General features: G+C 41.2%; 2 protein-coding genes and 1 non-coding gene across 3 annotated transcripts; 1 reads left to right on the top strand and 2 right to left on the bottom strand.

The window, feature by feature from the left end:
* Window positions 1-11,745: 11,745 nt before the first annotated feature.
* On the bottom strand, window positions 11,746-13,049 carry LOC133823247 (calmodulin-binding protein 25). The gene has a single exon (XM_062255907.1). It carries the CDS (start codon window positions 12,759-12,761, stop codon window positions 12,021-12,023), a length of 741 nt encoding a protein of 246 aa, XP_062111891.1. The 5' UTR covers window positions 12,762-13,049; the 3' UTR covers window positions 11,746-12,020.
* Window positions 13,050-23,105: 10,056 nt separating this feature from the next.
* Window positions 23,106-23,212, bottom strand: LOC133827972 (small nucleolar RNA R71). Its single transcript, XR_009890618.1, has one exon. It is a non-coding gene; the product is annotated as a small nucleolar RNA R71 (small nucleolar RNA).
* A 526-nt stretch (window positions 23,213-23,738) lies between these two features.
* LOC133825171 (uncharacterized) lies at window positions 23,739-24,749 on the top strand. The gene is made up of 2 exons (XM_062258153.1): window positions 23,739-24,462; window positions 24,577-24,749. Exons 1-2 carry the CDS (start codon window positions 23,739-23,741, stop codon window positions 24,747-24,749), a joined length of 897 nt encoding a protein of 298 aa, XP_062114137.1.
* Window positions 24,750-72,089: the final 47,340 nt, after the last annotated feature.

Raw genomic sequence — 72,089 nt, 5'->3', positions numbered from 1 at the left:
TCCAGAGACAGTCGGCTCGATTCATTCTGGTCGGCAGAATTTTATATAGATGAAGGTACTTGATGACTCTGTTAAGATGTGTTTCTAGGGAAAAGGGCAAGGAATTGATGAAAGAAGTCCATGAAGGTTTTTGTGGAGATCACACTAGGGGGCAGAGTTTGTCAAAAAAGATCCTAAGGCAAGGATATTTCTGGCCTACCATGAATGAGGACTCTATGGATTTCGTTTGAAAATGTGACAAGTGTCAAATATTCTCCAAGATACCTCAAGCAGCCCCAAATGAGCTCAAACAGATGCAAAGCCCATGGCCATTCGCAGAATGGGGGATTGATTTGATCAGGTCTTTGCCCATAGGAAAAGGGAATGTCAGGTATGTAGTAGTTGTTGTTGACTACTTTACAAAGTGGGCCGAGCCTGAGCCACTTGCAACAATAACGACCAAGAAGGTATTAGACTTTGTTAAGAACATCATATATCGATATGGGTTGCCAAGGAAAATTGTCTCTGATAATGGCACACAATTTGACAGTGATCTTTTCACTGATTTTTGCGAAAGGCACGGGATTGTCAAGAGTTTTTCATCGGTAGCTCATCCGCAAGCAAATGAACAGGTTGAAGCTGTCAACAAGACCCTAAAGGACACCCTCAAGAAAAGGCTTGAAGAAGCAAAGGGGGCATGGCCAGAACAACTACTAGAAGTCATTTGGTCATATAGAACATCCCATCGAACAGCAACAGGTCATAGTCCGTTTTCTTTGGCCTATGGGTATGAGGCCATGTTGCCTGTTGAGGTAGACCCACCATCACATAGAAGGTTGGCATACGATCAGAGTACTAACAATTAGTTATTGATGGATTCTTTGGACTTGGTCGATGAAAGGCGCGAGCAAGCTCAACTTCAAGTGGCACCTTATCAGCAAAAGGTGGCTTGATATTTTAACTCTAAAGTACGAGAAAGAAAGTTTAACGTGGGAGATTTAGTAATTAGAAGAGTTTTTCTCAACACTCGTGATCAAGCTGCCAGATTGCTCAGACCTAACTGGGAGGGTCCGTATCAGATTGAAGAAGTTCTTCAACCAGGCACATATAAACTTGCTCGCTTAAATGGAGATCGCATTCCTCGCTATTGGAATAGAGAACACCTGCACAAGTATTATCAATAAATAGTTCTTTTTAAAGAACTGGTTTGTATTAATTTCACTTTTTACAAGTTTATGAATAAGGGCTGGTCAATTATATGACTGGTCGCTTACAAGTGTAAGATCAATTTTTGGTCACTCATACAAACACGATTTTGTCCATTTATTACGAGAAATAAAAGGAACTATGCGCAGCCAGTTATTCTTGCTAATTATTTTATTTATTACAAGTATTTGCTCATTATGTGTGTTGTTTTGCTATATTATCGTTTTAATTACTAGTGCACGAGCAGTAAAGTTCGAACAGGACTTGGTCATGGTAGGTAACCGAGGACCTTGAGCTCCTTGATCACTTGGGGGGCATATAAGATACAAAGCGAGCAAAGCATATCAACAGGCATATGTAAACACATGAGAAAAATAAGGGAAATTCTAAGTAGTATACCCTAGCAATTATTACTAGTCGCTATATTATCTATAGAACTATAGCTACACTCACTCTTTGCCTATATTATCTATAGAACTACAGCTACACTCACTCTTTGCCTCGAAGAAGTCCGAATTAAAATTTCTGGTTGTAAAATTAAAATTTCCATCCCTATCGAATAGATGATAAGGGATGGGCAAGCTATCTAAAAGTGAGAAATCTGTACCATTCTTGTCAGAGGATTCGAATATAGCGCTGGTGTATTCTGAAAATTTTTGTTTCCCCCCTCCCATGTGGGGCAGGGGCAACAATAGCTCGTGTGTTGCTGGGTGGTTCTTGGATGGTCACTCCCATTGGTCGTCGCCTTTGGGATTATGACACATCATGCTGCTGCTCGGGGAGTTCTGGTCTGGTACACTCTCCAGTGGCACTCCCCGCGATGGACTCCCTCACTTCCTAGTGAGGTGCCAGAAGGCCTACCAGCCTAAGGCTGCTTTCAGTTACCAGCTCCTTGACACTTTTTTTGATGTTCGCCATGCTGGCCAGTGCTGCAACCTTGATCTCCATCTTTAGAGTGGGTTCTGGTCGATATTGTGGGCCTAGATACAACACTAATGCTCTAAGGATAGTGAAGGAAAAAATGATAAGAAAACACACGACCAGAAATTGAGAAATTTACCTCTTCGCGTGAAGGACAGGTTGTCAGCGACCAGGTCTGTCGTGAGGAAATACTCCTGGAAGTATTTTCCCACATTGGATTTATGGGTAACACACTCAAGAATACTCAGCCAGTTTCCTAGTGGCAAAAATGGAAGAACCCCGTATTATTCTGGTTGGGGTTAGATTTGAGATCAAATAAGTAATTGATCTCGTGGGGTGTTGGCACAGGCCATTTTTTGTGGTTGTAGAGGATATAGAGTATTGATAGCACTCTATATCCATTGGGTGTTATTTGGAAAGGGGTGATCTCGAAGTAGTTAGCCACCCCTCGAAAGTAGTTGTGCATGGGCAGGATTTCCCCTGCCTCGATAGGAAACCTTGACCAGGTGCTAAAGGCGCCCCCAGGCAAGTTTTCCCTCTGGTCAGGTGTAGGCTTAATTAATGTAATCTCTAATGTAATCTCAGGAAGGCCATACTTCTTGAGATACTTCATTACCGTCCTAGCTCATGTAACACTAGGAGGTGCAAGATACCACTCGACTTCGTCTTCAGCTCGAGGGCCATCGCAAGGCCTGGCTTTGGGTTGAATGTCAGGCAATGTGAAGTTTATAGGCTGAGGATTAGTTGAAGGATCCTCGACGCGAGTGGTAGGGGCGAGTTGGTTGATTTCTTCTTTCTACAGGAAGTGTATTTCACGCGACCCATGTAAGGTTGACTGGTCAGAGGGTTTTGCTGTGAAGATGGGAATTCAGAGAATAAAAGTGACGACTATTCTTGGTCCTCGAATAGCAGCGCAAGAAGGTCATCTTATATTGGCCTCTCACCTCCCCAAGGATCATGCATGAAGATCTGAGAAGAATAAAGGGGAAGTGAGAATCTATGACCAATAGGTAGAAGACGAAAAATGGGGATAACGTTGCTCGTGTATAAAAGTTAAGCTTTTATACGATCAACGGTATCCTAATATAAACAATCTAAACATGTGAGCAGTTTGGAAAAACAGATTAAGAAGTGGAAGTGAAAAGTTTTTTCAGAAAAACTTTTCGACTCCGAAAACAAGCGGGAAAAACCTAGTTTTTTTTCCGAAAGCATAAAAATCGAATTTTCACTTTGATTTTGGGCCCTAAAACAGTATTCCTACTTCCCACCAATTTCTAAGCCTCACTTAATATTTTTACTACTTAAAATTCTTATCCTATCATGTTTTTGCATATGAGCCCGATTATCCAAAAAAATTCTCAAGAACATTCAAAACTCACACCATAAAACTTGTGAAATTCATTTTTAATCGTATAATAGAGACAAGGAGTTCAAAAGCTTACTTGGGTTGCAGATTGTGAAGGAGTCACGGGTGTTGTTGCTCAGGGTCGATCAAACGCGTCTCAGATCAGCGAGGTTTTCTGAGTTTCCCTTGAGAGTTCTTCTGAGTTCTTGAGAGATAAGGATTTGGTAAAAGGTAAAAAGTGGGAAAAGTGGGAAAAGTGACTTATTTATACTGATCGTGACCCAGTTAAAGAAGTAATGATGGGGGTAAGTTTTTTATGCGTGGGAAATCGTGTTTGCCATCGAAATATTTTTGGGAAACTGCAACAGTCGTGATTATTTACTTTTTCAAAAAGGTGCTGACAGATGTGACAGGTCAAACAGAAAGTTGGTCAATTAAGTTTATTATATGCTAGTCGCAGTAAAATAAACTTGGGGGGCAAATGTTTACCCAAAAAAGATTTACCTGGTGACGTGGCAGAATTAACATGCACGTGGGATACACGTGACTGTTTAAGTGAGTACGTTCTGTTCAACCATCGACTAGAAGAGAATTCACTCAGCAGACGACATAGTTTATGGGTGACCAGTCTGGTCGCAACATTTCAGATATTTTCTACAAATATGTAATTTCACATTTATGTAATAATTGTGATTTTCATTATTATTTATATACGCTTGTATTAAATGTAATTAAGGCCCATCGGCCCATGAAGAACTCATTGAGCCTATAAATAAGACTCAAAGGGCTCAAGAGAGGGTACTTTTTCTTTTGGATTTTTAGAGAAAATATATAGTGTTTTTATCCGCCAGATTTGTATTCGTCTCCAAGCTTGTGAAACTCGTGAACCCTAGTTCATTGATCACAGTTTTTGGAGTTCTACATTAATAAGAACACTAAGTGGATGTAGGTTATTACCATTACTTGGGGTCGAACCACTCTACAACTTTGGTGTCATTTATCTTTTTGGCTTGAATTCATCTTGTTTTTATCGTTTTACTTGACTCTGTGTCATTGACCAAATCAAGGGTCAACAGAACCGTTCTTTATCTATCACTCGAGATTCAAGGTAATAAAACTACACCCATGTGGTTGTGTTTGGGACTGAGATTCCCTGTAATTGAACGTATGTATTCTGTAATTGTATGGTTGTTATATGCAATAAGAAAGTACGGCCTAAGGGTGTCGGGGCTGATGATAAGCGTACTGAACGCATCTTGGCCTAAGCGAGTCAGGATTAGCTATATAATCAGAGGGCTCGGCCTAAGGGCGCCAACACCTAATTGTTTATATTACTAATCGAGATATATGTTGAAAGTATATGTTTATCGCTGTCTAGCTTTATGTTTGTATTCTGCTGATTAGTTGAATTGATTGGATTAAAGATGATTACATGCTCTTGTTGCTATTTATGCTTGTCGTTTATGGCTTTCTTGTTGGGTCTTGGCTCACGGGTGCTACGTGGTGCAGGTAAAGACAAAGGGAAACCAGACCAACCATGAGTTGGAGAGCTCTGGGGGCGGAGTGTACATCGTCAACTGCTTGACCGCCACGTCCGAGGGAATTTACAGGAATTAGAGCGCTAAACTGTGTTTTGCCGTTAGACTGGCTTTCTTTATATTAGACTTTGAGGGTTGTTTTCCCCCATGTAAATACTATTTTTGGGATCTCAAATATCAAACACTTGTTTTAATAAAAATTAACCGTTTACAATCAAAATCTTTTAATCCTAACTTGTCAGTTGTCTTTAGATAACACATTTATGTTCAAATGACTTGATTAGCGGGTCTCGAACTATTTTAAACACATAGTGTAACGGTCTTGGTTATCTAGGGCGTTAAATATAGTACCCGTCCCGTGCATTCTTCTTCGGGCATGGTCGAAAACTGAAGACATACAATATCTCAGCTGGGGATGGAGCGAGCTAGTTCTGCCTCTTGTACATAATGTACAGCCCGACCAGGACCCGATATCCATTCGGGATAGCTGGAATGGAGCTATGCCGACGATCCTCAAAAAGTCGACATAGTATTGGTGCAATGGCAAAGCTACACCAACTTGGAGATGAGATGCACTCTAGGCCCCGAGGTCGTGGACGCTCTCATGCGCTCTCTCATCCTTCTGAGACAGGTGCACCCACATGGCAGTGGTGTCTACCCCATGGTGGGTTGTAATCCTCTCCAAAGCTCCTCGGTGTCTGAGCTAGCTAGGGGTCACCTCCGCCTCGAAGCCCAAAGCGGTATATGTTTTGTCCGATGGCAGGGGACCCAAGTTCGCCTCTTCCTCCAAGAGGCCGTGTCGGAGGGGCCTCTTCGACGTCGGGGGGTTATCTTCCCTTACCACGAGAGCCTGACTACTCTCCACCTATTTTTTCTTCTTGAGAAGTCTTCCTGCCTCTTGGGCCATCTCCAATATCCCAGAGTCAAACTCGTAAAATGCATGTTGGTGTAGTTTTTGAAGCTCCTTGGACATCTGCAAAAAAGAAACCAAGCAGTTAGCGTCATTACCCGAAGAAGATAGGCCAAGAACAAGAACCCCTAAGACTACTACTCGAAAAGATAAGAAGGAGAATTTCTAAGGGACTGGAGTGTCTTCGGGACCAAAGGATGGTCGCCGGAGAGTACCACTAGAAATTATGAATATCGTTGGAATCTGGAAATTTTCCATATTCCAGAAAAATGTCCAAAAATGCGAAAGGTCGCATGCGAAGCGTAAGGGATCGTTTCGACCATTTCTAACGTCAAAATGTGTTTGAGAAAGCCTAAAAAAGGTCTAAAAGATGTCAAAATGACCTCTAAAGTGCAAAAAATTCAAAATCCTAGGAATGCAGCTAAAACCCTCAACATAATTAAAAAATATGCTCAAATCCAAACAAGGAGACAGAGAAGTAAAACTTACTCGAAATGAAATGCTTGTATGTGCTGAAGTGAATCCTGACTTTGACAAACTGTTTACTGTCTGTCCAGAAGTATGATAATTCTCGCCAGCCGTCTAAGGCGTTAGGAACTATGAAAATGGGGAAATTTGGGAAACAAGGAAGTGAAGGGGAAGAAAGGGTTTGAAGGTTCTGAGGTTTTGAATTTCGAATGCTAAAAGATATTTATGAGAGGCAGTTCTCGAAGTTTTATACTCGAACAACTTGGGGTGGAAGCAACTTCACCCCGGCCGTTGATTACCTAGGACCTAGGCACTCGAGAGTAATCCAACGGTTAGAACCCAAGAGGCATGGTTCGTGATCATTAGCGTGGGAAAAGGACGCCTCGTGTATGGGGTGAAAAGACACCTAGGGTACGGATTAGACGTTTTGGATAGTGGAGTGGACTCCTCATTAATGGCACAGATTGATGGGGCCAGCAATAGGGAGTCGACACGTGGCACTAAATTTTCTAAGAGTGATGTCATGAAGAGCCCAAGAATGTCCTCCCGAAGACCTTTCAAATTACTCCTCTCTGTCTAAGTCTCCACTGTCCGAAGACAAGTGAAGACTTGGGGGGCAAATGTTGTTCGTATTTTCAGAGAGGACACGTGACATTCATTAGAGAAGTAATTAAGCTCCTCAAGCGCTAGTGACGTTTTATACTATGATCTAGCCAGGCGTGGATGTCTACAAGTGAGGCCATGTCTCGAGATCTGCCCTCGAGGCATGGGTGTCTCCAGGCAAGGCCACGTCCTGTGACCCGTCTCCAAGGTGTGGATGTCTCCAAGTAAGGTCATGGCCCGAGGACCATTTGAACGCTCCTCACTCTCTTCATTCGCCATTCCCTCAGGTCTAGGATTCTTGTCCTCAGACTTGGAGTAGCTGCTAGGTGTCAGTTGCTGCAGTTGTGGCCCTCCAGAAGATCGTCTAACAACTTTTTGTAAGCCTCGAGTAGTGGTGTTGAGATCGTACACTCAAGAATTAGCATTTCCCACAACGCCGCCTGACATAGGCGAACGTGTGGCGCATCCTGACATAGTCAGATACATGTTCCCCATAAAGGATGTAGGAAGGCTTTTGCAAATGGGCCCCATGCAATCCGCCTGGGCCCATGGTTTTTATTAGTGCATCCATATGTAATTAATTAGCAGTTTACTCCCCAGATAATGGGGAATGTTTTATTAATTGTTCATTAAGGGCATTAATGACCAAAGCCTCTATAAATAGGGCTAGGGTAGCTTCTTGTAAAGGGTTCAGAACTTAAGCTAGTTAAGTATTGTAAACTCAGAGCAATATATTTGCTGCCTGAGCATTAAAGCTGGCTCAAACAAGCTTCAAGCTCACTAATACCAAAGACTCGTGGACTAGGGCTCTTTTATAGCTTAAGCCATGTAAAATCTTTGTGTTATTTTCTTCTAATTTCTATCAAGTTCTTAGATTAGGTTGATAGCGAAAAAGGCAATCAACAATGTCATTCTTTTATAATACATGACATAGTTTATTTATTTAAAATTTATATGATAATAAAAAATATATAATAAAAATAAATTAATATATTTTCTAAATAAAACTAAGTAAATGTGCATTGCACATTGCTTTTACCTAGTATTTATTCAAGTTAGATTCAGTAATAAAAAAAAAGTAATATGCTTTCTTTTAAAATATATATATAAAAATTTTAATAAAAATTTGATTATATATTATTATAATAATGATATTTTATAACATTTGAATTTATATTAATATAATTATTAAATATGTAGTTTTGTATTAAATATTATTATAATAATGATATTTTATAATATTTGAATTTATATTGATATAATTATTAATTATTTATTCTACCAAAATTATATCATGTTTTATTTATTATTATAATAATATTTTATAACATTTAAATTTATATTAATATAATTATTAAATATCTAGTATTGTATTATATATTATTATAATAATGATATTTTATAATATTTGAATTTATATTAATATACTTACTAAATATTTATTCTATCATATTTTTTAATTAGTTTTAAAGGTATATTTTATTAAATATTTATAATATTCCATTAAAGTTAAGAAAAGAATCGTTAAAATAAGTATATATAGAAAAAAATGAAGATATATATATATATAAAAGAATTTTCTTAAGTAGAGGCATTACTTATGCCCTTATCGAAAGAGAATTTTCTATTTTCGGCACTTGGAGAAATTACAAACCAATGTTTTTTATATGATGATGTATATTATAGTTATAACAGACATCTCACTAATTTTCAAGAAATATTAAATAACTTATGATGTCAAAATTAGAGTTCAAACAGTTAGTTGCAAAAGTAATGTCCCTATATAAATTTATATATATTTATATATATGTGGAAAACTTCTCAATGACTACTATCCATAGATGTGTACTAACAATTATGATGATGTGGCAACATAGTGACTTGGTATAGCAAGTCATTAACAGGTAAATATTTTTTTTCTAAATTAATTTCGAATTTAGTTTTTTTTCCTTTTTGCCATAATTAATGTTGTTTCAAACTAATGAGATACAGTAGCTATATTTAGAAATTGACATGCATTTGAAGAATGAAAAGTTTACAATATTATATTTTCATAATAAATATACTTTCTTTATCAGATAATCCTTCTAAAAATTTGAAAAAATTAAAATTTATTTTAAAAAATATTAATTAACAACTATAAATATGGATCATTGATCTTAATCCAATAGTTAATATTAATGTAACCATCCATGGATAGCAAGTATTAAAAGTACACTCATTTATATATATATATATAAATTTAGTACATAAATAAAAGGTAACATAATATTTGAGGAAAAGTGGCAGCTTCTGAATAAAAAGAAAAAGAAAAAAATAGCATAGTTTCAATTCATTTATTTTTTTTAAGTGAAAGAAAATGTGGTAAGAAAGGCAGACAGATCTATCATTTAGAATATATATGCATTTCTATATATCTATATATATATATATATATAGGTTATCATTGTAATAGTAATCATTTTTAATAACTATTTACACGTATTTTTAGTATTTTCAGTATATAGATAAATTACAATTCTATTTGTTCTACATAACAAAACATATTTTACTTATACGAGACTTCTCATAAATTTTAAAAAAATTCCGAATAATTTAAGATACTGAAAATAATATTTAAAGAACTTATTGCACGCGTACTTGTTTCGATATTTGTACGAGCGTGCAATAAGTTATTTAAATCCTAATAACACTAAATTATTCGAAATTCCAAAAAAATTTGTGGGAGATCCTCGATAACGATATTTTATATCATCGTATAAAAAAATTAGAGTTATAACTTATGCAGGTAACGAAAATACTAAAATTACTTATGGTTAGTGATCTACCCAATAATTTTTCATATATATTTTTAATTGTATGGTTACATATATGGGCAAATTTCAATGGCAGGAGTTGGCAACTAATAACTTTACAGCATAAGTTTGATTGGTGGCGATTAGTTTCGTTATGAAAGGCATCTGAACAACAAATAGATTGATACGTATTTCACATTCTGTCATTTGTACAACTAAGTATAATATTCCATTTAAAAAATATAAAAAATAAAATAAAGCATTCTAACGTTAATTTCGGTCCTAGTGCTACTCCTCATCTTAGTTGGGGACACTTCACATTTCATTTTTTTTTTGTCGGGACATGTCAAATTTTTAAGAGAGATAAGAAAATTGGTTTTAGTATACGCAATTTATGGGACCCGTATAAAATCTTATCATAGAAAATTTTGAAATTATCATAGGAACTTAAATATTATTTCATGATGTGTGTCGTTTTTTTTCTTTCTAAATTAAGCCATTTATTATTTGACCAATAAAAAACCCATTTATTAGTATAAATTTTTAAAGCACATTTTATACGTCCAAATCATTTATCTTAAAGTAAATTAGATGTCATTATAATTATACTGCAAATTAAGCGATATTATGGCAACTCTGGTTTAAAAAGTAATTTTGTGCGCATTTGTATCATTTTAACCCGTACTTTTTATATGATAAAAACGAAAATATATCTTTGAGTGAACATAGAAGAATTTCGTAATGGTAGATGCCCACTGGAAACCGGACTGGAAGTTATGGAGCTTGTCTTTGAAAATATTAGAACTATGTGATAAGTTTAGCTATTGTAGTTATAAATTCATTAACCGTGTGGTATGGACAACTGTTTTACTGATGTTAATGTAATTTAAAGAGAGGCCCCCTCCTGTGGTACCCATACTCATCTTTTACTTGTACTCTATATGAACTGCTAGTTCTATATAAATATATGTAAGATAATTTTATCCTGCATACCTAAAAAATAATATGAACCGATGCATATTTTGTGTGTTTATCGGCTCATGAACAATTTTAAATATGTTTGAATTTAATTTTTGACATTATAAACTTTTTAAAAATTTGTAAGATATTCTAAATAATTAAAATATACACAGTGATAAAAAAAATCGCTAAAAACTATTCACGAGTAGAAAATACACAAAATATACACCTGAAACACATCACTATGTATGTAAAATGGCGCAATATTTAGATGTATAATTTCCGGACACATTTTATTACTCGTATATTTATCATGTGACAATAATGCAAATTACTCCTACAATGCTAAGATTTGGGTGGAATAGATACCTTTAACCCTTTTTAGCACTTTCAGCGAATTAGATGGAATCTTTGGCATTTATTTTTGTCCAATGTTCAGTCCAAATTATTACTATGACACAACATATTAAGAAATATATTTTATATGAATTTCTAAAATTGTTTACAAGAAACACCAACACCATACCTTACCAAACCAAGCTAGCGAACAGTGATAGTTAGTTATCATAAATTATGTCCAAAACGAAGAGGGGACGTGTCATTTTGGGTAGATTTGGGAGTACTCTTTCTATGATAATTGATAAAGGAATTAGATGAAGCTTTCCTCCAAACCAAACACTTTGAAATTGGGTTCCAACATAAAAATGTCGACACCAAGAATGTAATATTGAACCCCACTCATGCCACCGGGGACAACCAAACAAAAACCATTAAATGCTTTGCCCTTTCCTACAGCCACACATACTTTGAGAACATGTGTGAATTCTCACAAGCCATGGGCCTTATTTCTTCTCAAAAAAATTTGGGGCGTTTTCTTTTAATATAAATAATCATCCATTAACTCTTTTTAATAAATAAATAATCTCCATTTCAATTCCAAACCCAACAAGAATGTAAGGGAATCGAACCAAACCAACATATACTTAGGCAAATGCAAAAACATTTGTGTCAAGTTGTGAGTAGTGGTAAGAGTTAAAAATAGTAATACAAGATTTACCGTGTAAGAACCAAAATACATCCCCATAGATTCTATTAAAAGAAATAATGTAAAAGAACTTCTCCCCTATAATATTAACAAAGATCTTATCCCCCAATCCTCAACATTGTCTCATCTAATTAGTAATACTAACTTACTAATCCAAAAACATTGAAATCCTTTCTCACAGAGAAAAGAAAAAAAAAACATATTCATAAAATTAGACAAACGAAAAAAGTGAAGTAAAAAAAACTATCTATCACATCACTTTCCATGATTCCAAAGTAGGAAAACTCGGGAATGTGTCGAAATCCAATCCACCGCCGGCACCCAATACTCCGTCACCTCCCATCCCCGGAGAGAAAGTAGAGAGAGGCGGCGCCGAGCTCACCAGCGAGGACATGGACCCCACCACGGGCTGCTGATCAAGGAGAAAAGCTGAGGTGTCAAGCGTCGGAAGGCACCCGCTAGTGATCGGGAACCGGCTGCAGGGTCTCTGTGGCTCCGGTTTCAGGATCGGCGCCGAAGCCGCTGTTGGAAACTGAGCCGAGCCGAATCTGACGCCTGTGACTTGCTGGACCATCTGTCGGAAGTTAGCAGGGTCTGCGGTTATGAAGGTCGTCTGAGACCTTTTCGTGGCTCGGGACTTTCTTTTAGATACCTTGCCGGTTGTGGTGGTAGTCATCGTCGAAGTTGGAGGAACCACCGGGTTGACCCTTTGGCGTTTTGGGGCGAACAACTCAGGATCCGACCCGGAAATACCAGAAACGGTCGGGGTCTGAACTAGGTCGGGCTTGAAAGGGCCGTCCGAAAACGACGTCGGTGAGATCAACGGAGTTTCGGGCTGGTTAGTGGAATTCGAGAGCGATTTTTGAAGGGCTTTGGTTATAGAATCGGCGTCTCGGGTGAAAAGCTCCGAGAACCAACAGTCTCCGCCGACGAAAGTGGGTCTGAACGCCCATGGTTCGATAGTACTAGCCAAATTCTCTGAAGACGCCATTAAAACAACACAGTCACTCCTCTCTTTTCTTCTACTCTTGTCCGATGTAGGTAACGAAAGAAAAGAGCTAAAGAAGTTGAAAATTAAGTTTCGAGTCAAAGCATTTGTAGATGTTTGGGCAACCGATTTGGTGGGTGTGAGGAGTGAGATAAGCTTTGAACAGAGGAAGTGAAGAATTGGGTTGGTGATAATGGAGAACTCAGAGAGCAGAAAACACTATGGAGAAGGAAGGTGGAAATAAATGGAGAAGAAATTTGAAGGCCATAAAGGGTCCTTATATAGGACGGTGGAAATCATAGATAGAGAGAGAGTGTGTGGGACCAAGAGGGGTTTTTGGGACAGAGAGGAAGAAACCGCGTTGTTCAGGAGGAGGAGGAGGAGGAGGACAAGGACGACGAGGAGATAGGGACACGCGTCATTTGATTGTACGGATGATAAGAGGTGAGATTGAAGCTTAGCCAAGCTAGTCCGTATGTAGTATAGTACTAAGACCCAACTAAGTTAACCATGGTTTGGTTTCTTTTTGTTTTTATGATTTTTTTTATTTACTAAATTTTTTTGATTTTTTTTCAAGTGTAGTAGATTAACTATTAAAAAAAAAGGAAGGGGAATACAATAATTTTTTAAATTTGTGAATTAAAAATATGTTTGGTTTGAAACTTGAAACTCGCAACCCCTTTCGAGTTTTTTATAGAATTGTGGGAGTATCTATCCAAGTAAGGGGATTGCCCAAGTAAATGATAAAAGATAATGGTTATAACAATGGCTAAAAGTCAAATCTTGTACTGTTTTGATTAGAATTTGGGAAGAGCCTTAAGAAAAGAAGATGTTATCTATCTCACATAAAATTATAAAAATACATCCTTTCAAAAAAAATTATAAAATCTATATTTATATGAAAAATAAATAAAAGAATTACGAAATTAATGAGTTTAAAGTGATAAGTGCAGTATAGAGTAGCAAAGAGCAGTGTGGAACTGTGATGGTGTATACGGTTGACAGTCAAGGCGCGTCATGCTCTTGGCGTCTTCTCCTACTTCTTTACGCGTTAACACGCCTCCCAACCTCTTCTAAACCCCCTTTTCATATAGGTAGAGTTTATATATTATCCTTTCTTTTCTATTTTTTTTTTTACGAAAAGAAGAGGCAAACAGTAATCTTCCTTTCAAATAGCCAAAGCTTTACAAGATAATGCTCCAGCAAGAATATGGGCAAAAGTATTGATGGATCTAGGAAAAAAGAAAAAATTGTACAGGAGTTACAGGTAGAAACTTCTTTCGAGAGATCATTGAGGCTCAAACTGCCTACTATATATTGAAAAAGAACTCAGCCAATTAATAGCTTCAAGATAACTCGAATAAATGCAAAAATCATTATAATTCAATTACTTTGCAGTCAGCAAACCCTGAAAGATTGCTTGAAGATCAACCACCAGGAGATCAATCACACGAATGTCATCTGGAAGAAAACGTTTGATAAACTTTTATTTTTCTTATTTGATTAAAAAAAAAGTGTCTCTCAATTTTTGAGCCATGGTCACCGAAAAAACATGTCACAAGGAACACAAATTTATCATGAAACATAATTTTAATAAAGGAAAGGGAGATTCAAAATATATAAATGAGAAAATTATTATCCAAAACTATAAATATAACTTTTATATAGATTTTTTAGTAGTAGTTCTTATTTTTTACATTTTGTAACACTTAAATTTCAAAAATTAATTTTGTATCAGTTAGGTATTCAATCTTTTCAAATCATATCATTTATGTCCCTAAATAGTATTTTTATTTCTTTTTTATTTCAAAATACATAAATAAAATATAAAAATTGATAAACAATCTTGAAAAAAAATTGAACAACTTAATTTATAACAATATCAAACATGACATTGAAAAAAATATATATTTTCATGATATTTTAAAAATATTTAATAATTTTATAAATTAAATTAGTTTTCCATTAAAAAAATTATTACCTACAAATTTTTATTATTAATAACTAAATTATCATGAGATTATCAATATTTATAATGTACATATTTATTTTTTATTTTGCAAATTTTTTCTATAATGCAACTTATAACTAAACATATATATATATGGGTGCACTCTTAATGGTTACTACCCATGGATGGTTACTTTAATATTAATCATTAGATTAAGATCAATAGTCCATATTTACAGTTATTAATTAATATTTCTAAAAATAAATTTTGATTTTTTCAAATTTTTGGAAGAATTACCTAATGAAAAACATATATTTATTATGAAAATATAATATTATAATTTTTCATTTTTCAAATATATGTCAATTTCTAAATATAATTATTATCTCTCATTAGTTGGAAACAACATTAATTATGGCAAAAAAAATAACTAAATACCAAGTCACTATATTGCCACATCATCATAATTGTTAATACCCATCTATGGGTAGTAACTATCGAGAAGTCTTCCATATATATATATATATACACACATAAATTAATTTATATACACTATTATTAAATTTTTTAAAAATGTATGTGTACGCCCTAAACATCCACGGGTTATTAGCGAGCTGGAAAATGACATAATTCTATCTGCCACGTGGAAGCCACCTACCCGGAGCTGCTGTTACGAGTCTCCACCTCTTTAGCTCGAGGTAGTCAAAGGTTTAGTAAGAATACTCGAAGGGCCAGCCGGAGCCTCTTCATCAAGGGTCCAGACGACCCGGAGGAAGGATTTCCCCCCTGGAACATGGATCGCAGAACGTTGTCCCCGGGCTGTGACATCTCCTCGCCTGAAACAAAGCCAACAAAGCATCAGTATGCATGTAAAAATATTTGATTGCAAAGAAAAAATAAAAAATCTCTAAAGAATGTATTGAAAAAGGTCCTACCCTCCGATTTAGAGGAGGAATCTATTGTCACGACCTTCGGCCGCGGAGCTTCTACGGGGGATCCTAAGATTATAACTTCACAAATGAGAGGGGGCTCTAGGTCCGGATCCGCCTCAAGACTGTACTCCTCTACGTACTGCCTAAGCCCCGGAGCTACTATACCCTCCAGAAGGGAGGGCCAAGACCTAAGGTTGGTCCCATATTCCTCAAAGAAGGCTGACCTAAAGGCCAGGGTATTTTCTACTACTACAGTGCCCCTAGGGCGGCCGATGTCATGATGCAACACTAGCTGGTCAACGCACTAGAGTAGAGTTATGTTACGATCTGGGTCATTTCGGTGATGGTGAACGAGTTGGCTGGGGTTAAACCTAGTAAGTCGTAGGTCTGCGGCATCTCTGTCTAAATCCTTAAACAAGTATGGGTTACCTTGACCGGAAGGACCGACTGCTACCCCGGACTGGACCCGCTCCGCGTTGACCCCCTGGGCGTCCTCAAGAGCCCGCTTCCGATGCACGAGCGGCACCTCGTCTTCCTCGTCCTCCTCGTCGTCATCCGCGGCCCCCTCCTTGGGGATGGGCGCCATCTCACGAGCTACTGGGGCGACCCGCGGCCTCCTCAATGCCAGGGTTAACTTGCACGCTAGCATCATCTCATCAAACACGAGCTGGTGGTAGTCTTTTTCGCTTGGAGGGAGCCTCGCCAAGGTTTCGTATTGACCCCCGAGGGTCACCAATTTAGTTGTCCTCGCAAAAAAAGCTGCACGATAGTATTTAAGTCAATACGCATGGAAAGAAACAAGTCAGCGACGATTTCGCGAGCTGAGGATAGAAAGAACTTACGAGGATGATTGAAGTAATGGTGTTCGCAGTTGCGGAACCCCGTCGACATAAATTATTGGTCCTTGAAGTCATTGGGGTGGCTGGGCATCTCGATGACTACGGCAAAGTTGGGAAAATAGGTCAAGTAGTAGAACCCGTCACCTCGCCCCGTTGATCCGGGCTGGCCTTGAGGCAAAAGAAGTAGAGGATGTCTACCGGTGTAAGGACCTCCCATTCCAACTTTAGGAATAGGTACCTCAGCCTCGCTAACAGGCGGTAAGAGTAAGGGGGGAGTTGAAAGGGGGCCAGCTTCACAAAGTTCAGGAAGTCCGCGAAGTACTGGTCCAGGCGAAGAAAGGCCCCGGACTTGAGGTGTTCATCGCTCTAGGCCGCGAACTCCTCGTCGAGCGGTGCGCAGCTCCGCTCGCCCTCAAGGGGAGGACGGGCAACAAGAGCGCGTGTCCCTATCTCGATGTTGTGGGAAAGCAGGATCTTGTTGACCTTCCCCTAAGTTGTAACTTTCAAGGCGATCCTCTCGGCCTCGAAGAAGGCATCAGGTTCCACCTCGACCTCTTTCTCAACGGTGGGACCGAAGTGGGGGATAGGAGAATCTGCTGCCACCTCCTTCCCCTTGCTGGCCTGCTGGGATGACGAGCTGGCGGCACTCTTCTTGGGCATATTCTTCCTAGGTCCCATCTGGTCGCCTAGCGAACAAATATGAAGAAAGCTTAGAAAGGCGACCTAAAAATAAGAAAGGGAATCTAGCGCGAGGAACGATTTTCCTTACATGGGCTGAGGTAATCTCAGCCCGCGGTGAGTGAGGCCACGCGGTTCTATGAACACGCGCCTGTGCTCCCAACGGGTCACCGATTGCTCGGGATCCGTGTGTCGGAGGGTCAGGATAATGCTTGCCTTGGAGGGAAAGTTTCAAAAGCAAAACTGCCTAGGAAGCGTGACCCCTAAGCTACCCGGTTTTGCACCCCAGAAACTTGTTGCCGTCCCCTCTCCAAACAGGCATTTCATGAGATTACCCAGAAAAATCCCCCCAGAATTATCTTGTCCTATGCATCATGTTCCTAAGAATTCTCTTTCCTATGGTTGATACCCCTAGGATAAAAAATAACAAACAACCTACAGTGTGCAACTAAAAAGGAGTCTACCTAAACAAACAAACAAAAAACAGAAACATTTGAACATACAGCAGGCAGAGGACTTACAGAAGTTTTTGCTGTATGAAAGTCGAAAAGGGCATTGAAGTGGGAGTCCTGGTGGAGCCTTTAGAACCGGATTCATGGAGAAACCTTTGTATCTAAAACTCAGGGACTTCTGGAACGACGGCCGAAGATAGACTAGGCCATTTAATGCGATTCTCGGAAGACGGACCGTCACCAACCACGATGCTCCACGTATGCGATACCAGTGCAATAGGCGGGACATGAAGAGTCGACAAGGAGGTCTAAAAGCCCCCTCTGTGGCCCCAGGTAACGTCACGTGCCACGAGCAGAGGCTTGGGGGGCCAATGTACGCCCTAAACATCCACGGGTTATTAGAGAGCTGAAAAAGGGCATAATTCTATCCGCCACGTGGAAGCCACCTACCCGGAGCTGCTGTTACGAGTCTCCACCTCTTTAGCTCGAGGTAGTCAAAGGTTTAATAAGAATACTCGAAGGCATCGGGTCAGTAGTGTGGACACCACGAGCTAGGACTACATCAAGCTCGAGGTGCGACATAGAGCTGACACCCCCGACCATTCATGAAGTCAACCACGCAATGTAAACGTGCGCATATCAGACATCACGTGCTACTCCATTCCTGAATTCTCGGACACACTGCATAAACGTGCGTGTTCAGGCACCCCACGACTGGTTTGGGCCATGCGGCCCATTATCCCCCTTACCTATTGATTAGACAACACTTCATTGTCAGGTTTTAGGAATTAATCATAAGTGTCACAGAAGTGACATGATGGGTAAGAAGGTCACGGGATGACCCCCTTTACCAACACCCAGGTCTTCTCTCCCTATAAATATGGAGACCCTGGGCGTTGCAAGGGGTTGGCGTCTAGTTTGTAAAGAAACACCTTGTAAGGAATACGAGAGATATATCAATAATATTGACTGGTGGACTAGAGGGATTTTAACCTTCGAACCACCTAAAAGAAAAGGAGTTATAACCTTCCCCCTATACTATTTTCACCAGTTTGGAATATAAATATTTACATATTACGGTTCATCATCTAGCACTAATCCATCTCGTTTATTCATATAATTATCTGTTGCCGAAGAACCGCGTCAACAATATGAAATAACAAAGCATAAACATAATAAAAATTGATAATATCAATATAATCGAGATAACATAGTTATTAATATTAATTATAAAACAATGATGTAGGTAAGAATTTTTTTTAATAAAACATTAATTTAATTTATAAAAATATTAAATATTTTTAAAAATGCCATGAAAATATATATTTTTTCTCATGTCATGTTTGTTATTGTCATAAATTAAATGTCCAAACATTTTAATAATGATTCACCATTTATTTTATATATTTTTTTTATGAATTTTCAAAGAAAAAAATAAACAAAAATAGCATTTAAGGACTTAAATGATACTATTTGAAAATGTTGATGATCTAATTGATATAAAATTAATTTTTGGGACCTAAATGTTATAAAATATAAAGAATGAGGACCGCAGCTTAAAATAACCTATAGAAAAATATTAAAAATATTATAAGAATCTCAAATAAATAAAAAATACAAAGTATGTAATTGGTTACTAGCTAAGATTTTTTGCGATGAATTTTTTTAATAAACTTTTGAGAACTAGTTACTAAACTTCTATGGAATCAACTACTTCATTTTTACAAAACCAATAATTAAGTTGGTCACAAGTTTTAAAGAACCAACTCCTACATTATTAGGTGTTTTATAAAACCAATTAATAAATTTATAAATGTTACATGTTTTACATAGTCGCGCCTTATTTTTGTTTGTTATTGAAGATCTCATGTATATCACTTTTTGCAACATCTTCCTTCCTTAGTCATGTTATACAAACTTTACCCATAGTGTGAACCATAAAGAACCCATCTAGTTTTAAAGTTCGACAAACTTCAAAAGAAAAATCCTTAGATCGAGGTTACTAGTCCAAACAATTAATCCTATGGAACTCAAAATTACAAGTATTCTCATCAAAATATTATAGGCTTTGCTGGAGAAAAGCAACGATAGCAAGGGCGATTTGAGGGTAATTCTTGAAAGTTTCTAGTAAGGCCCAAGGTGAGTCAGGATGGCCGAACCCGGATCCCTATATCTTGATAGGGATCCTATGGTTGGCCTAGAATACTTGTGTGGCCAACCACCCCTCCCCCCCCCCCCCCCCCCCCCGCCCCCACCCGTACGATGAGTGCTTGTCAATTTCATCCCTTAGAACCTCGAGGTCACTTCCTCTCAGATCAATGTATCACTTTGTCAATCGATGGCCTTCTTGCAATGATGAGGGAATAGACTTCAAGAAATAACGAGTAGATGCAGCATGTAAGCAAACCAAGGAAGCGCGCTACACCTCTCTAGCCTCCATTTTGCCTCCTAGGACAGGTCCCTATTGCCAAGCCTACAGGATAGCCTAGCAATTGGATCGCACAGTACAGATGCCAACTGAGGACTCCTTAATAATCCAACGAATTTAGGGCTTGCCTTTTGCCTATAAAAGGGGAACCCATTCCTTCTACACAAACAAGCGAGAACACACCTTGTTCAATAAATAAGTCTGTGCTAGAGATTTAGACTGACTTCCTTTATTCTCTCGAAAAGAGATCATTTTACTCGAGGACTTTCTTAGGAGAAATTCCTCTCTATCTCCAAGTGAGATAAAAGCCAAAGTATCTCCCGAGTTACGATGCCCTTATATTCTACATTCACTTTACTTGACTGTTATAATCCTCTGTGTCCTTACTTTGGTCCGAGGAGATGGTGTTCGATCCAAGAAGTTATTGAGTGATTGCATTCCATAATTAGGATATGGATTTCATATATAATGAAATTACTTAGATTGAATAAAAAAAATGACTGCAAGCATGGAACACAAAATTCATCAAGGTATTGACTATGAAAAAAAACTTGGCACTCTGATGCTTAAGTCAGCAAGGATTCTCTCAAGATCATTAATAAGAAAGTATGAGTGTGTGTTAATAATTACAAATAATTAAGCATAAAATACATGAATAAATTTGGTCCACATAAGTCTTAGGCTTAAGCATAGAAAATTGATCAGTGTCTCAGTATTTCTACCTTTTGCTCCATTCAATAACAAAGGAACAAAATGTTGTACCAACAATTTGGTGCTAGAAGGAGGATGAGCACAATTTGTAAGCCAACAACCCACTCTTTCCCCATTACTCAATCATGTCAAAAGAAGTTCCTAAGAATTATAACGTTAGTGTGGCCGAGTACAATTGAGATAAACAAGAGAGGTGATTTTTCTTGGGACAAAGCTCAAGCCTTAACACCGACTCGAGATGCATTATTCTACTGGCACAAGAATCGACCTGTGTTGAGTCTAGTTTATGTCATGGTTATGTGGTGTTTTAGGTAGTCTTTTATTTCATTTAGTGCGGGTTTACGCTTTTGTTTGTTTGTTTTAAAGTTTTTGTGAATAAAAAGGAAGATTTGAATACTTGGAGGAAATTGGTTGAAAAAGATAAAAAATACCCAAGTTTCGGTGTTGTTTTCAACAAATGATGGATCTCGACATGATTTGAAGGCATTGGTGATTTTTCGGGCTTAAAATGCATGAGTTGAAGAATTTCTTAAGGGTCGCGGCTTGAGCACTTTGGAGCCGCGGCCAGCCCCTTAACAGAATCAATGTTTCGGAGTCGAGACTCGGGCCGCAGCATGGCTAAGGAGGGTCACTAATTTGCATAGCTAAATCCCAGAAATCATAGACACAGGCTGCGACATGGGTTTGGGAGAGTCGCGGCCTAGAGTTGCAGAATCTCAGGAATTAGGGACATGGACCGCGGCATGGTGCAAAGAGAGCTGCGGTCCGCCTTTCTTAAAAACGAAAAAAATTAGGTTTTACAAATAAAAAGGAGGAAAACCAAAAAAGAGGACAGATAGAGGAAAATAGTGAGATAGTTTTGGTGGCTGAAAAGCTTGGAGAATTCTCAAGTGTTTGTTATTCATCTACTTCTTTATGTTGTTCTTGAATTTAATTGTAATTAGCATGACAATTATGAACTAATTTTCTGTTTAGGGTTATTAGTTGAATCACTTGAATTCTTATTATGAACTAATGCAATTATCATTTCTTCTTCATCTTCTTTTCAATTCCTTACAATATGCGCTTATTGATTAATTATTGACTGGCCATCTATAGTCATTATCTGTATGTTTTTTAATCAAAATCTGAAAAGTGCGATTTGAATTTGCTTTGGTTGTTTTGGACACAATTCTAATTTGGAACGAGAGTATCTAGATTAATTGTGTAACTATCTTTTTGAGTTGTTGTGGTTATTGCAGTCTTTGTGATTAAATTTACTATAGAAATATAGAGAATTTTCACTTAGGTTGAGTTTATAATTCATAATATGATTATAAATTGCTCTTGTCAACTCATTAATTGAAATAGGAAGAAATAAGAAGAAATTGGTAATCTGTATTAGGGATTAGTAGTGAGGATAGTTGATGAGATTAAACGCCCTAATTACTCTCTCATTGTTTAAATTCAAGGTTTTGTTATTACTTATTGTTTTGTTGAGTTCTTGAGTATTGTCTTTGCAATTTATATTTCCTTATGCTTTGTTTACAAGAATCAAAGTTTAATTGACCAAATAGAACTAAAAGATTAATTGACTGGTAATTTGTGATTCAGTCCTTGAGGACGATACTTGGTTTTACCAAGATTATTACTGAATTGCGATACGTGCACTTGCGTAGCTATAATTTTTGCAACAAGATTTTGGCGCCGTTGCCGGGGACTGAAAACTATCAATATCAGTCTAATTAATTTTATTACTAATTTGGTCGTTTTTTTTCTTGTTTCTAATTTGTTTCAGCTGTGTTTCTTTGTCAATTTCATGTAGTTCTGTTATATGCGTAGCAGAAGAAGGGCAGGTAGTCTTGTTCCTATTAATCCTGAAATTGAGAAGGCTTGCAAACAAAACAGAAGAAACAAGAGATTGGCTCGTCAGACTGTAGAGATGACACAAAATGATGGGAATAATGAGGTTCCCAAGGTTATTCAAAATCAGGCTCAAAATCCTGCTGCAAGGAGACTAAAAGACTATGTACTACCCACTATAACGGGAGTACATAACTGTATAAGACCGTCGGCTATGGAGGCCAATAACTTTGAGATTAAGTCGGTGATCTTGCAAATGGTGCAGTCCACTGTTCAATTTGGTGGTCTGCCGTCTGAAGACTCCTATATACACTTGGCGAATTTCTTGGAGTTATGTGATACTGTCAAATACAATGGGGTCAGTGATGATGTTATAACATTGAGACTCTTCCCATTTTCTCCGCAGGAGAGAGCTAAGAGTTGGATTAATTTGCTTTAGACAAATTCTATTAATACATGGCAAGACCTTGCTCAAAAACTCTTGGCTAAGTTTTTCCCTCCCTCGAAGGCTGCTAAATTGAGGGGAGAAATTAATAACTTCTATCAGATGGATGGGGAGTCATTATATGATGCTTGGGAGCGTTTCAAGGAGCTATTGAGGAAATTTCCCCACCATGGTATAGAGAAGTGGATGCTGGTTCACAATTTTTACAACAGGTTGTGTGGTACCACAAGAACAATTATTGATGCTGCAACTGGTGGGGCATTCATGAGTAAGAGTGCCAACGAAGCATATGAACTGTTAGAGGGCATGGCCATAAATAATCATCAGTGGTCTGATGAGAGATCACCTAGGGTTAGAAAGGAAGCTGGGGTTCATGAACTTGATGCAATTACTTCTTTGGCAGCACAAGTGGCCTCGTTGACAAAACAATTGCAGCATAATACTTTATCTGCTAATGTGATTCAGATGGCAGCTAAGTGTGAAATGTGTGGTGGTTCTCACTCTTTTGATCAGTGTCCTGCTAGTAGTAATAATAACATTCCTATGGACCAAGATCTGGTTCAAGCTGTGGGAAATTTTTAGAGGCCATTCAACAATCCATTCTCCAACACTTACAATCCTGGGTGGAGAAATCATCCCAATTTTTCTTGGAGAAACAATCAAGGCCAGCAATCTCATTTTCAGGGTCAATTTCAACAGAATATGCCTCAGCAACCAATGAATCAAGCCTTTTCATCACAACAGCCTAGGCCACAGCAACCAATGAATCAAGCTTCACCAGACATGCCTAATGAATTACAAGCTGCATTATTGACTCTCACCAACACTCAAACTCAGTTCATGACAGAGATCAGATCTTCTATCATAAATCTTGAAACACAAGTGGGGCAGTTGGCTAATATGCTGAATAATAGACCACAAGGAAACTTTCCTAGCAACACTGAAGTTAATCCTAAGAAGCAAGTTCAGGCAATTACTCTGAGGAGTGGTAAAAAAACTGAGCAGTCTAGTGTACAACAATCAGTGGTTCAGAATGAAGGTTTGGGTGAAAAGTCTGATACAACAGAGAAAAGGGTCACTAAAAATCACAAGATTACAGAGAAAGTTCCTCCAGTTGTTGTTGGCCAACCAACCCGATTTCCATATCCTCTGAGGCTTAGAAAAACTACTCTTGATAAATGGTTTTCTATGTTTTTAGAGGTGTTCAAAAAGCTGCATATCAATATTCCTTTTGTTGAGGCTTTGGAGCAGAAGCCCAATTATGTAAAATTCATGAAAGAGATTCTGTCTAAGAAAAGAAAAATGGAAGACTATGAAACTGTGGCACTCACTGAAGAATGCAGTGCAATATTGCAAAGGAAGTTGCCCCAAAAGTTGAGAGATCTGGGGAGCTTTACTATACCTTGCACAATTGTAAAATTTGAATGTAAGCATGCATTGTGTGATCTGGGGGCGAGTATTAATCTAATGCCCTTATCCATGTTCTGAAGACTTGGTTTGGGTGAGGCAAGACCAACAACAGTTACTCTACAATTAGCAGATCGATCGGTGAAGCATTCATGGGGTATCATTGAAGATGTTCTTGTGAAGGTTGATAAGTTTATTTTTCCTGCTAATTTTGTCGTTCTTGACATGGAGGAGGGTACGAATGTGCCTATTACTCTTGGAAGACCATTTTTAGCCACGGGCCAAGCTCTTATTGATGTTCAATAGGGAGAGCTTAAACTCAGAGTTCAAGGAGATGAGGTGGGATTCAATGTCTTCAAGGCAATGACGTATCCGGTAGCTAGTGACAGTTGCTATACTATGGATGTGATAGATAAAACAATTTCAAAAATAAGGGTGAGTAGTGATGCTTTAGAGGCGGTGTTGATAGGTGGTGAGGTAGATGATGATGATGTTGAGATGAGAGAATATGTAAATTGGATAAACTCTTACCAACCGTACGGGAAGAAGTTTGAAGAGTTCGTAGAAGAACCAGAACGACCATTAACATCCATTCAGCAACCACCGCAGTTGGAATTAAAGGCACTTCCGGATCCCAAAGCATTAAACATTTGGGATCCCAAAGTACTGTTTATAAATATTTTCAACTCAAAAATATAAATAAAGTCGACTAAACGACAAAATTAGGTTTAATACAAACATCTCCCAAAAATACCCCTGGCTGTGGTAGCTAGGCAAGCCAAACATGTACACGTCGCTTCACACCCTTCGTACTCATGGTTGGTTGACTTTCCCCTTGCCCTTACCTGCACCATAGAGCACCCATGAGCCGAAGCCCAGCAAGAAAACCTCACACAAGCAAATAACATATGCATAACCATCATTCAACACATAACAAACTACCAATAGGCTAAACACAACGTCCATGACATCCCAGGCGCTTTACCAGGCCCTGGGTTCGCGGTCTACACCGTGAGGATATCCCAGGTATCCAATAGGGTCTCACCCTAGCAACTCGCACTCCGCGTGCTTAACGCTGCTCCCGGTCCCTTTCCGTACTCGGCCTTCGCCGTTCATTCACATATATATGCACACATAGCATAACTAAACAAATACTTAAACACATATAAAAATATTCAATGGGGGCTACGCCCTGCAATACAATCATATAGGGTCGGGCCCTGCAACACAAACTATAGGGCTTCCCCCTGCTTTACGATTACAACCGTTTTCTTACTTGTGTTTCAAGCTACCCGTGCACTGCGATCACGAGCACAGTCCGCTAACCCGAGCCTTGAAGAGAAATCCTAGTCACAACGCATGAATAAAACCAACTATCACGTCCTAACTCATTAAATAGTTTCGAGACTTAACTCTAACCTTCGAGACCATGGTTTCTACCAAACTGGGTAGTAGAAACCTTCCTGAGCCTTAACGTTAAAGTTCTCGAGCTAAAGACCCTCATTTTGCCAAAAATCCACTTTCGCATCGCGCCCCAAAGCAGAGGCAAAAATGCCTCACATCTGACAGCCTAGGGCCGCAGCGCCCAAACCTTACGCCGCAGCGCCTGGGAAATTCCTCGAAGCCCCACTAGCCTATAAACTCAAGCGGGCTGCAGTGATGAAGAACAGGGCCGCGACGCAAGCCCGAAATCCAGAATTCCCATGCAAATTTTACAAGCTAACTTCCTTGAAATCATTATAAACACACCCCAACAACATAATTGAGTCCCATAATCATCCTAATACACTTTAAGCAACACATAAACTTAGTGAAACCAACCAAAATTCTACTATAACTCAAATTCCACCATCTAAGTTCTAACCCCCCCAAACTCCAACAAAACTAGATAAATATTAAACAGCAAACCAGTTTTGGTTCTGACCTTACTGCTGATTTCGACTTGGCCAACTTCAAATCTCCTCCTAACTCAAATCCCTCAACCCACAAGCTTGCAAGTCACCAAATCTTCAAGTTTCCTCAATATTCAACACTTCGCAAACACCCAAGAGAGAGAGAAAGAGTTACACGTGGGAGAGAAAGAGAGTTCCTTCTGATTTATTCTAACCCCTCCTAAAAACACAGCTGCCTAACATAAGCCTATCCTTTAACCAAAATGACCAAAATAGCCCGTTAACTTATCCTTCATCCTTAAGTAACCCAAGGGCATTTCAATCATTTGCCATACCCCGTTAAGTCCCCGAGTAGTCTTATAAATCCCTATTAATCCCGACATATCCCAACCATTACTAAATTACTACCCGCTACTCAATAATTCCCGAACACATTATAATATTCCCAAAATACCCCTAAGCTCCTCCCAAGCCGGGTATTTGACCCCGTTGTGACTTTCTAACTAAACTGCTCCCTAGGATCGTCTCGGATCGTGCATATCAAATATATCACCACTCACACGTGGTAAAGATCACAATAATCACAAATATTACATTTATGCCCTCAATGGGCTAAAATTACAAACATGCCCCTAATAACCAGACGGGGCCCACATGCATATTTAATTCTCCTAAACATGCATTTTCTAATAACATACTCACCAAATTCACATATTTAATATAATAATCAATTATTGCCCTCCAAGCATGCTAATCAAGCCCCTAAGCCCTATTAGCGAATTCGAGACGCTACAACTAGCCCCTCCTTACAGAAATTTTATCCTCAAAATTACCTGAACATCTCGGGATACCGCTCCTACATATCTGATTCAAGTTCCCACGTTGCCTCCTCAACCTGGCTATTCCTCCACAGCACTTTCATCAAGGGGATGGTCTTGTTTCGCAAGACTTTATCCTTCCGGTTGAGAATTTGAACCGACTTCTCCTCATATGATAAATCCTGGTCTAGTTCCAAGTTCTCATAACTTAGTACATGCGTAGAATCTGATATGTACCTCTGGAGCATGGACACATGAAAAGCATCATGAACCCCTGATAAAGCTGGAGGCATTGCCAACCTGGAAGCTACCTCTCCAACTCGTTCCAAAATCTCAAAGGGGCCAACAAACCTAGGGCTCAGCTTGCCTCGAACACCAAACTGTTTCACTCCTCTCAAGGGTGAAACCCTAAGGAACACATGGTCACCGACTAGAAACTCTACGCTCTTGCATTTCAAGTCCGAGTAACTCTTCTGGAGAATCTGGGAGGCGAGCATTCGAGCTCTAATCTTTTCAATCGCCTCATTGGTCCCGATAGCCTTCTGTAGACTCTCCCAAAACTTGGAGGTGAAGGTGGGGTCTATGTCAGGTACTATCGACCTCGGACCCCCATGAAGTCGCACAATTTCCTTCACATACAACTCGGCATATTGCTCCATAGTATAGGTCATCCTGACAGGTGAAAAGTGGGCAGATTTGGTATACCTATCCACAATCACCTACACCGAGTCATGCTGTCCCACGGTCTTCGACAAACCAACCACGAAGTCCATGGTGATATCCTCCCACTTCCACTCTGGAATTCCTAGAGGCTATAATAACCCTGCTGGCCTCTGCTGTTCAGCCTTTACCTACTGACAAGTTAAACACTTGGCCACATAATCCACCGCATCCCTCTTCATTCCTGACCACCAATACAAGGCTCTCAAATCTTGGTACATTTTCGTCGTACCTGGGTGTAAAGAATAGGGAGTGGTATGCGATTCATCCAAGATCTCTCGCCGGATATCAGAATCCATCGGAAGACAGATTCGACCCTTGTACTTCAGTAACCCCATCTCCGAGATAGAAAAGTCCTTAGCCACTCCGACTAAGACATTCTCTCTGTGCCCTCTCAACTGGGAATCTTTCCCCTGCGCCTCCTTGATCCTCTCAAGAAGTGTACACTGAAGAGTGATGTTGGCTAACCGACCAACCACCAGCTCTATACCCGCTCTAGTCATCTCCTTAGCTAATCTATCAGATATCTGTTTGGAACTGAACAACTATCCTGGGCTCTTCCGACTCAATGCATCAGCCACTACATTAGCCTTCCCAGGATGGTATAGGATATCACAGTCGTAATCCTTTACCAATTCTAGCCACCGTCTCTGGTGCATATTCAGATCCTTCTGAGTAAAGAAGTATTTCAAGCTCTTATGGTCGGTGGATATCTCTCACTTCTCACCATACAGATAATGCCTCCAAACCTTAAGTACAAACACCACCGCTGCCAACTCTAGATCATGCATGGGATATCTCTGCTTATACTCCTTTAACTGTCTCGATGCATAGGCTATCACCTTTCTGGCTTGCATCAGCACACACCCTAAACCTTGTCTGGAAGCGTCACAATAAACCACAAATTTATCATTGTCTGTTGGCAGACTCAACACTGGCGCGGTGATCAGTCGTCGCTTCAGTTCTTTGAAACTGTTCTCACACCTGTCTGTCCATACATACTTAGTCTTCTTCCTTGTCAATTCAGTCAATGGTGTAGCTATCCTGGAGAACCCCTCAACAAACCGCCGATAATACCCTGCCAATCCCAAAAAACTCATAACTTCCCGAACACTGCTTGGTCTAGGCCAATCTCTTACTGCCTCAATCTTACTTGGGTCAACCAGAATCCCCTCCTTACTGACAATATGGCCCATAAATGTGACTTGCGGTAGCCAAAACTCGCACTTGATGAACTTAGCATATAACCTATACTGTCTCAACTGTTGCAATACCAAACGTAGATGCTGCTCATGCTCTATCTCTGACTGAGAGTATCGCCGATAAATACTATCACAAACTTGTCCAAGTAGTCCTTGAAAACCCTATTCATCATCTCCATAAAAGCTGTTGGGGCATTGGTTAATCCAAAGGACATAACCAGGAATTCATAGTTTCCATACCTCGTGTGGAAAGCGGTCTTTGGTATGTCCTCTTCTTTGATCCTTAACTGATGGTAACCTGACCGAAGATCAATCTTAGAAAACATTGTCTTTCCCTGTAACTGGTCAAACAAATCATCGATCCTTGGTAATGGGTACTTATTCTTAATGGTCAACTTGTTAAGCTCCCTGTAGTCAATACACATCCTAAGAGATCCATCCTTCTTCTTGACAAACAACACTAGAGCACCCCATGGTGAGAAACTCAGCCTGATGAACCCCAAATCCAGTAACTCCTGCAACTGAATCTTCAACTCCTTCAATTGTTCTGGAGCCATTTTGTAAGGTGTCCTAGATACTGGCTCCGCCCCTAGTGCCAACTCTATAACAAACTCAATCTCCCGCTGCTGCGGCAACCCTGGCAGGTCTGCTGAAAATAAGTCTGGAAACTCACATACCAATCTGGTCTCACCCAGTCCACCCGACACCACCCTAGAAGTATCGACAATATTCGCTAGGAATCCTATGCAACCTTCATGCATTAGGTCTCTAGCCTTCAGTGCAGAAATCATAGGTACCCACGGTCAACTAACTATTCCCACAAATACAAAGGGTACCTCCCCTTCTGGTTCAAAAGTCACCATCCTGCGCTTGCAGTCAATCGTCGCCCCATACTTCAATAACCAATCCATCCCTAGGATCATATCGAAGTCATCCATCACTAGCTCAATCAGATCAACAGACAACTCTCTACCATCTATCTCTACTGGCAATGCTCTAATCCATCTCCTAGAGACTACCAGTTCCCCAATCGGCAACAAAGTCTGAAAACCCCTAGCATACAAATCACTAGGTCTACATAGCTGATCTATCACTCTAGCAGACACAAATGAACGAGTAGCTCCCGAATCAATCAATGCAGTATAAGAAGAACCAGCACTAGAAATCTGACCTATCACAACTGAGGGGCTAGCCTCCGCCTCAGTCTGAGTCAAGGTAAACACTCTGGTAGGAGCGAGATTGTCGCCTTGCTTCGGCTCCTCTTTCCTGGCTTGTGGGCAGTACTTCTTCAAATGATTGGCACTCCCACAGATAAACTAGGCCCTAATCCTGCACTCCCCCTGAAGTCATCATCTGCACCGAGGACATACTAGAAAACTCCTCTAGTTGTCACCTCCACCCTGACAGCCGCCAAAATCACCCCGTGCCCTCTTATCCGAGCAAGAAGTAACAAATGAATCTAGGGCCTTTCTCTTCTGTTCACTGGGGCCACTGCCCCAACTAGATCCGATAAAAGGAGGCACTGTCCTCCAGGCATCGCGCCTAATAGTGCTCTCTCTCCATATCTAATCCTTGACCCCCTTAGCTGTAAGGGCCTTGTCCACTACCTAGGCATAAGTAGTAGTCTCTGGATCCAAAGTAATATTCACATCACGGGCGATCATAAAATTCAACCCCCGTACAAACCTATCCCTTCTTGTTGCATCGATCGGCACCAAATCCGGTGCAAACTTCGCCAGGTTGATGAACTCGTCAACCTTCGCAGCTCGGACTGCAACACTATAGTATTTCTCATTGAAGATGCTCCTGAACTCTTCCCAAGTCATAACTGCCACATTCCTCCTCTGAGTCACTACATCCCACCAGATGCGGGCATCTTCTCTGAACATGTAGTTGGCACAAGCTACCCTCTCATTCCCTATCACCCTCATAATATCCAGGATGGAGGAAATCATATTCATCCACTGCTCTGCCCGCAGTGGTTCTGGTCCACCCTCGAAGGTGGGAGGATGTTGCTTCCTGAACCTCTCATACAAAGGTTCCCACCTGTTCTCCATAACAGGCTGAACCAACACTAGCACCATAGCCTGCTGAATTGGCAACCCAGTGGCCTGAGGAGGGGCATGCTGCCTCAACTATCAAAGTTCTTCCTCAGGTCATTGCAGTATCGCTTCCATTTCGGCAAACATCTATTGCCAATTCTAAGGGGTAGGTGGAGGGTCTTGACCTTGGTTATCATCCTTGGCCCTACTGCCGCAGAGTCTAGATGATTGTCGAGGCATCTCAACAATATGCCTGCAATCAACGACGCCGCTCATCAAGCATGATAACAGCATCCAAAACCACCTCACCATTCACATCAGCCAACCAAAACAGCAATCCACATACACAAATATCATACAACACTCAAGGGGGCCATGCCCTAGCATCATGCAAATGTTAACTCATTCATCATGCTCTATATAAAATAAGTAGGCAAACAAGGCATTTAAACACATAATCAAACATGTAATTCAATCTTTACCAACCAACCCTAAGTCGAGCTTGTCACCGACAGTGAGCGTACGTGTTTGGTCAATCTCAGGGAACCATAAACCTTGGCTCGCTCTGATATCAAGTTGTAATGCCCTACTTCCTTAGAGCCGTTACTAAGTGAGTTTTAAACGTGCAATTAACTCGCTAATCGAGGTTTTAGGTTAAAAGTGTAGCTAAGCCGTAACAAAAGTCACATAATTTGAAAATGTAGTCATTCATTGAAAATTATAAAGCATTAAACATTTGGGATCCCAAAGTACTGTTTAGAATTATTTTCAACTCAAAAATATAATTAAAGTCGACTAAACGACAAAATTAGGTTTAATACAATCATCTCCCAAAAATACCCCTGGCCCTGGCAGCCAGGCAGGCCAAACATGTACGCGTCGCTTCACACTCTCCGTACTCATGGTTGGTCGACTTTCCCCTTGCCCTTACCTGCACCATAGAGCACCCGTGAGCCGAAGCCCAGCAAGAAAACCTCACACAAGCAAATAACATATGCATAACCATCATTAAACACATAACAAACCGCCAACAGGCTAAACACGTAACTCCCATGCCGTCCCAAGCGCTTTACCAGGCCCTGGGTTCCCGGTCGACACCGTTAGGATATCCCAGGTATCCAATAGGGTCTCACCCTGAAAATCGCACTCCGCGTGATTAATGTTGCTCCCGGCCCCTTGCCGTTCTCGGCCTTCACCGTTCCCAGCTCTTGCCATTCATTCACATATATGCACACATAGCATAACTAAACAAATACTTAAACACGTATAAACATATTCAATGGGGCTACGCCCTACAATACAATCATATAGGGTCGGGCCCTGCAACTCAAACTATAGGGCCTCACCCTGCTCTATAGTTACAAAAAATTTCTTACCTGTGTCCCAAGCTACCCGAGCACCGCGATCACGACCACTGTCCTCTAACCTGAGCCTTGAAGAGAAATCCTAGTCACAACGCATGAATAAAACAAACTATCAAGTTCTAACTCATTAAATAGTTTCGAAACTTAACTCTAACCTCCAGGACCTTGGTTTCTACCAAACTAGATAGTAGAAACCTTCCCGAGCCTTAACGTTCAAGTTCCTAAGCTAAAAACCCTCATTTTTCCAAAAATCCACTTTTGGGCTGCGACCCAGCCTCCCTTAAGCGTCGCGGCGCGCCCCAAAGCAGAGGCAAAAATTCCTTACATCTGACAGCCTAGGGCCGTGACGCCCAAACCTTACGCCGTGGCGCCTGGGAAATTCCTCGAAGCCCTACTAGCCTATAAACTCAAGCGGGCCGCGGTGCTGAAGAACAGGGCCGCGGCGTGAGCCCGAAACCCAGAATTCCCATGCAAATTTTACAAGCTAACTTCCTTGAAATCATTATAAACACACCTCAACAACATAATTGAGTCCCATAATCATCCTAATACACTTTAAGCAGCACATAAACTTAGAGAAACCAACCAAAATCCTATTATAACTCAAATTCCATCATCTAAGTTCTAACCCCCCCAAACTCCAACAAAACCAAATAAATATTAAACAACAAACCAGTTTTGATTCTTACCTTGCTCATGATTTTGACGTGGCCAACTTCAAATCTCCTCCTAACTCTAATCCCTCAACCCACAAGCTTGCAAGTCACCAAATCTTTAGCCCAAATCTTCAAGTTTCCTCAATATTCAACACTTCACAAACACCCAAGAGAGAGAGAGAGAGTTACACGTGGGAGAGAAAGAGAGTTCCTTCTGATTTATTCTAACCCCTCCTAAAACGCAGCTGCCTAACATAAGCCTATCCTTTAACCAAAATGACCAAAATAGCCCTTTAACTTATCCTTCATCCTTAAGTAACCCAAGTGCATTTCTATCATTTGCCATACCTCGTTAAGTCCCTGAGTAGTCTTATAAATCCCTATTAATCTCGACATACCCCAACCATTACTAAATTACTACCCGTTACTCAATAATTCCCGAACACATTATAATATTCCCAAAATACCCCTAAGCTCCTCCCGAGCCGGGTATTTGACCCCGTTGTGACTTTCTTACTAAACTGCTCCCTAGGACCGTCTCAGATCGTGCATCTCAAATATATCACCACTCACACGTGGTAAAGATCACAATAATCACAAATAATACATTTATGCCCTCAACGAGCTAAAATTACAAAGATGCCCCTAATAACTAGGCGAGGCCCACATGCATATTTAATTCACCTAAACATGCATTTTCTAGACACATATTCACCAAATTCACATATTTAATATAATAATCAATTATTGCCCTCCAGGCACGCTAATCAAGGCCCTAAGCCCTATTAGCGAATTCGGGACACTACACATACTTGGGGGAGAAGGATACTTTACCTGTAATTATTTCAGCTGACCTCTCAAAAACTGAATTGGAAAAATTGTTGAGCATTTTACTGGATCATAAATTGGCCATTGGGTGGAGATTGGCGGATATTAGAGGAATAAGTCCTTCAATAGTAATGCATAAAAATTTATTGGAGGAAGATAGCAAGCTATCTATAGAGGCTCAGTGAAGACTTAATCCGGTGATGAAGGAGGTTGTACTTGAGCAGATCCTTAAATGTCTAGACGTCGGGGTGATCTACCCAATTTCTGATAGTGCATGGGTGAGCCCAATGCAAGTGGTACCGAAGAAGGGTGGTATGACCGTGGAAAAAAATGAAAACAATGAACTCATTCCAACGAGAACTGTGATAGAGTGGCAGATTTGTATTGATTACTGCAAGATAAACAAGGCTACAAGGAAAGATCATTTCCCTTTACCTTTCCTTGATCAAATGCTTGGCAGATTAGCAGGCCACAGCTACTACTGTTTCTTGGATGGGTATTTAGGGCACCATCAGATTGTTATTGCACCAGAGGACCAAGAGAAAACAACATTCACATGTACCTATGGCACATTTGCTTTCAGGAGACTGCCATTCGGACTATGTAATGCTCCAGCAACATTTCAACAGTGTATGATGGCTATCTTTTCAGATATGGTGGAAAAAAGCATTGAGATTTTCATGGATGTTTTTTCTGTCTTTGGCTCATCGTTTGACATTTGTTTGGGTAACTTGGAAAATGTGTTTAATCATTGTGAAAAAGCAAATCTGGTGTTAAATTGGGAAAATGGCATTTTATGGTAAAAGAATGAATTGTTCTGGGACACAAGATCTCTAGAGATGGTATTTGTAATGCCCTGGTTACCCCAGGACAGTTACAGTGAACGTTGAACCGTGAATTTAACTCGCTAACCGAGTTCTTTGGTTAAAAACGTGCTTCTAGGTATTATTAATAGGTTGAGGTGGAAAACCAATCAAAGGGAAAGGATATATTTTATTGAAAACATAAACTGTTCATGGGCCCATCAAAACATTTACAAGTTATTTACAACTCAAAATGGTCATTATAGTTTAAATTCACAACCCGCTGACCTAAGCGGAAAAAATAGGGTAAACCCCCTAGTTCCTCTGAGAACTCCTTGGCTGTGGTGGTCAAGCGGCCGCATATGTACACATCACCACCTAAGCTCTCCACTTAAGGCTGGGTGAGCTTTTCTATCCCTTTACCTGCACCACATAGCACCCATGGGCCAAAGCCCAGCAAGAAAACACAATATTGCATGAATATAATATCAACAATGATCATAATAATCATTCAGGACTTTCAGTCCAAAATAGAGGTGTGACAATTGGAAAAGTCACTAAAGTGGGTTCCGTTCCCATTAGCCATGTGACGATAGGGTCACCTGGGCTTTACAAATAAGTGATCCTTTCACTAGCTTATCAAGATAGGTGCTCGATGAACTAGTCACCAATATAACCTACCGCATGACCATAGAGTCACAACCATGGGATTCAGCTCCCTAGCCACGTGACAAGCAGTCACCTAGGCCTTTGGCCCTGGCTCTGAGTAACTAGTCCTAGACTAGCCAAGCGCTTATAATTTTCATCGACCTTAGGGTCGGTCCAGCATTAATGCTCCTAGAGTCATTCAACGATGTTATTGATTAGATCTAATCTTTTATTGGCCCTGCATTCATGACGCTTATGGCGTTTCTGACTCTCAGGTCAATAATACACGACCAATGCCGACCCTGACTAGTCAGTGCCATACACAAGTAAGCAAGCTTTGCTAAGCATTTAATATGAAATCAATGTCCACCTTTAGCAACCAACATGCCTCTACAATAACCCTGCATGTCACATATAGGGTGCAGTTTTCTTACCTCTGATTCGAGAGAGAATGAATAAAAGAACGACCCTTGAAAATGATCAACCCTTAAGTCCTTTAGCGACCACCTAGTCATACCCAAATATGGGATACCATCAATAAAATGAATAACAAAGGTTCCCGAACCAAGATCTAGCCTTTGGGACATCGAATCCCACTAATCCGGGTAGTAGGAACGATCCCGAGCCCTAAAACTGAGTTCCCATGATCAAAACACCCAATCGGCCTCAAAACCACTCATGAGTTGCGGCCCTAGAACCTTGAGCCACAGCCCCCAGCCACACTAGGAGCAAGCACTGCGGCGCCCACTACTCAGTGTCGCGGCGCCTAGCACATACAAAACCTTACCTCCTGCTTCTTCGAGCTTGGGCCGCAATGCCCAAGAACAGGGTCGTGCGCCACCACCCGAGAACCTGCCATAACCTCATTTTTCTCCATTTTAAACCTCCAAAAACATACCTAAACATCTCCAAATCCAAAAATCAAAGTTCCCAAACTTCCCAGTGATCCAAAATCATCAAATCCTGAAGCTTAAACGAACCAAAAAATCATCGATACACAAAATCTAATTCAAAGCTTAGAAACTCTAAAATCTCAAAACTTAAAGCTTAGATTACCTTTGATTGGGTTGTTTCTCGTTAATTCCTTCGGTCAATAAGCTTCTAATCTTTCCTAGGATCGCTATGCCTCGATCCTCGCTTGATTCCGACTCCTAGAACTCAAGATTTCTTTGAAATTGCAAAGAACGGTAAAAAGACTAACGGGAAGAGAGAGAATGGTGTTTTAACGTACGGTTTCTTTTTAGTGTACTACTTCAGGCTTAAGTAACCTCAAATAAAACCTAATGCTCGGGGTCCCAAAAACACCCCCGGGGACAAAATAGTCAAAACTTCCAGAATTTCCTCCTGATCTCAATAACTCCCAATTTATCATCAAATAACCATTCTCATTTCCCAATATCCCAATAATTGACCCCATTATGACAAAACCGCTAATTTTTAATATAAGACCGTCTCATGCCGAATAGCTAAAATATATCCCCATAATAATGGGATCTCATTCATAACTCACAATATGCACCAAAATACACAAATATGCCCTCAACAGGCCAAATTATCAAAATGCTCTAATAATCAAATGTGGACCCGCATGCCTGCATTTAACATCATATTATAATATAATTCACATAAACATGCATATAATCATTTAATGGCATAATTAAACAATTATGGCTCTCCCGGCCTACTAATCCAGCCATTAAACTGCATTAGGAATTTCGGGGCATTACAACTATCCTCTCCTTACAAAAATTTCGTCCTCGAAATTTACCTGAACAGCTCAGGATACTGACTCTGCATATCTAACTCCAGCTCCCAGGTCACTTCCTCTACCTTGCTGTTCCTCCACAAAACCTTATCCAAAGGTATTGTCTTATTCCTGAGGACCTTGTCCTTTCTGTCAAGTATCTAGACCGACTGCTCTTCAAAGGAGAGATCTTCCTCAAGCTCCAGATCTTCATAGCTCAAAACATGATTCACATAAGATACATACTTCCCAAGAGCTGAAACATGAAACACATTATGCACCACTGACAATGTCGAAGGTAAGGCCAACCTGTAAGCCACCTGACCAATCCTCTCCAGGATCTCAAATGGACCTACAAACCTAGGGCTCAGCTTGCCCTTCTTCCCAAACCTCCTCACCCCTTTCCATGGAAAGACTCTAAGGAAGACATAGTCTCCCACTTGGAACTCTACGTTCCTACGCTTGGGATCTGCATAGCTCTTCTGTCTACTCTGAGAAGTGAGCATCCGAGCTCTAATCTTCTCAATGGCCTCACTGGTCCTCTGAACTGCCTCAGGACCTAAGTATCTCCTTTCACCTGTCTCATCCCAATGAATGGGAGATCTGCACTTCCTACCATACAACATCTCATAAGGTGCAACCCCAATGGTAGACTGATAACTGTTGTTGTAGGAAAACTCTATCAAAGGTAGATACTTACTCCAAGATCCACCAAAGTCCAGCACACATGCCCGCAGCATGTCTTCCTATATTTGGATCGTCCTCTCAGATTGCCCATCTGTCTGAGGATGATAAGCAGTACTAAACTTCAACTGTGTTCCCATGGCTTTCTATAAACTTCCCCATAACTTAGAAGTAAAAGTGGGGTCCCGATCTGACACGATCAACTTTGGTGCTCCATGGAGGCACACGATCTCTTTCACATAGAGATCTGCATACTGATCAACTGTATATGTAGTCCTCACTGGAAATAAGTGAGCTTACTTGGTGTAGTGATCCACTATCACCCAAATAGAATCATGCTGACCAACAGTCCTGGGTAATCCCACCATGAAATCCATCGTGATGTCCTCCCATTTCCACTCTGGGATATCCAGAGGCTGCAATAACCCTGTCGGCCTCTGATGCTCAGCCTTTACCTGTTGACATGTCAAGCACTTAGCCACATATTCCACTACATCCCTCTTCATCCCCAGCCACCAATACAACGATCTCACATCTTGATACATCTTCGTGGTGCCTGGATGCAAAGAGTAAGGTGTAGTATGAGATTCATCCAGAATCTCTCGTCTCAAAGCAATGTCTAACGGAACACATATCCGCCCCTTGTACCTCAACAAGCCAAAATCAAACACTGAATAATCTCTGGATGCTCCAGCCAAAACATCCTCTCTGATCTTGATCACCTGTGGATCACTCAACTGACCCTCTTTGATTCTCTCCAATAGTGTAGACTGTAGCAAAATATTGGCCAACTGGCCCACCAGCAACTCTATCCCAGCTCTGGTCATGTCATCTGCTAACTCTCTGGCTATCAGCCTCGCACCATAAATCTGTCCTGGACCCTTCCGGCTTAAATCATCAACTACCATGTTGGCCTTTCCTGAATGATAGAAAATCTCACAATCATAATCTTTTACTATCTCCAGCCAACACCTTTGTCTCATATTAAGATCTTTTTGGGTGAATAAATATTTCAGGCTCTTGTGATCTGTGTAGATTTCACACTTCTCTCCATAAAGATAATGCCTCCATATCTTTAAAGCAAACACCACAGCCGCCAACTCTAAATCATGGGTGGGATATATCTTTTCATACTCCTTCAACTGACGTGAAGCATAATCAATTACCTTCTCTGACTCCATCAAAACACAGCCCAAACCCTGATGAGAAGCATCGCAGTAAATCACAAACTTCTCCTGATCTGTTGGAAGACTCAGAATCGGAGCTGTAATCAATCTCTGCATTAGTTCCTGGAAGCTGTTCTCACATTTATCTGACCACACAAATTTCTGGCTCTTGTGTGTCAGCTCAGTCAACAAAGTAGCAATCTTTGAGAACCCTTCCACGAAACGTCTATAATAACCTGCCAATCCAAGGAAACTTCTAACCTCAGAAGCATTCTTTGGCCTTGGCCAATCTCTGACTGCCTTAATCTTCGTTATATCTACCTTAATCCCCTCCTTACTGACAATGTGCCCAAGAAAGGATACATGAGATAACCAGAACTCACATTTCTTGAACTTTGTAAACAATCTGTGTTCCCTCAGTCTCTGTAAAACCAACCTAGAATGTTGCTCATGCTCTGACTCAGACTGAGAATATACCAGAATATCATCTATCATTTGCAAAGGATACTTATTCTTGATTGTTAGCTTATTCAGTTCTCTGTAATCAATGCACATCCTCAGAGAACCATCTTTCTTTTTCACAAACAGAATTGGCGCACACCCCAAGGTGAGAAACTAGGTCTGATAAAACCCAAATCTAGCAGCTCTTGCAACTGTACTTTCAATTCTTTCAATTCAGCTGGGGCCATTCTGTAAGGTGCTCTAGACACTAGCTCCGTCCCTGGTGCCAATTCTTTCACGAACTCTATCTCTCTGTGGGGTGGCAACCCTGGCAAATCTTCTGGAAACACATCCAGGAATTCACAAACAAATCTAGTATCTTCTGGTCTCACTGGCACGACCTGAGTGGTGTCAACCACACTAGCCAAGAATCCAATGCAACCTCCTTGCAATAGATCCCTAGCCCTCAAAACAGAAATCATAGGTATGCAAGGTCCCTGCACAGTACCAACAAACACAAAAGGATCCTCACCTTCAGGCTCAAAGGTGACCATTTTCCTTCTGCAATCAATGGTTGCCCCATACTTTACTAACCAATCCATACCCAATATCATGTCAAAGTCAGTCATAACCAATTCTATCAAATCCACTGACAACTCTCTGCCCTCCACTGTCACTGGCAAAGATCTGACCCATCTCCTGGATACCACTATTTCCCCAGTGGGTAACAAAGTTCCAAACCCCACAGCATAAAAATCACAGGGTCTACACAATCTATCAATAATACTACTAGCAACAAAAGAATGTGTAGCACCAGAATCAATCAAAACATTATAATGGGTTCCAGCACTAAGAATCTGACCTGTAACAACTAAGGGAGAAGCCTCAGCTTCTGCTTGTGTCAATGCGAACACTCGAGCTGGGGCCGAGCTGTCCGCTTTCTTGGGTTCTTCTTTTCTAACCTTAGGGCAATCCTTTCTAAGATGACCCACTGCTCCACATGAGAAGCAGGCCCTTGCCCTACACTCTCCCAAATGATGCCTCTTGCATCTAGGGCATTCAGGATAAGACTTCTAGGCTTCATTGCCACCTGGACGACCCATTGAAACACCACGGGGTCACCTATCAGGGCCTGGAACTGGGAAGGTGTCAATAACCTTCCTCTTCTGATCATTGGGGCCTCCACCCCTACTTGAACCCATAAATGGAGGACTTGTCCTCCTGAACTCCTTTCTGGCTGCACTATCCCGCTAGATCTTTTTCTCTGCACTCTCAGCTGTGAGTGCCTTCTCAACCACCTGTTCATAGGTAGTAACCCCAGCCATAGTGGTAATATGAACATCACGAGCTAATCTGGGCTGTATCCCCTAGAAAAATCTCTCCCTCCTGGTCCCATCAGTGGACACCAGCTCCATGGAAAATTTTTCCAAACGATCAAACTTCAGGGCATACTCAGTCATTGACAAACCTCCCTGAAGTAACTTGATGAACTCAGCCTTTGCCGCCTTGATGGCATCATTATAATATTTCTCGTTGAACAAAGTCTGAAACTCTTCCCAACTCAGGGCATTAACGTTTCTGGTATGGGTAATAACCTCCCACCAAATTCGGGCATCCTCACAAGCCACCCTTTCATTACCAATCACCCTCATGAAGTCCAGGATGGTGGTAATCATACTCATCCACTGCTCTGCCTTGTCAGGATCTGCAGTGCCTTCAAAAACTATAGGTTGCTACTTCCTGAACCTTTCATAGAGAGGCTCCCATTTATTACCAACCTCAGGCAGCTGCTCAACTGCTGGCACCGACACAGGAGGTGCCTCTGATACACTGGCCACTGCATGTGCTTGCTGTTGTCTCAGGAGATAGATTTCTTCTCCCTGTCTCAACACTATAGCCTGCAGATCACTAATTATCTGCTGCCAGTTTGCAGGAGGTGGCTGTGGAATCTTTCCCTGGTCATTCTCTTGACCCTGATTATTATTACTTATGCCTTAATCACTCTGGCCAGCTAAAATATCTGACTGTCCTGGATTCATTCTTATTAGCTTATACCTTGCTGAAATAGTAGTTAATACGGCCAGTCAGGTAGTGATAACTAAACCTCTTGCCGCCTTACGGTCCAAGAACAAGCAGACATTTACCATATTCCACAGTCATACAAATATACAAATAGATACATGATTATAGCATTTAGCACTTAACATGTATCACATAACAATCCACAATCAACAATACTAATAAGTATGTTCCAGCAATTTCAGTACTATTTAGCACACAGTTGCAGAGGATGCAATATTCAGGGCATAGGTTTAACATGGTGTCTCATGTGTACATGTAAAGCATATATACTATATTTAAGCAGTTATACATATAGCTACATAAATAGTTACCAAACCATGAGTCGAGCTTGACTACAGTGATGAGTGTACATGCCCAGCCAGTCTACAGGAACCCTAACCTTGGCACGCTCTGATACCAAGTTGTAACGCCCCGGTTACCCCTAGACAATTACGGTGAATGTTGAACCGTGAATTTAACTCACTAACCGAGTTCTTTGGTTAAAAAAAATGCTTCTAGGTGTTATTAATAGGTTAAGGTGGAAAACCAATCAAAAGGGAAGGATATATTTTATTGAAAACATAAAATTGTTCATGGGCCCATCAAAACATTTACAAGTTATTTACAACTCAAAATGGTCATTACAGTTTAAATTCACAACCCGCTGACCTAAGTGGAAAAAATAAGGTAAACCCCCTAGTTCCTCTGAGAACTCCTTGGCTGTGGTGGTCAAGCGGCCGCATATGTACACATCACCACCTAAGCTCTCCACTCAAGGCTGGGTGAGCTTTTCTTTCCCTTTACCTGCACCACATAGCACCCATGGGCCAAAGCCCAGCAAGAAAACACAATATTGCATGAATATAATATCAACAATGATCAAAATAATCATTCAGGACTTTCAGCCCAAAATAGAGGTGTGACAATTGGAAAAGTCACTAAAGTGGGTTCCGTTCCCATTAGCCATGTGACGATAGGGTCACCTGGGCTTTACATATAAGTGATCATTTCACTAGCTTATCAAGATAGGTGCTCGATGAACTAGTCACCAATATAACCTACCGCATGACCATAGAGTCACAACCATGGGATTCCGCTCCCTAGCCACGTGACAAGCAGTCACCTAGGCCTTTGGCCCTGGCTCTGAGTAACTAGTCCTAGAATAGCCAAGCGCTTATAATTTTCATCGACCTTAGGGTCGGTCCAGCATTAATGCTCCTAGAGTCATTCAATGATGTTATCAATTAGATCTAATCTTTTATCAGCCCTGCATTCATGACGCTTATGCCGTTTCTGACTCTCAGGTCAATTATACACGACCAATGTCGACCCTGACTAGTCAGTGCCATACACAAGTAAGAAAGCTTTGTTAAGCATTTAATATGCAATCAATGTCCACATTTAACAACCAACATGCCTCTACAATAACCCTGTATGTCACATATAGGGTGCAGTTTTCTTACCTCTAATTCGAGCGAGAATGAACAAAAGAGCGACCCCTGAGAATGATCAACCCTTAAGTCCTTTAGCGGCCACATAGTCATAACCAAATATGGGATACCATCAATAAAATGAATAACAAAGATTCCCGAACCAAGATCTAGCCTCCGGGACATCGAATCCCACTAATCCGGGTAGTAGGAACGATCCCGAGGCCTAAAACTGAGTTCCCATGATCAAAACACCCAATCGGCCTCAAAACCACTCATGAGCCACGGCCCTAGAACCTTGAGCCGCGGCCCCCAGCCACACCAGGAGCAAGCACTGCGGTGCCCACTACTCAGTGCCTCGGTGCCCAGCACATACAAAACCTTACCTCCTGCTTCTTCGAGCTTGGGCCGCGGTGCCCAAGAACAGGGCCGTGGCCCCCACCCGAGAACCTGCCATAACCTCAATTTTCTCCATTTTAAACCTTCCAAAAACATACATAAACATCTCCAAATCCAAAAATCAAAGTTCCCAAACTTCCCAATGATCCAAAATCATCAAATCCCGAAGCTCAAACGAACCAAAATCTCATCGATACACAAAATCCAATTCAAAGCTTAGAAACTCTAAAAACTCAAAACTTAAAGCTTAGATTACCTTTGATTGGGTTGTTTCTCATTAATTCCTTTGGTCAAGAAGCTTCTAATCTTTCCTAGGATCGCTATGCCTCGATCCTAGCTTGATTCCGACTCCTAGAACTCAAGATTTCTTCAAAATTTCCATGAACGGTAAAAAGACTAACGGGAAGAGAGAGAAGGGTGTTTTAACGTACGACTTCTTTCAGGCGAACTACTTCAGGCTTAAGTAACCTCAAATAAAACCTAATGCTCGGGGTCCCAAAAACACCTTCAGGGACAAAATAGTCAAAACTTCCAGAATTTCCTCCTGATCTCAATAACTCCCAATTTATCATCAAATAACCATTCTCATTACCCAATATCCCAATAATTGACCCCGTTATGACAAAACTGCTAATTTGTAATATAAGACCATCTCATGCTGACTAGCTCGAATATATCCCTATAATAATGGGATCTCATCCATAACTCACAATATGCACCAAAATACACAAATATGCCCTCAATGGGCCAAATTATCAAAATGCTCTAATAATCAAATGTGGACCCACATGCATGCATTTAACATCATATTATAATATAATTTACATAAACATGCATATAATCATTTAATGGCATAATTAAACAATTATGGCCCTCCTGGCCTACTAATCCAGCCATTAAACTGCATTAGGAATTTTGGGGCATTACAGTATTGAGGTGGATAAAGCAAAAATTGCAAAAATTGAGAAATTACCACCTCCGGTGTCAGTGAAAGGTGTAAGAAGTTTCCTTGGCCACACGGGGTTTTATAAACGATTCATCAAAGATTTTTCTAAAGTGTCTAAGCCTCTCTCTTCACTGTTGATGAATGGTGTGGTTTTTGATTTCAATGAGGAGTGCCTTCATGCTTTCAAGGTACTCAAGGAGAAGCTAATATCTGCACCTATAGTTGTGGCTCCAAACTGGGACTTACCGTTTGAATTGATGTGTGATACTAGTGACTATGCTATGGGTGCAGTTTTGGGGCAGCGTATTGATAAGGAATTTCTCTCCATTTACTATGCTATTAGAACTCTCAATGATGCACAGTTGAATTACGCCACAATAGAAAAAGAGTTGCTAGCTATAGTATTTGCTTTTGACAAGTTCAGACCTTATCTGATTGGTAATAAGGTGATTGTGTATACTGATCACTCTACTATCAAGTACTTGATGACTAAGAAAGATGCAAAGCCTCGCTTAATTAGATGGATTCTATTGCTACAAGAGTTTGATATGGAGATTCATGATAAAAAAGGGTACTGAAAACCTGGTAGTTGATCACTTGTCGAGACTTGAAATAGAAGAGAGTCAGAATGAGAAAGATGTACAGATTAATGATTTCTTTCCAGATGAACAGTTATTTGGGGTGAGTGAAAATCCTGTTGTGCCTTGGTTTGCTGATATTGTGAATTTCCTTGTTGCAAAGGTTGTGCCTTCTAAAATGATAAGGCAACAGTTGAAGAAATTTTACTCTGAGGTGAAACATTACTACTTGGAGGAGCCTATTCTCTATAAGCATTGTGTTGATCAAATTATTCGTCATTGTGTACCTGAGGATGAAATGCATTCTATTCTTGCCCACTGCCATAATTTACAATGTGGTGGGCATTTTGGAGCCATAAGAACAACAACTAAGGTATTGCAAAGTGGTTTTTATTGGCCAAACCTATTTAAAGATGCTAATTTTTTTTGTGAAGGCTTGTGATCGATGTCAGTGCACTGGTAATATCTCAAGGAGAAATAAGATGCCCCTCAATGTGACTTTGGAAGTTGTGTTGTTTGATGTTTGGGGCATTGTCTTCATGGGTCCATTTCCACCGTCTTACAATAATGAGTATATCCTACTAGCAGTTGATTATGTGTCCAAATGGGTGGAAGTTGCTACTACGAAGACCAATGACGGTAAAACTGTATTAAACTTTCTCCATAAACACATTTTCACTCGTTTTGGTACACTCCGAGCTCTCATTAGCGATGAAGGGAGTCATTTTGTCAACAAACAACTTGATGCACTTTTAGCTTGCTACGGTGTGTACCACCGTACTGCATTTCCATATCACCCCCAATCAAATGGCCAAGCTGAAATTTCAAACAAGGAGGTGAAAAGTATCCTTGAAAAGACTATGGATAGGTAAAGGAAGAACTGGTCAAAGAAGTTGGATGATGCACTATGGGCTTACAGAACCGCGTTTAAAACACCGATAGGTATGTCTCCATATCGCTTAGTTTTTGGAAAAGCTTGTCATCTTCTAGCTGAGTTAGAGCACAGGGCATATTGGGCAATGAAAAAGTTAAACTTTGATTAGAATGTTGCTAGTGAGAATAGAGTTTTGCAACTGAATGAGCTTGATGAATTTCGTAATGAGGCATATGAAAACGCAGAAATCTATAAGGAATGCACCAAAGCTTGGCATGACAAGAACCTAGTCTGAAAAGAGTTTCAACCTGGGCAGTAGGCACTTCTTTTCAATTCAAGGTTGAGATTATTTCCTGGAAAATTGAAGTCCTGGTGGTCAGGTCCTTTTACTGTTGCGAGAGTGTTTCCATATTGCTCAGTGGAAGTGCAAGGAAAGAATGGAGACCCTTTCAAGGTGAACAGACAAAGGTTGAAGCCATATGTGGGCAGTGCATTCGATCAAGCAAAGTCAGTAATCCACTTGAACCCTTTTTGAAGAGGAGTTCAGTGTCCGACTAAATGACGTTAACGACAGCACTCGTGGGAGGCACCCCATATATTTTTATTATTTTTTTTACTTTTTAGTCTTGCTGGAACAAAAGTTTTGGTTTAGATTTTTGCACTTGTAAATTATGAATATTTGGTTTATTATTGTACCTATGGAATCATGGAAAGCGTGAAAAATGAAAAAAATATATATTTTCTTAAGGGCCACAGCATGGTCTTATTGAACCGCGACATGGCTCCTTACAGAGGCTCAGGGATTTGATCAATGTGAGGCGGGCCATGACATGGAGAGGTAGAGCCGTGACATAAGGACTTGAGTTTCCCATAAATTTTTATGCGGGCCGCGGCATGACTCCCCAAAAATTCCAAAAAATTGGGGCGGGCCGCAGTCCGCACTACGCAGAAAGGGTTAAATCCCCAATTTTCTCTTCTCCTCACCATAAACATCAACCCTAATCTCCCTTCTCTTCACTCTCTCATAGCCCATTTTCTCATTTTGAGTGTTTCACTTGTCAGGGAAACTAAAAGAAGGAGACAATGTATGAAGTTTTCCCTTTCAAGTAAGTGTCACATTTCCTTTTTAGTGATTTCTTATTGGAATCTTGGAAAAAAAAATTGTTGATTTGGCATGTTTTGAGAATTTTTATTGAGAAATTAAGTGGTTTTATTTGGTGTAAGTGGTTTGGTTGCCCGTTTATTGTGATTTGGTGATTTTAGGAAGTGGGAAATCAAGGAGAAGTGATGTCCTAATTATTTTAGGAACATGGGACGTTTATATATTTGTGAAGAATTATTATGGCCCCTAGACCTAAAAGAAACCTACCTTGAGCTGCCAATAAAAAGAATGCTTCCACATCCCGAGACCAAAACTCCCCACCACCACCTCCTGCTGGTTATGATACTAATCTATTTTGCAATAAGCAGGCAACAGATATGTTCAAAAAAATTCATGAGAAGTTTGTGGTTAGGGAGAGAGGGTTTGAGTTTCAAGAGGAGCCATTTGAACAGAATCCCCCCTATGATCTCATTCGTGCTGAGAAAGTGAGAAGGAATTGGGATGTTTTCTACAACTCTACTCGCGTTGGCATGGCAAATTATTCACATATGTTTGAGTTTTATGCCAATTTCCCTTATCTTGATGTAGAACAAAAAAACTTTATTCATGGTAAAAGGGTTCCTACTGAAATTTATTCATTTAATTCATTGTTGCACCTCCCTACTTTGTCTGCACTTGATGATGAGCATTGGAAATGTGCTCACTTTAGCGAGCCAGACTGTATTGCAGTGGCTGAAACTTTGAACATGGAGGGGGCTCATTTTAATTATCAGCATGGCAAAGCCAAAGACATGTACCGGTGGCAACTTAATCCGCTTGCCAAGGCCTGGGTTCATTTTGTTAGTTCTTACATGTTGCCTACTTCTCACTTATCTACTATTGATAGAGAGCGTTGTTTGTTGGTGCATACTATCATGACGAAGATGACAGTTGATGTGGGCCGAGTCATTCGTTATAGCATCCGCACTATCAGTAAGTTCAACACCACTGCTGGTGTTGCCCATGGTTCTTTTATCTCCACCCTGTGTGCCACTTATGATGTACCGATCTTTGCAAGTGATCTAGTTTGGAAGCCCATGGGGCCGATTAATCAAACTCTATTTGCTGCCTTTCCTCCGACCTCTCTTGTCCCACCACCACCTGGACAACATTATAAGGGTCGAAGGGCCGATGACGCAGCCGACACTAACCCCGTGGATGAGGAAGGAGCTGATTGTGCAAGTCCCAGTAACCCCACAACACATTTGGCACTTGGTGGGCCTATTGATGAGCACACTTAGCGTACGCATGATCGACTGGATTACATCATCCGCCAAAATCAGTATTTAATCCAGTCGCATCAAGCGCAAAATCAACATTACAATGATTACATGGTACAACAGAATGAGTATGGGCGTGTTCATGTGGAAGAATTGAATGCTTTGGTCACTAGGTGGATGATGAGTTCTATGAATGAACACTACTTCCCCCTCCACTACAGTTTCACCCATACAACCCACCACCACCACTGCTGCCATACTGATGTGGCGTGTCTTTTGAGGTAAGTTCTCTCTCCATGGTCTTCATGTCACATTGGGGACAATGTGAAATTTAAGTTTTGGGGAGGGGCTTATCATTTTTATTTCGTTTAGCTTAATGTTTTTATTTTAGTTTTGTCGTCGAAAAGTTAAGCCGATGAAATTTCATTAATGTCATCATTTGTGAAATAGAGATTGTGTGAATAACCATGTGCTCGGTTTGATTCCTCTTTGGATTAATTTTAATGCTTCTTGGAATTTTGAATATGTTGTGTAAATGTGAGTAATTAGCCTATGTTATACATGTTTTACTTGGGTTTTAGGAATGAATTGTGGAATAGGATAGAACTTACATTGCCTGTCTTTTCAAACGAAATCCTTGATGACATGTGTGTTGGAAAATGATTTAGGAAATTTTGTTGGAACGTTTGAGCCTTTCAAGCTTACCGATACTATTTTATCCTTAGTTTGCCTTTTTGTGCCTTAACTTGCTTGATTAATTGTTTAACCACACTATTAAGCCAAAAATGTATCCATTACTATTTTCCCCTGTCCTTGAATTATGTCATAAGCTTAGAAATAAGTTTGGGGGAAAGAATTGTGTTTACCCTAAAAACGGTTACTGATGACGTGGCAAGGATTTCTCCTACGTAGTTGACACGTGGCAGAGAGTACTGCTTGACTATCGACCAGAAACACATCGCTTCGTCAGGGCTTAACTTGTAGATACGACCAGGCTGGTCGTATAACCTGATTTATTTCCTTCTTAAACTGTAATCTTATAATAATTGCGTTGAATATTTCTTCATTATTATCTTGATACGCGATTATTAAGGAAATATAGGGCACGTTGGCATATGTAACCCTCTTTGAGCCTATAAATATAGATGATATTGCTCAAGGAAGGGACTTTTGATGCCTGAATCTTTTTGCTAAGATAGAGAAAAAGAAAGAGCTCTAGGGAAATTATCCGTCGTTTTATTGTATTTCTTCCAAGGTTTGTGAAACTCAAGAACCCTAGTTCTTTGATCACTACTTTGAGATTCAATCTTAATAATAGCACTAAGTGGACGTAGGTCATTACCATATTTTGGGGCCGAACCTCTATAGATCCGTGGCGTTTTCTTCTCTTCCATTAGATTATATTTCTTACTTGTCGTTTTATCTTTTGTCGTATATTTGACTCCGTGTCGTTGGCCAAATCGTGGGTCAATATTCTGGTGCTTTCATTGAGAGTTTGACAAAAAAAAAAACTGTGAAAAAATCTAATGGCAAAAACATCCAAGAAGACTGGACAGGCTGCTGGCGCTGCACCATCCCAACCTCCTCCCCCAAATGTGGCCGAGAATGAACCACATTTGGAGTTTGATGAGGAGGAACTAGATTCCGAAACACTGAGGGCAACGCTGGGAGTGTTGCAAGATGAGTTGGCTAATCTGAGGGCCAATTAGAAGAATGTTGTGGAGACAATGGCACTGCAGCAAAGAGAAATAGAACGCCAGCGCCAAGAGCTGAGTGAGCGGAAGGTGGAAATGGATCGTCGGCAGAGGGATGCCATGGCCACCCTTGAAGCAGCCATTCAACTGGCTAGGAGTCAAGTTATACCAGCCTCCCAGCCAGATCAGCCACCAAATGCACCACCTCAAAGAGGTCCCAATCCAAGCCCTCCGCTCCAGCCAGCAAGCCCTCAAAGGCCAGAGTAGCTGCCTATAGCTCAGGATGATGTCCCACCTAGGGATCCTGAGAAGCAGCCTCCAATCCATGCTGGTCGAGGCAATCCCCAGTGCTCGAGGCAGAATAGGACAAGGCAGCTGCCCCGTAGCCCTAGACGTCCAGGGGACGAAGAGCCAAATCCACTGAGTAGGGGGCAGCGTCCTTCTTCCAACAGAAGGACATCGAGTTAGGCTCTGTGGTCAGGGGCCCCCATGGCATAACAATGCACGGGGACCCAATGACCAGCGCAGGCCTCCCCCGGACACTCGGGAAATGCCAGCCCGAGGAGGAAATAGCGTGAACATCCGGTCACATCGTAGTCAGCCACAATTCAGAGATGGCCATGACTATAATGAAGCTGATTCCGGCAGAGGAAATGCTTGCCGAAGAAATGAAGAAAGAGGTGGAGGCAGAAGCCCCCCACCTAGAGAAAATAGGCCATCCAGCCACAATGTTGGGGGCAACCCAGGCAGCCGAACCTCTTTAGTCGGCTAGGAGCTAGCGAGTAGAGACATAGAGACGATGATCTAAGGGATGTACTTAACGACCACCGTGAAAGGCACGACGAGTATGCTATCCCGACACCGGTGGGCCTAGGAGTCCCAGAAGCTGTTCAGGCTCAGATTAATGCCCTGAACAAGGCGGTACAGCAACTGGTCGGGGGATGAAAGTCCCATATTGAGTACGATAGGAGGAGGGGCACCCCCTTTGTACAGAGGATTGCTGCAGCCGAAACCCCCAATAAGTTCAAGATGCCTACGTTGCCGAACTTCGATGGGTACGGAGACCCAGTATCTCACGTAAATAAGTTTGAGATACAAATGGACATACAAAAAGTGTCGGAAGACGCCCGCTAACAGATCTTCCCTGCGACATTGTCTGACACCGCTCAGGAGTGGTTCTTCAAGTTCCCTCCTGCTAGTACAGTATCTTGGGAAATGTTCGTGAAGGAATTTTATGGACAGTTCTATGCGGGTCGCGTACACCCCACAGAGGCTAACCAGTTGGTCGAGATACGCCAGAAAGAGGGAGAGCCCTTAAAAGAATATGTCCAACGCTTCATGCGAGCAGCAGCTGGAGCCAAGACAGTGGGCAATGAGGTTAAGATGATGGCTCTAACTGCTGGAGTTAGGCGCCATTCACCCCTCTAGAGTAGCCTCAGAAAGAATGGGGTAAAAAGTACCCAAGAGTTTTTGGATTGGGCTGATCGGTATATCAAGCTCGAAGACGCGATTGCCAACGAAGGGAAATCGCCAACTAAGGACAAGGGGTCCAAGGAAAGGAAGAACCCGCCAAAGCCGCCAATGGGTCAGAAAAGCCCAATGGAAACGGCAAAGGCAACGGGAATGGCAACGATAGGAACAGTGGAAAACGGGCGAACAATGAACCCTCAACTTCTGAGAGTAAACGCCCCAAAGGCAATCGATACGAGCCAAGATTCACCAACTACACGGCCCTTGTTGAAAGCCGAGCTGGAGTCTACCAGGCGACCAGCTCAATCGTGCCTTACAAACGACCCGCAGCTATGAGGAAAGATATCTCCAAGAGAGATACGACGAAGTTCTGTCATTTTCACAACGACTACGGGCACGATACCAATGAATGTAACCAGTTGAAAGATGAGTTTGAGTTCCTGATCAGGCAGGGAAATTTAAGAAGATATGTGTGAGCCGTAGGAGGGTCTCAGTGAAAAGCTCAAGGTGGCAACGAGCAGGCGCCTGCACGCCAACACTCGCCACCTCTATAGGCAGCTCCTGTGGCAGGCACTTTACTCACCATCTACGGAGGCCCACATCTTGCAGGAGACAGTGGGAAGGCAGGGGAACGATACGCTCAAACCCTACGCCACGATCAGGAAATGGAGATGATGAGTGTGGTAGATCGAGCACCAAAAAAGGCTCGAACAGAGGAGGAATTGATAACCTTCTCTGATGACGATTCCCAGCACGTGCGATTCCCAGACTCCGATCCGTTGGTCGTACACGTAAAAATTGCCAACATGATGGTGAAAAGGATGTTGGTCGACACAGGGAGTTCGGTCAACATCCTATACAAGTCTTCGCTGGAAAGAATGAAGTTGTCCGTCAAAGACCTGGAGCCATGCAACCAAACCATCTATAGTTTTTCCAGTGAAGGGCTCGCCTCAACAGGGTCGATTAGGCTTCTAGTTACAGCAGGTACTGCACTTGCTAATAGGACATTACTCACTACTTTCATAGTAGTTGATTGTCCTTTAGCATACAATGCTGTAATTGGGAGACCAATTCTGGTCGACCTACTAGCCGTCTCCTCGATATGGCACCTCGCCATGAAATTCTCGACCGACGCAGGGGTAGGATGCGTCTTGGGGAATCAGCAGGAAGCAAGGGAGTGCTACAACGCCTCGATCACTAAGGCGAAGAATGGTGTATCGAGAGATTTTCATGAAAAAGAGTTGCAAGCGGCAACTGATGCTCAGGCCCACTCAGGTGATAATGTCACCAAATACGGCGTTGCCCAAAGTGAGGATAGGGATTTGGATCCTCTCTTTGGGGATTTTGAGGAAGAAATTGGACCCATTGAGGACCTTGAAGAGGTCCAACTCGATGAAGAATATTCGACCAGGGTTGTGAAAGTCGGTAAAAACTTGGAGACAACAACAAAACAAGCACTGGTGGAGTTTTTAAGGAGAAACTAGGAAGTCTTTCCCTGGTCGCACAAAGACATGGTCGGGATAGACCCTGCAGTCATCAGCCATGTCCTGAACATCGACAAGAGTTTTCCACCAGTGCAACAAAAAAGAAGGCTGCTCGACGAAGATAAATCAAGGGCCTTAAAAGAAGAAGTTGAAAAGCTGAAGGAGAATGGGTTCATCAGGGTGGCATTTTATCCATCGTGGGTCTCTAATCCCGTGCTGGTTCTCAAGCCGAATGGAAAATGGTGTATGTGCGTGGATTTCACAGGCCTTAATAAAGCCTGCCCCAAAGATTGTTTCCCACTCCCAAGAATCGACCAGCTGGTTGATGCCACTGTAGGGCATGAGATTCTATCATTCATGGATGCATACTCCAGGTATAATCAAATTAGTTTGCATCCCCCTAATGAGGATCACACTAGCTTTCGGACTGATACAGGGCTTTACTGTTACAAAGTAATGCCTTTCGGTTTGAAAAACGCTGGTGTGACTTACCAGCAACTAGTCAACCACATGTTTAAAGAGCTGATCGGCACAAACATGGAGGTCTACGTCAATGACATGCTGGTCAATTTGAAGAAAGCAGAAGGGCATATAGAGGATTTTTAGGAGTGCTTCAACATCTTGAACAAATTTCAGATGAAGTTGAATCCCCTTAAATGCTCGTTCGGAGTAGATTCAGGGAAGTTCTTGGGATTTATAGTTAACTCGAGAGGAATTGAAGCCAATCTCAAGAAAATTAAAGCCCTGATCGATATGAAATCGCCTACGAAGATTAAGGATGTTCAAAGTTTAACCGAAAGAATTGCCGCTCTTAGTAGATTCATTTCGAAGTCAACAGATAAGTGAATTCCATTTTTTAATATACTTAGAGGCAACAAAAAGTTTGAATGGACGGAGGAGTGCTAGCAGGCTTTTCAACCATTAAAAACTCATATGACGCAACCACCCATCCTGTCAAAGCTGGTCGATAAAGAAACTTTGTTCATCTACTTGGCGATCATGGAATATGCTGCTAGTGTCGTTTTAGTAAGGGAGGAAGAAGGTGTGCCGAAGGCTATTTACTATGTAAGCAAAAGGCTAATTGGAGCAGAACAACAATACCCGCCCATTTAGAATCTAGCCTATTGCCTAATTTTGGCTTCCAGGAAGCTGCGGCCTTACTTTCAAGCTCACCCTATCACGGTTTTGACCGACCAGCCTCTACGTCAAGTCCTGCAAAAACCAGAGGCTGCAGGTAGATTGTTAAAATGGGCAGTCGAACTTGGGCAGTTCGATATATCTTACTTTCCGTGAGCAGCGATAAAAGGGCAAGCCCTGGCTGACTTCATTGTAGAGTTCACTGAACTTACAGATAGCGAGCGGATTGAAGAGCCTAATGAGCCTGAGTGTCAAAGCCAAGCTCCCTCGTGGAAATTATTTACAGATGGTTCTTCTAACAAGTGCCACGCTGGAGCATGAGTGATATTGATAACGCCGGAAGGGCATCGATTTCACTGCGCAATCAAGTTTGACTTCACTGCTTCTAACAACGAGGCCGAGTATGAAGCATTATTCGATGGGTTGCATTTAGCCAGAGATATGAATATAAAGGTTCTCGACATCTACACTGATTCTCAGCTGGTGGTGAATCAAGTCATGGGAGAATACCAGGTGCGAGGTTTAAAGATGGTTTCCTATTTAAACAAAACAAGAGATTTATTGGCTCAGTTCGACAAATACACCCTCCAGCAAGTACCTCGCGACCAGAATTCCAATGCTGATGCATTGGCCAAATTAGCAAATGCAAATGACGCAAATCCTCTTAATATAGTGTCGGTTGAGCGACTATCTATACCAAGCATCCAATCAGAGGAAACCACTATGGTGATCCAGATGGTGGATACATGGATGGCACCATTTATAGAGTATCTGATGCAAGGCGTGTTACCAATGGCCATAAAAAAAGCCAGGACTCTTCAGCGACAAGCTGCTAGGTATATCCTGGTCGATGGAATCTTGTACCGAAGGGGATACTCAATGCCACTCCTCATATGTATTTCAAAAGAAAAGGCCAAAGAATTAATGAAAGAGGTATACGAAGGCTTTTGTGGAGACCACGCTGGGGGGCAAAACTTGTCAAAAAAGATCCTGAGACAAGGATACTTCTGGCCCACGATGAATGAAGACTCGATGGAGTTTGTGCGGAGGTACGACAAGTGCCAGAGGTTCTCCAAAATTCCACGAGCAGCCCCTAATGAGCTTAAACACATGCAAAGTCTGTGGCCGTTTGCAGTTTAGGGCATAGATCTATATTGGATCTTTGCCCACAGGGAAGGGCGGTGTCAAGTATGTTGTGTTTGTCATCGACTACTTCACTAAATGGGCCGAAGCCGAGCCACTCGCAACCATAACGACCAAGAAGGTGTTGGATTTTGTGATCAAAAACATCGTTTGTCGCTATGGATTGCCAAGGAAAATAATCTCGGATAACGACACCCAGTTCAATAGTGATTTATTCATGGATTTTTGTGGACTACATGGCATTGTCCAGAGCTTTTCTTCAGTCGCTCATCCCCAAGTAAATGGACAAGTTGAAGCGATCAACAAAATGCTAAAGGATACACTAAAGAAAAGACTAGAAGAAGCTAAGGGGGCGTGGCCAGAACAATTGCATAAGTCTTTTGGTCGTACAGAACTTCCCATTAAACAACAACAGGCCATACTCCATTCTCTTTAGCTTATGGATATGAGGCTATGTTGCCTATTAAGTTAGATCCGCCTTCGCATCGCAGAATAACGTACGATCAAGGCTCGAACAGCCAACTACTAATGGAATCCCTAGACTTGGTCAATGAGAAGTGTGAGCAAGCCCAACTCCGACTAGCTGCGTACCAACAAAACGTCACCCGGTATTTCAATTCTAAAGTGCGAGAAAGGAAATTCAATGTCGAAGATCTGATACTTCGAAGAGTTTTCCTAAACACCCGCGACCAAGCTGCTGGAGTACTCGGACCTAATTGGGAAGGGCCCTACCAGATTGAAGAAGTCCTTCACCCAGGCACCTATAAACTTGCTCGCTTAAACGGAGATCTCGTTCCTCGCTATTGGAATGGAGAACACCTGTGCAAGTACTATCAATAAACAATCCTTCTTAAAGGATTGGCTTGTATTAATTTTACATTTTACAAGTTATGAAAAAGAGTTGGTCATTTTATGTGACTAATTGCTTATAAGTGTAAGATCTTTTTTATCACTCGTACAGACACGTTTTGTCCATTTATTACGAGAAATATAAGGGACTGTGCGCAGCCAGTCATTCTTGCCAATTATTGTATTTTATACAAGTATTTGCTCATTACGTGTGTTGTTTTGCTGTATTACAATTTTAATTATTTTGCTACGAACAGTATTGTTCAAACAGGTTTTGGTCAAGGCAAGTAACCAAGGACCTAAAGCTCCTCGATCATTTGGGGGGCATATAAGGTATCTAGTAAGCAAAGCATATCGAAAGGTATGTAAGCACATAAGCAAAATAAGTGAAAGCATGCTAGGGTACTTAGAATATTTTTCAAAATTTTGTATTTTGATAAATCAAACCAAAGTACTATGCTAGGTTCGGTCATGCAAACAGATGTTATAATAAGATGCAAATATATTATAATATCAAAATGTATCCTTTTACATCGCGAGCAATCGCTGCTCGGATGTAACTGTTCAATTAAAAGTAAAAGCTACCCATGCAACAATAAATAGTCAACTGGAAAATAAGTGTCTATACATCACGACCTGTAGGCCATGTACTTGAAAAATTAAAGAGAAAAATGGCAGACTACGAAGCTGGAGGATCTTGAGGGATGCACTGGTCGACGACATTTGTAGCTTCATCGTTTGCCCCGTCCATACCAGTTGCCAAGGAGATTTCGGGCGAGGCAGGTACCCTTGCTCTCTCTTCATCCGCCAGTCAAGCAACGCAGTGGGCTATCTCAGCATGCCCTTCGTGCTCAGGAAGGTAGCTAAAGTCAGCCTCTTGGTTGTGTTTCCAGAAATCATAGAAACACTTAACCGTGGCATTCTTGTACCTTTCAAAATTGCTGGCGTTGGCTTGTTCAAGTTTCTCGATCCGGCCCTCCAAGGTTGTAGTCTCTTGTCCACTCGCAGTCAAGTCCTCCTCGAGCTTTTTAGCCACACAGTAATTGATGCGGTTAGAGTCCTTAAAGTTGTCTTTCTACTCAATGGCCTTATCCAGAGCATTTTGCTTCTCCCTCAACTCCTCAGCCAGTTTGTTCTTATCCTCGAGCACCGCCTCAAGCTGTTCAGCGTATTACGCTTCGACAGCTTTGAGTTATTTAGCATGTCGTTGCTCCAAAGACTTGGACTGCTCGGTAGCAGCACCCTAGTGAAGCCGGCCGGCAGTAAGGGTCAGCATTGCCTACGATCAGAGCAAAGGTTAGACAAACTGTAGAATGTAAAAGGGCTGTCTCCACAGAAAAAGATAACTTACATTGGAAAACTCATTCAATGCGCGGGTTAGGATCTGGTCGACATCCATTGTCTCCGTCGAAGCCATCGCCTCTCGCAATGTTCGTGCTTCAAAATTTTGGCGACCCTGTCTTTGACAGATCTTAAGGCGGGACTCAATATGTCGCCCCCTGTGGAAGCAGGACCAGCCTGCTGAGTCTAGTCGGTTGGGGCTGGTGGAGACGGTGTCGACCCAGCTGGAGCAGGGGGAGTTTGCTGCTCTTGAGGAGAAGGAGGTGGTGTTACATTTGCTGAGGTTCCGTCTGCTGGAGGGCCTGCAGTACGGGCTTTCTTGGCCTGAGGCGTTTTACTGCTTTCCCCGGGATGCCTCTTGCTCATTTTCTTCTTGCTTGAGGGAGCTACGGGAGCCTCGGGGGCACTGTATATGTCAAACACATTCTCATAGTCCATGTCTGTAAGAGAAGCAAATACACGAACAGTGAGATAGTATAAACGATTAAGTATGTTGTGTCAGGAAAAGAAACAAAGAAAATTGTAAGTGAAATACCTGAGCTATCATTACTGGTCGCTACATTATATACTCTACTAGTGTTACACTCACTCTCTGGCATGAAGAAGTCTGAATCTAAATTGGGAGCGTACTTAAAATTGTCGTCCCCGTCAAATAAGTGATAGGGAATTGGCAATCTATCTAAAAGTGAGAAATCAGTACCGTTCTCATCCGATGATTCGTCAAGGGGGTCGAGAGGGACAATGGCCTTCTTTTTTCCCTTTCCCTGAGGGGCGGAGGGAGCAGCAGCTCATGGAATGTTGGAGGGTTCCCTGATTGTCACTCCGGTTGTCCTCTTTTGAGGTTGTGACACGTCCGAGTGCTGCTCGGGAATCTCCTCGCCAGTGGCACTTCTCACTGTTGACTCCGTCACATCTTGGTGGGGTGCTAAAAGCCCGACCAGCCTTAAGTTGGCCTCTGTGACCAGTTGTTTGACACTTTTCTCTATGTCGGTCATGCTGGCCAGGAGGGCTGATCGCATCTCCATGTCTGGAGTGGGATCTGTTCGCAACCATGGGCCTGAAACGCACTAAATTTCTAAGGAAAATGCAGCAAAAAATTGAAGAAAGATTGACGATTAGTGGTACAAAGACTTTACCTCCTTGAGTGAAGGCCAAGTTGTTCACGACCATGCAGTCGTCAGGAAATACTCCAGATGGTACTTCCCCACGTTCGAGATGTAGGTGGTGTCAGTCAGGAAAGTGCGACCTATTTCCTGGTGACAAAAGTGGAAAAAACCCGTGTTTTCTTAGTTGGGGTTAGATTTTAGGTCGAACAGATAGTTGACCTCGTGCGGTGTGGGGATAGGCCATTTTTTGTGGCTATAGAGGATATAGAGTGCAAGAAGCATTCTATATCTGTTGGGAGTTATTTGAAAAGGGGCGACCCCGAAGTAATTGGCCACCCCCTGGAAAAAAGGATGAAGAGGCAGGGTAGCTCCTGCCTCGATGTGGAACCTCGACCAGGCGCTGAAGGTGCCTCCAGGCAAGTTCACCCTTTGGTCTTGAGTAGGTTGGACTAGTGTCACCCCAGGGAGTCCATATCTTTTGATGTAATTGCTGATCACCCTGATCGTTATCCGGCTGACAGGTGCGATGTACCATTAAACATCTGGTTAAACGACGTTTCGGGGCTGAGCACGAGTTTGAATGTTTGGGTCAGGAATATTTCCTTCCCAACCACTAGTCGAGGGAATTCCAGCCTGAGGAGCAGGCTGGTTAGAAGGGTTGGAAGCTTTCTTTTTTTGGGCAATGGATTTTACTCTACCCATGGTTGGAAGGTTTGGCTGAGGTCTATTGGGTGGGGTTCGAGAGAAAGGGGGAGGTGAAAACGTAAAACCTAAAAATATGTGTTGAGAGTTAGAATAACATTGCTCGCGTATAAAAGTTAAGCTTTTATACGACCAGCAGCATTCTAGCAAAAACACTAAGTTTTATATGAGCAGTTTGAAAAAAAGATTGAAAAGCGGAAGTAAAAAGTATTTCGGGAAAAAGCTTTTTCGACTCCGAAGGGGCGGGAAAACCCCAGTTTTTCAACTAGCCTAAAAATCGAATTTTTACTTCGATTTTACGCCCTAAGTCTACAATCTCGACTACCAAACTGGCTCCTAACTCCTACAAGACGTTGTTTCGTCACCCTTTCAAGCATTGGTTAACATTCCCAACTTCCCCAAAACAGTTTCAGTCAAGAACAGTAAGAATCTCCAAGAACTCAGAAATCAGAAATAGAGACAAACAAGTATTGCATGGCATATTAACAATTGAAAGGTTTAAAGAAACGTACTAGTATGAAATATGGAGTGAAGTTCTGAGGCACTAAGTTGATTCGGCTGGGCAAGAGCTTTGTGATCCGTGTGAGGTTCTGGGTTTCTGGAAATGTAGCTCCTGGTTCTTCAGTTTTCTTGAGGATAAAGTTAAAACGTAAAAAGTAAAAACTGATTCTGAATGGTTACTTATATTAGCCGAGGAGCGGTTACCAAGGTAATCATAAAAGGTAACTTTTCAAGGCGTGGGGAAGTGTGATAGCCGTCAGACAAGTTATTGGGAAATCGAAAAGACTTGATTAGACATGATTGGTCACCTTTTTTGAGAAAGCATGGGCGACTCTGACAGATTTCGTGGGGTATTCGAAGAGTCAATTTCCTAAGTTTACTTATTGCTGGTCGCAATAAATAAACTTGGGGGCAAATGTTTACCCTAAAAACGACTACTGATGACGTGGCAAGGATTTCTCCTACGTAGTTGACACGTGACAGAGAGTACTGCTCGACTATCGACCATAAACACACCGCTTTGTCAGGGCTTTACTTTTAGATACGACCAGGCTGGTCGTATAACCTAATTTATTTCCTTCTTAAACTGTAATCTTATAATAATTGCATTGAATATTTCTTCATTATTATCTTGATATGTGATTATTAAGGAAAGATAGGGCACGTTGGCATATGTAACTCTCCTTGAGCCTCTAAATATAGATGAAATAGCTCAAGGAATGGACTTTTGATGCTTGAATCTTTTTGATAAGATAGAGAAAAAGAGAGAGCTCTAGGGCAATTATCCGTCGTTTTATTGTATTTCTTCCAAGGTTTGTGAAACTCAAGAACCCTAGTTCTTTGATCACTGCTTTGAGATTCAATCTTAATAATAGCACTAAGTGGACGTAGGTCATTACCATCTTTTGAGGCCGAACCACTATAAATCCTTGGTGCTTTCTTCTCTTCCATTAGATTATCTTTCTTACTTGCCATTTTATCTTTTGTCGTATATTTGACTCCGTGTCGTTGGCCAAATCGTGGGTCAACAAATTGTATTGGGTGAAACTGTCGAGATGTGGATAAATGATGTATTTTAATGATTGAGATAAATGTAAAAGTTCTTGCAACATCACTAATTTATGTATATCATTTCTTCTTCAAAAAAAAAAACAAAAGAAGGAAAGGAAAAAGGAAAATATCGAAAAATAATTAAATAAAGTGATGTTGGAGCATTGTTTTGTGATTTCTCAATTGTTGAAAAATTGGTGAATTGGGGGATGATTATTAAATGCAAGATGGTTGGTTTGATTGGTTTTTGATGTGCTTATGGTATAATGAAGCTTAAATGTCTTTTCAACTACCATTACCTAAGCCACAATGTTATGAACCTTAAAAGTCTTGTTGATTCCAAAACTTGTGTTGTTGACATTAGTGGAGAAAGGAAAGTATGGAAGCATATTGAATATTGGTTAGTGGATTTTTGGTATGAGTGAGGCATGTATGATGCATTCTAATTGTTCATTTTGTAAGTTGCAAATTATATTCTAATTTCCAAATGAGGCATTCAGGTTAATTGTTAGAGTGATCGGACTGAAATTCTGGTTGTAAAATGCAGTCGATATTTTGTGAATGATGACAATGCGATGTGAATACTATGGAGGCATAAAAGTGTGTGGTGTGTTATGTTTTAAGATTAGAGTCAATCTTTACTCGAGGGCGAGTAAAGGTTAAGTTTGGGGGGAGTTTGTTGAGTCTAGTTTATGTCATGGTTCTATGGTGTTTTAGGTAGTCTTTTATGTTGTTTTTATTTCATTTAGTGCGGGTTTACACTTTTGTTTGTTTGTTTTAAAGTTTTTGTGAATAAAAAGGAAGATTTGAATACTTGGAGGAAATTGGTTCAAAAAGAGAATAAATACCCAAGTTTCGGTGTTGTTTTCAACAAAGGATGGATCTCGGCATGATTTGAAGGCATTGGTGATTTTTCGGGCTTAAAAATGCATGAGTTGAAGAATTTCTTAAAGGTCACGGCTTGAGCACTTTGGAGCCGCGCCCAGCCCCCTTAACAGAATCAATGTTTCAGAGTCGAGACTCTGGCTGCGACATGGCTAAGGAGGGTCGCTTCTTTGCATAGCTAAATCCCAGAAATCAGAGACACAGGTCGTGACATGGCTTTGGGAGAGTCGCGGCCTATAGGTGCAAAATCTCAGGAATTAGGGACACGGGCCACGGCATGGTGCAAAGAGAGACGCGACCCGCCTTTCTTAAAAACGAAAAATTAGGTTTTATATAAAAAAGGGGGAAAACCGAAAAAGAGGACATATAGAGGAAAATAGTGAGATAGTTTTGGTGGCTGAAAAGCTTGGAGAATTCTCAAGTGTTTGTTATTCATCTACTTCTTTATGTTGTTCTTGAATTTAATTGTGATTAGAATGACAATTATGAACTAATTTTATGTTTAGGGTTATTAGTTGAATCACTTGAATCCTTATTATGAACTAGTGCAATTATCATTTCTTCTTCATCTTCTTTTCAATTCCTTACAATCTGTGCTTATTGACTGGCCATCTATAGTCATTATCTGTATGTTTTTTAATCAAAATCTGAAAAGTGCGATTTGAATTTTCTTTGGTTGTTTAGGACACAATTCTAATTTGGAACGAGAGTATCTAGATTAATTGTGTAACTATCTTTTTGAGTTGTTGTGGTTATTGCAATCTTTGTGATTAAATTTACCCTAGAAATATAGGGAATTTTCACATAGGTTGAGTTTATAATTCATAATATGATTATAAACTACTCTTGTCAACTCGTTAATTGAAATAGGAAAAAATAAGAAGAAATTGGTAATCTGTATTAGGGATTAATAGGGAGGATAGTTGATGAGATTAAACGCCCTAATTACTCTCTCATTGTTGAAATTCAAGGTTTTTCTATTACTTATTGTTTTATTGAGTTCTTGAGTATTGTCTTTGCAATTTATATTTTCTTCTGCTTTGTTTACAAGAATCAAAGTTTAATTGACCAAATAGAACAAAAAGATTAATTGACTAGTGATTGGTGATTCACTCCTTGAGGACGATACTTGGTTTTACCAAGATTATTACTGAATTGTGATACGTGCTCTTGCGTAGCTATAATTTTCGCAACAACCTGCTCCCCAAGAGAGTGAAGGACGATGGTCTAACAAAAAGTTCAGGTTAGCAACCTCATTGAGGTGCTTAATGGCGTATGCATGATGAATCCCCTCATATTTCATTGATAGGGCATCCAGAGTAAACCTTGACGTCCTGCTTGCTGAGGCATCCTGAGCCTTAAGGGCTAAGCCCATTATAGGTGAACATGGGGACAACTTTAGCTTGAAGCCATGGGCAATGTTGGTTGAAAAAAGGACACCAACAATAGAAAATAGCCATGGGACAGATATTCCCCCTGGGTCATATTACCAATTTCAATCCTTTTAGGGCTTAGAAGAAGAGTAGTCTTGGGTAGGGACAAAAAGACATATCGCCAGTAGGTAAGCACAATCAGAGGCCTGCCCCATCGAAAATGTGCTCTGTAGAACGACGGATGAGGCATCACATTTTGGGTGACACTAAACGAGCCAAAATGCACCACTTCACTCGAACTGGAAGGAGCTTCTCTATCACCATGACATTTTTCTCCAACTATGAAGAAAGAAATGAAGGAAGCTCGGAAAACCTACATGAGGCCTTGAACCAAAGAAATAGGGTTGATTAGCAGGATTAGATCAACAAGAAAAAAACCCCATGGTGAAAGCTGCATCCTCAGACTGAGCACTTGGACTCACAATTCTAAATAATGAGTCGATCGAAAGATGATGCGCGAGGCCATCAAGAGCAAAGCACCTGTTAGGAACTGTGTCATTGAAAGCATATGTATTGCACAATGTTTTATGAAATAAATAATTAAGATGCATTTTTCCACAAATTGATTGTTTATTATTATTATTTGAATAATATTATATGAATATCAGGAAATTCCTAAAATCGTTATTGTGAATACAATCTTGTAATGATACAAGAGGATTAAGATTGTAGGAAACGAATTTAAATAGTTCACAGTAAAAGAAATTTATATGGAATATTTGGATTAAATACTGTCACTACAATTCACTAGTATTATGAATACATGTAATCTAGATCCGATTAGTGAGGTAGTAGGTTATCTTAGGGAAGGTACTTTGTATAATGTGGTTATACAAGAACTGGACCCGATATATTATTAATACTTAAATGAATATCGTTTTGTTTTATAGGTATTAAATAAACATATCAATAAGATGATCATATACAAATTGATCTTAATCCTGAAGTTACTATGAACTCCTATTTATGTCTTTTTCGTCCTTTGATTCACTCGTTATGGTTTGTCAAAATGATCAAGCTGAAAACTTTTATTTTGGTGAGTCATTGATATGAATAGTTCGGAACATAGTATACAGATATGAAATCTATACATTTCGAAGAGAAATTAAATCATGGTTCTCTTAAGGGTCAGCTTTTGAAACTGAAAGGTTATTGAGCTCAAATTCATAAACCAGTTTATGAATTAACCTTCACTAGTAAAGTTGATGATACTTAAGGAAACAATAAATAATTAAAGAGGTAAATCAATGATCTTATTCGTGCTTTAATTATGAACTATTAATCGAGGATTGAATTGTATGTAATAATTAAATCGATGGACGCTTTTTATCTTTAAAAAATACTCTGTATATAATTACAAGAGTGCAGTCTCATAATTTTAGTGAACTAATATTAAGATTATTAAATTAAGGTTATTATAAATAATATATTTAATTAATAATCTAAATTTATTGGACCTTGAAATTATAGGTCCATAGGCCCCCAATGTGGCTTTATCAATACCACTCAAGGTAAGAGTTGAAAACGGGAAAAAACAGTGAAATAACATATTTAGAAGATATGTGTTCTTCAGGGAAAATATGTAATTGAGATTAATTAATTAATTAATTATTAATTTTTAAAATTAATTAATTAAAATTTTCAAAAATTATTATTGAATAATAATTATGATTTTTTAAATATATAAATAATAAAAATAATTAATTTTGAATTAATTAAATTTTGTTTATTGAAATAATATTAAAAATAATTTTGATAATTCAAATTGGATTTGAATTGGTTTAAAATGTATTCAATAATTAAAATATTTATCTTGCACTGCAATTGGCGTGTCACTGAGTGTTAGACTTAGTCTTGGCTATTTTAAAACTATCTGATAGAAAGAGTTTCTAGAGACTTCCAAGTATAAGATTTTTACGTTTTCACATAAAGAAAATGGTATCGTATTTTTCTTCTCTAAACCTGGAAAATTATCTCTGACCTAAAAATTCCATGGTCTCGTGTGTTGAGAATATCTTGTGAATCACTAAATATCCCACCGCTACTCTTAGTGTCCACACGCGCCTTGAGGTGTAGAGAAACATCTTGGAATATCTTGGTTTGAGTATTTAGAGACTACTAGGATTGAGTTCGAGACCTAAAAAACTAAAATTGTTCAAAGCAGAGTAGGCTTAGCATCTAGAGACTAAACTAAGAATCTTAGTAGCGTGAGAATGGATCTACGTATTCTCCCATGGATATTGCGCCCGAGGAGCTCTGACCAAGTCCCTTAATCTCAAGATGCGAACGGAAGACCAAGTACTTTGTACTCGGGCCTGGGACATGGACTTGGGACACCTCCCGTGGACATTGCACCCGAGGAGCTCTGACCAAGTTCCCAGTATGCCTCGAGCAAAAGTAGCATTGTGAAGTCCATGCCATGGGAAGCTTAGCTAGTCAATGAGTGAAGCGTCCCTAATGTCATGAGACCCCATAGCTAAGTGGCCTGATAAAAACACAATGCCAAAAAGATCCAAGTAACGCGAGATTGGATTTAGCATATTCTCCGAGGACGGCGCGTGCCCGAGGATTAATAAACAAGTTCCAATGCTCGAGATGTGAACAGAAGCCCGAGTCATCAATACTCGGGAACGAACCTAAGTCGCCTAAGACTTAAGAAGAATACTCTGCAGGACCTTGACACTAGCTGCCCCAAAGTAGCACGAGAATGGACTTAGGGTTACCTTCCGTGGATTCAATGCCTGAGAAGTAAGAACCAAGTCCCTCAATCTCAGGATGCGAGTTGGGGCCCGAGTCACTTGCACTCGGAGTCAGGAATCGACCCTAAGAGTAAATAAATTCCAAGTAGCGTGAGTACGGACTAATGTTACCTCCTGAGGACACCGTTCCTGAGGAACAGTGACTTAATCCTGTGATCTATAAATGGGAACGGAGGCCCGAGTCGTTGGAACTCGGAGCAAGACCTCGAGTGATAAAACTTGAGTGTCATAAAATACCTAATCAAAGGGTGGGAAACTCAACCTCCTGGGCCTAGGATGATGAGTTCACGACTTCCACATGATTAGGTCCCAAGTTGTATTTTCGGTGGGCAAACCAAATATCCCAAGTTGGCCCACTAGTGACCACGTACCCGGGGGGCAGATAGGTTAGTGCGGATGACCCCCTAAACTCCTGAGTCATCAGGACTCGGGAACACAGGATGACATTAAAGTTACTTTCAAGGACATTGAGCTTGGAGGAGACACTAAATGTCTTAAGCGTAGGCACTATGGTTGAACCCTATAATACAAGACCTCCTAAAATGTCGAGTCGTTAAAACTCGAAGGCGTAGGATAGTCGAGTGCCCTCACTTGACACAACATCAAAGTTACTCTTAGGACCATGAGCCAAAGATGAAACACTAAATGCACAAGTGTGTAAACACTGGTAGGAAGATCCTCATGCTCTAAGTACCGCAGGCTGGCCCTCACCTAAGTCGTTGGAACTTGGGGACGTAGGGCCACATTGAGTAATCACTTGACCTAGCATTAAAGTTACTCTCAAGGATCGCGAGCCTACAGAGCAACACTAAACGCATGAAAATTGTCTAAGTACTAAGAGAAGTCGATAAAGACTCAAGCGCAAGACCTAGGTCAACATCTTGGGATCCTCGTGATTTACGATTACGTTGAGTAGGTAAAATCCAATTTAAAAGAAAATGCATTGTATCATTTGTACAAAATATATGTATACAAATTAATTGTTGTGGAACGCATGCCTAAATAAGTCACGACAAATACTCGGGGCTCGAGCTTTAATTGCCCTGCAGTACCTCCTCCACCAGGACAATGATTGGGTCTGTCTCCGAAGCACTCCCAGCCTGGCGAGCCGCAGCCTAAGCTGCCTCCGTAGCTTGGGTCACCTCCATAGCTTGGGTTGCCTCTACAGCTTGGGTCGCTTGGAGGCATTCTTTGAAGAAGAGTTTGTACTTCTCGGGCTCTCTGGTGAAATCCAAGCTCATCTTTTGATTGTGGAACGATGCCACGTAAAAGGTGTCCTCAGCGATGGTCTCGGCCTCATGCTTGAGTTTGTCCACCTGATACTTAGAAGACCTGCTCATCTCCATGGCTTGGATGGATTTTCTCTCTCCAAGTTTTGCTCGGTCGTTGCCTTCTTTGCATCCTCCTGAGTTTTCGCAGATCCTCGGTGGTCTTTAGGCTGATCTCCTCAAGCTCCCGAGAGCATTTTTGTTCGACTTCCAAAGCGGCCTGAATGCGAGTGAGCTCTTCTAAAGGACCTTGTAGTTTCTCCTTGAAGACGGATATCTTGTCGTGGGCATGTTGCAGTTTGTATGACCTCTTCATCGTGATATCGCCCAACCGTTGACAAGCCAAGGCGAACTGTGCAAAAAGAGAAATTAGCTCAAGCATTGTGGAAATAAGATAAAACCTCAAGAATTGGTGACTTACCTGAACAGTTGCATACCGACATGAAGCCACAAGGGAGGCCTCATTATTGTCGCCAAGTTGGGCAAAGCTACGAGCGATCAGCTCGCACATGGTGGAGCTAACCCCATGGAGGAGCTCGGAAATGAGAGGAGTGATAACTTCCCCTAGCTTGGCTGAGTCTACAATTCAGCCCGACCTATCAGAGGTACGATGGGTCTCTCTCTTGGTGGCTTCATTTGGCATAGGGCCTCTATGATTTCGTGGAAGAGCCTGTTGCCTTCTGCCATCCTCACATCAAAATGCTGGAGCATCCTCTGGTATTGCTCCAGCAGGTCCCCCTCATACCTCTCGGGGTATACCAAAATTCAGGCGCGGGGTACAAACCATGGTTGGTCCGAGCTTTGGACCACTTTACCAGCCTGAGGGGAGGAAGGAACCTCCAAGGTTGGAGGCAGCTCTGCCATAGGAACTCATATGGCATGAGTGGAAGCCCTCTGCCTCTAAGCTTGTGGAGAGGGTTCGGGATCCTCCCGAGGACACGACGACTCCCCGACAACTGAAGAACTTGGGGGCTCTCCTAGCCCTAAGGTCGATCGAGCACCGTTAGCTGTCCCCATATGATCTGCCAAAGCAAAGAAGTTGTTAGCAAAAATTCCAAAACGAAGACATAAAACAATATTGTAGGCTTCTCTGAAGCCCATCATAAGTGGTGTCTTGGTGCAAGAATTGGAGATGTCTAGTCCTATCTCCCATCTCACAACTCAAGTTGGTGCCATATTGGCAGAACCATTTGGAGTTGAGAGATGTCACATGGTCTATGGTACAAAGCACCGGTGAGGTAACTGTCTCCTCAGGCGATGTCTAGTGTACAAGGTAGACGTCTACAAGGTCTAGGTAGTCCTGAAACTCTTCCAATGTCTAGTGTCAGTGTGCAATCTGGCCACAATGAAGAAGGGCGGGAGAGGTCCAGGCATGCTCGAGACTTATCCTATCCTCTACGTGTGAGGCGTGGTATAGAGTAAGGGGTGATTTATATAGGGCAAGATGAAAAACCTCCATCCCTGCCTGGAGCTCCTCCTCGAGCTCCTGATCTTCTTAGGCTTCTCGAGCTACCTCTGCGGCCTGGATGGTCTCGAGCCATTCCTCCTTTAGCTGTTGGTTCAGCATCGCCTGGGTGTGCCCATCAATGTAATTGATGTGTCGGGACGCCAGCTCCTGAGACTTCTTGGACTGACGGTACTTGGTCAGCTTAAGATTGCTGATTTTTTGCCCCACGCTAAGAAGTCTCGACCCGACGAGGTTGTCCTCCGTCACCAAAAATTTGAGATCCATATATTGCTAAAGGAGGGATTTCATCTCCTAGAGGTGGTCCTCAAAGATTTGGACATACGGAGTCTGACGGAAGGGTCCTATTTAACAGTGACAAGTAAAGAACAAATTGATCAAAGAAAAAAAAAAGAGAATGGTCGAAAGGACACACACCAAACTGAGAGTAGTCCAGGACCAGGGTCGGGTTATTACGAATCAGTAATCCATTTATGAAAAGAAGGCATCCTTGTAGTCCCGAGAATGGTTCTCGATGTACATTCCTGCGAGAACCCGATAGGTGTTGGGGGAGAGTTGAAAGGGAGCTATCCATACAAACTTCAAGAAGTCCACAAAATACTGATGCAAGGGCAGGGTGGCCCCAACCATCATGTGGGCTTGGCTCCAGGCACCAAGACCAATAACGTTGCGATGCGCCCTCTCGGACTACCGAAAAAGGCGCATGAGACACCTATCCCAGTTCGCATAATGCCTAATAATTGCTTCCAAGGCCTCTGGGTGTCAAGGCAGGGTGTGGTAATCCTCCACTTCAAGTGCATCAGCCTCGTACGACGGGGTGGGGTGTGGAATAGGGGCTCGGTTGACTTTCTTCCACGGTCAACCCCCATTGGGCTGATAACACTAGCCTCTCCTGTAACGATCCAAATCTACTAATAAGTCTTAAGGGCCTTGATTAGTGTGCTGGAAGGGAATAATTGGAATATATGTGATTTAATGATTGAAAGTATGCTATATGACTATTTGAATATCTGAGATGCATGACTATGTGTATTAGTATGCATGTAGGCCCTGATTAGGTTAGAAAGGGCATAATTGTAATTTTGGCCCATTGAGGGCATAACTGTATATATATATATGTGATAATTGTCGAGACCACATTATTATGTTGATGTATCTGTGATCTGTGATTTGAGACGGTCCTAGTGAGCGGGTTAGCGAAAAAGTCACGGCGAGGATTTATACCCGGCTCGGGGTAAGCCTGGAGGTATAAATGGGAATTTAGAGAATATTTGGGGTCAATTTTGACATTGAGGAATATAATTGGTGATTAGTTAGGTGTCGGGAAGTAAGCGATAAATATTAGAGTCACTCGAGGAATTAGCGGGAATTGGGTGAAATGACCAATATGCCCCTAGGTGGATTAAAAGATTTAGAATTAAACGGGGGGGGGGGGGGGTATTGTGGTCATTTGGCATATAAAGGATAGGTATAACTCAGGTTTTATGCCTTAGTGGGAAGTGTAGAAAGGGCTGGAAATTCTGAAGGAAAGAAAGAAAAAGAAGGGAAAGAAAAGGGAGAGGAAAACAGGGTATTTTCAAGGAGTAAGCCAAGGAGGTGTAGAGGCTGACTTAAGGTCAAATCTCCATTGAAGGTATTAAATTCTAGCTCTAATTCTGAGGTTTTGGTTGTTTTGCTGAAGTTTCTGAGTTTGAGGTTCAACCATGGTGAATTTTGAGTTTAGGGGTGCATGTGTTAAAGTTTGGTATGGTTGGGATGCTTGGAATGAGTTAGACATGTTAGTAAGCTTGATTCTAAGTTTGGAGGAAGTTTGGAGAAGTTTTGGTAAGGTTTGGCTCGGGGAAAATCGAAGGAGGGAAAAACAACATTTGTTGTTCTGTGACTAGCGCTACAGCGCTAGCCTTTGGGTGCTGTAGCGCTAGGCCATTTACCTTGGGACGATTTTGGGCTCTGTTTGTAGCGCTGTAGTGCCCTCCTTAGAGCGCTGTAGCGCTACCCTGTTTCCAGAAAAGGGTTTTTGAGTTATTTTCAAGGGTTTTTCCCCGGGGGTTCGGGGTTCGATTCCACCACCCTGTTTGGTGAAATTGGGGCTTCCCAAGGGCTCGGGATTGGTCCCGATGTTAGGTTTTGGACTTGAGGTTTGGTGATGATTCTGATCTATGGTCGTTACTAGGTGTGCACTAGGGTTCAAGAGGGATCGTGCTCGAGGATCAAAGTGAACAAAGCTAGAAAATCTAAAGGTAAGAAAACTGCACGCGATTATGTGTTTGTGATGGGACTAAGTGTTCCCGATATCTTTCTAATGTCAACGTGGTATCATGCCATGGGACAGGTGATAAATGGCCTAAGGGTGTCGTATACAATATTTGCGGAAAGGGCGCGATTTGGCCACTGGCAGCCGAGGACAGCTTAACATTCACTGAGCTCGGTTTAAGCGAGCCGGAGTTAGTGGGATAAACAGAGGGTGCGGCCTAAGGGCGCTAACCCTAGTTATCATTTGTGATTAACCATTGATATGAAATGATATGCTTGGTATGCTGAATACTTGATTATTATGGATGTTTGCTCAAATGAGAACATGCTTATGTGATATGAGATATTGGATTGTTTGTTGATTGATTATGCTCTGTTGTTGTGTTTTTCTTGCTGGGCCTTGTCTCACAGGTGCTACGTGGTGCAGGTAAAGGCAAAGGCAAGTTGGACCAACCTTGAGACAGAGAGCTGCGGGGCTGAATGTACATAGCCAGCTATTCGGCCGCCATGGCCGAGGAGTGGATCAGGACAAGGAATGCTTAACAGTCTGTTTTTCCTTAGAGTGGCTAGCATTTAAATCTTGAATCTTTGTAAATTGTTTTAATCTTATTATTTTTTGGGATCCTGTGTAAACAGAAAATATTATTTATAAGAAATGCAGCTTTTGAGACCAAAATCTTTTAACCCTAGTTCCACTATAGTTTCAGCAACACGTTTTCAATTACATGACTTGATTAGCAAGTCTAGCACTTTTATAAACACACATTGTAACGGTCTTGGCTATCCAGGGCATTACAACTTGGCATCAGAGCGTTCTAGGTTTATGGGCTCCTGAAGACTAGCTAGACATGTACATTTACCGCGAAAGACAAGCTCGACTCAGGGTTTGGTAATTGTGTGCACATGATTATGTGCTTAAATGATTTGAATGAGATATGTCTGTTGATATCTACTTGATTAATAGGGAGCATGAGATACTGATAGGGTCTGGCCCTTGACTATTGCATGATGTTGTTGAGGCGCGCTTATCAGCACTGCTATGCATGTGAATGATACACGGATGAATATTTTGATAGATTGCTATATCTTGATTGCCTGTGAATGATTGGAATCCCAGTAATGGATTATGAAAGGATTATCACCCTATCATCCTAGTCTGACTGTCGAGTCATTGATTGAAGATTGACTTGGATATTCATGCGTCCAAGAAAATCTACGCGACTATCCGGCAGGTCTGGGACTAGAGATGATGATCAGGGCCAGATCCCTCCGCCAGTCCCTGAGAACTGGCAGCAACTTATGGCAGATATGCAGGCTCAGCTATAAAGCCAAGATGAACAGATCTGAATTCTGCGGCAGCAGGCTCCATCTGGGAGTGTTGCCCCCATTGTGCCACCTGTAGTGGTACCTGTTGTGCAGCCAATTGAGGTTGGGAACAAGTAGGAACCG

Source organism: Humulus lupulus, chromosome 3, assembly GCF_963169125.1.
Source record: "Humulus lupulus chromosome 3, drHumLupu1.1, whole genome shotgun sequence".
In the NCBI taxonomy this organism is placed as follows: domain Eukaryota; kingdom Viridiplantae; phylum Streptophyta; class Magnoliopsida; order Rosales; family Cannabaceae; genus Humulus; species Humulus lupulus.
This window is presented reverse-complemented; position numbering and strand designations above follow the sequence as displayed.

What these genes read in the sequence shown, in the direction of transcription:
- LOC133825171 (XM_062258153.1), top strand. Translation starts at nt 23,739, where the DNA reads ATGCCTCAGCAACCAATGAATCAAGCCTTTTCATCACAACAGCCTAGG. An exon ending in CACAATTGTAAAATTTGAAT is followed by an intron (nt 24,463 to 24,576) that starts GTAAGCATGCAT and finishes TACAATTAGCAG; the next exon opens with ATCGATCGGTGAAGCATTCA.
- LOC133823247 (XM_062255907.1), bottom strand. Translation starts at nt 12,761, where the DNA reads ATGGCGTCTTCAGAGAATTTGGCTAGTACTATCGAACCATGGGCGTTC.